At 46.3% G+C, this 72,089-nt stretch overlaps 1 long non-coding RNA gene across 6 annotated transcripts; it reads right to left on the bottom strand.

The window, feature by feature from the left end:
* Positions 1-34,913: 34,913 nt before the first annotated feature.
* LOC120400139 lies at positions 34,914-68,277 on the bottom strand. Of its 6 annotated transcripts, none has more exons than XR_005595558.1 (7): positions 68,134-68,277; positions 66,034-66,198; positions 64,973-65,067; positions 64,648-64,800; positions 62,971-63,650; positions 62,334-62,817; positions 34,914-34,962 (listed from the first exon to the last, which is right to left on the bottom strand). It is a non-coding gene; the product is annotated as an uncharacterized LOC120400139 (long non-coding RNA). The 6 variants fall into 6 exon arrangements; XR_005595557.1 differs by lacking the exon at positions 34,914-34,962 and adding an exon at positions 60,229-60,287; XR_005595556.1 differs by lacking the exon at positions 34,914-34,962 and having other exon boundaries at positions 61,026-62,817; positions 62,971-63,131; positions 63,527-63,650.
* Positions 68,278-72,089: the final 3,812 nt, after the last annotated feature.

Raw genomic sequence — 72,089 nt, 5'->3', positions numbered from 1 at the left:
TGAGCAAGTCTTGATTTCACTTCATTGGCTGCAATAAAGAGGTGTGTCCCTACGAAATTACCATTGGTTGGTCTTTTTGGGAATTTGACTGCTCAGATAATGGTCATCATCCAGGGTCAAATCCAGGACATTCAGTACCAAAAGCACAGGTCTCTACTGTTTCAACTAAAGGAGACTTCCTTAAGCTGTGCATGAGTGGCAGGCTGTTATGGCTGTCTGAGCCAGCCATTAGAAGGAGAGATGATCACATGCCTTAAGCATGTGTGTAGCATACAGGTAGGATGCTCTGTCCTTTGGCTGATAAGTCTGCTAGCAAGCCTTGCAGAGATTGTGGTCCCATCTTAATTTTTTATTAGGTTCTGCAGCATCCAGAGGACATCTCACTTTACTGATGCTACCGTGCAGGAAACAGGCTCCTCCTTCCACACATTTTATTATGCATGTATTTAGATGTATAGAAACAGACTGCTTCAAGAGTGAGGGATTGGAGGGTCTCTGTGACTGCTATGGAGGTGGTACTTAGTTTGAGGGTTGTCATGGGGATGGGGAATTGGGAGGAGAGTGAAAAAACTTTTACTTTGTGAGTTTGGTTTTGGGCTAGGAGCCAGATTTGAGGTTTGTTTGGATCTGAGGGTGCCAGTTTGGCTCATTCTAGAGGGATTAATCCCTTTTCACTTTCTTTGTGATTTCCTCTCCCCACCCTATTGGCAGTGCATGGCTCCAGAAGGGAAGGGGCATTCCCCTCTGCACCCTGTGAGTGACCTGAGAGGGGGAAAATGCCTTGTTCCTGTGCTGAGGAATCCCAACCGTTTCCACCTGTGGGAGCCATCTGCAATTCGCTGCAATTCCTCCAGCTTCCTATGCAGAGGGAGAGAGACACACTTTGCCTGGGTGACACCTCATTCAAATAGGAATTAGCCCTTCAATGCTCTCTGGGACTCAAGAAGCAATCGTTATCTCTTAGATCAGCTGTTAAGGCCATTTTCAATGCCTCTGCTTTGTCTCTACAGACCCAATTACTGTGATAGACAAAGAGGCTTCAAGAGAAAGTGGGGAGGTGTGCCCAGGTCTTCTGACCTTAGGTCTCCCTTTCTTCATGTGGGAGCTCTCTTCCCTCAGTTATGCCATGTGGTAACTGCAGGAAATAGAGGGAGGGAACCTCCGTTTTTGCACAGAGAAAGAAGCTCCAGGATGATCAGCCCCAAGCCAGAATCCTTTGCTGACCTGATTTGGGGGCAGGATCACACTTCTGCAGCTTGATCTCTGACAGCACAAAGTCTTATCCAGTAAACAGACATGTAGTTGATTCGTGACGCATCACGTGGTAGGGAAGGAAGGCAAGCAACTGTTCAGCTACTGGCTCTGTGTCAGGCACATACAAGCCCATGGTGGTACCGTGACTAGCTGCATGCTACTGAATGGGGGGATCTTGGTCTCAGATCTTTGCTATATGAACAGGTGAGACCTAGGGGTGCAGCAGGGACAGTAGCAAATGTAACTCTAAGGAAAGGGGGAACCTGCTGATTGTCTGTCTGATATGATGCTGCCCTGGAGGCAGCACTGTATAGAAGGGCCCACAAGTAAAATGGATCAAGCCATTCCTCCCCACTCCCAAACTCTGGGGGAGTCTGAATCCAAACTGCACAACTTGGGTATTTCTCTAGAATGGGCCTAACAGGAACCCAGGTGCTGAATACCCTGAATGCTGAAGCTGTTGCGTTTCAGGTCGAAATCTTAGTTTGAATGCAGGAGCCCGGGCTTCTATCTAATCCAAAGTAACATTAGCTGAGCCCTGAAGCAGGAGGGTCATCGTGACACCAGGAGAGAGTGAGAGCCAAGCTACCCAGAGAGAGGAAGCTGCCTGGCATGAAGGTTGGACCCATACCATCTCCTTGCCATCCCAAGTGGCCAGAGCCTGGATTTTCATTATCAAGTCCGGTGGGGCGGGGCTGTTGTATCGCAGGCTCGGGAGTAACATATGAAGAGGGCTCTAATGGGCAAACCTAGAACTGGAACGATGAAAGTGGAAGTAGCCAAAAAAGGCAAATAAGAAGGAAGAAAATGGCACACACAGTGACTAAGAGGTCTCCAAGGTGTGGCTCATGGGTCCCATGCAGACAAGAGATGCCCTCGTCTTCTAGCTAGAGGCACAGCCAGACTCCAAAGCCCAGCCTGGAATGCTCCATCTTCACCTAACCAGACATGCTGGGACCTGTAGCCTCTACAGGCTGTATTTCCATATTAAAGATAACAGTGGATGCAATCCGCTCCAGTCTAGAGACAGCCTTTAAGGAGTTGCGGGAGAGGAGCTACTTCTGATATCCATTGTCCAGCTGACCTATGAAACCAACTGGTGAGGCAGTTAAGGGTCAGGCACTGCAGGCTGGAGGCTTAGGGCATGATCCTGCTAGGGGAGGGGTATCCTGGAAGTTGAGGACTCCACGTACCTCACAGGATCAGGCTCATAAGGAAAAGGAAGCAGGGATCAGGGTGTACATAACATGGAAGCTGAAAGTGCAAAGGATTAATTGTTGCTGCATTAAGGGCCGAATGAACAAATTTCACTGAGAGCCACTCAAGTGGTGGAAAAAACCTGAAGCCATGGCAACAAACAGGCTGCGGTATCTGCCATGGTGGATCCTTGATTGGCTAGTTACGTGCACAGGTCTGTGGGTGGGCGTTGGAAGAAGCAGGGATTTAAAGAGGGGGTATGCAGGGCCTCCCCGCCACTTTGTGACAATTCCAGCATTGGGAGGCTGTAGCGGGGTGGTCACCCGCTCCGGCTTGGAAAGGGTTAAAGCCAGCCCTGGGAGAGGGCTGGGGCTGCGAGCTAAAGGCTTGTTGATTGGGGAAGCAGCCGCAGCTGGGCCACACCCCAATCAGGCCACAGCTGGCCCTATAAAAGGCCAGTGAGCCAGGAGCTGGTAGAGTCTCTCTCTGGCCATAGAGAGAGAGGGACCTGGGAGCTGAGCAGGGTACCAAGTGTGGAGCAGGGCTGGGGGAAGGCTAGAGGAGCTGGGGAGCTCCAACCTGGCAAACCCCCAGGCTGCAGACCTTTGATGAAAGGCCAGGAAGGCTACTGGGGTTGCAGGGGTGCAGCCCAGGGTAGGCCAAGGCAGCAGGTCCAAACCCCCCTTGCCAATGATTAGTGGCCATTACAGACTGCAGTCTGCCCCGGTGAGCGGGGGCTAGATGGTGACTGGCAGTAGCCACTGAGGTGAGATGGGGATAGGGGGCTGGGGGTTCCCCTGAGTGGGGAGACCCAGATTGGGGGTTGCTGCGGTGGGCAGAACCCCTGGGTAAAGGGCACCGGGGTCCGGGAGGGACAGGGAGGCCAGTGGCAAGCAGGACACGGGCCTGCAGAGGGAACTCCAGAGGCTGAAAAGCTAATTCCCTGGACAACCAGCAGGAGGTGCCATGCTGGTGAGTCGCCACACTGTTACAGAGGCTCAGAAGAAAAATGACAAAATTGGATTTTAAGTGACAGATTGAAACAGCCAGCAACATCCATCCTTGCAAATGGCTTAAAATCCCACCCTTTAAATAAATACAAGCATGAGTGTGTCCATCTCTAAGCATATGGGGCTTCTCAGATCCTCTACATATGAGGACCTGGACTTTCCTTTGGAGAGATTCAAACAAATTTGGGTCAGGAAAGTGACTTGTTTAGTAGGGGGTTGAACCTCCTGGCAGGCTCCTAACCACACCCTTCTGTTTGCTGTTCACTGACACAGACAGGTGTAAGTTGCACATTCTGTGGGTTTTGGCTCCACCTGGTGCTTTTGATTTGCAGCACTGTGCAAACTGTCTTCAGTTCTGTGTGGCTGATCTCAGAGCATCTGCTCTCTGTAAATGTGTGTGTGATACTGTCAGCAATGACACCTTTTGGGATCTGTGTGGTGTCACATTCCTTGGGTTTCCGGCCCAATCTCTGCGAATCACAATGGCTATTTTCCTTCTGGTGTTTTGCTTCCACTGAACAGATACCAGTACAAATGGTCCCAAGCCCCAAAATTGCATTTTGATTTTGAACCACGATGATCACAAGAGGTGATTTGTGTTCGTCCACATAACCCAGATCCAGGTTGGGATTCCCAAACATACACAGCCCCTGCCTGCAAAGAAAAATGGTTTTCAATGCTGAAGTTCTAGTTAAGCCATGTTAAAGAGGTAGGGCCAGCCACAAAACTCAGACTCAGATCCAAATATCCCCATGGGCCTGCCCCCAAATCTCAGGGCTGTTTGAACTGGGGGCGGGGTGGGGGGGAGGGGTTTGGCTCAGTCCCTTCTCTGGATATTAATGTTGATTTTTTTTTAATTGTGACAAGACACTTAGACTCAGTCTCAGCACTGCAGCAATTCTCAATATAAGTGTGATGAACAGAAATGAATTGACACTGTGGAAATAGCTGGTACCTGTGGCATACCAAAAATACTTGGCTTCCTCAAGTGACAGGGGGATGCTGCTTCTGGCTCCTGATGTTGCTACTTCTAGGGAGGCTGGTACATCCACATGAGGAACTAATCCAACCCCTGCTCCTTCCGCCCGTCCCCGCCCCCCCAAAGCAGCAAGGTCTTGAAAGAGTTTCACAAAACAAGGTGGAGGTGTTGCTCATCTGAGTTGGTTGTGGAGAAAAGGTTCAGCGTGTAAAGACAGTAACCAAGCAGTGATCCTGTGATCCTTCCCCTTCTTCCATCTCCACTACTTCAAAGACACGTCCATCTTACTGAATCATTCTCATTCATCTCTAAGTGTACCTGACCATTTCACAAGAACATAGGAGTAGCTGGATCCATAGGCCTAACACAAAAGATAGACTGCCTCCAACAGAGGCCAATACATGATGCTTCTGAATATGGTTAAGCCATTTTATAATGCATCTAGCCCTTTGGGTAATGCTATACATGAAGCATAGGGAGAAGAAGATTGGACATTCCTTCCTGATCCCTATGGTGATCAGTTGCTTGTATTCATAGGCTCCAAGGCCAGAAGGGACCACTGTGATCATCTAGTCTGAGCTCCTATATAGCACAGGCCATAGAACTTCCCCCAACATAATTCCTAGAGCAGATCTATTAGAAAAACATCTAAGCTTGATTTTAAAATGGCCAGTGATGGAAAATCCACAACACTTGGTAAATTGTTCCAATGGGCAATTACCCGCACTGTTAAACTGTATGCCTCATTTCCAGTCTGAATTTGTCTAGCTTCAACTTCCACCCATTGAATCGTGTTACACCTTTCTCTGCTAGATTGAAGAGCCCAGTATTAAATATTTGTTCCCCATGTAGATACTTATAGACTGTAGTCAAGTCACCCCTCAACCTTCTCTTTATTAAGCTAAATAGATTGAGCTTCTTGAATCTGTCACTATAAAGCAGATTTTCTAATTCTTTAATCATTCTTGTGGCTCTTCTCTGAACTCTCTCCAATTTTTCAACATCCTTCTTAAATTGTGGGCATCAGAACTGGGTGCAGTATTCCAGCAGCAGTTGCACTAGTGCCAAATATAGAGGTAAAATAACTTCTCTTCTCCTACTCGAGAGTCCCCATTTACACATCTCAAGCTCACATTAATGCTTTTGGCTACAGCATCACACGGTGAGCTCATGTACAACTGATCATCCACCATGATCCCCAAATCATTTCCAGAGTCACTGCTTCCCAGGATGGAGTTCCCCATGCTGTAAGCATGGCCTACATTCTTTGTTCCCAGATGTACACATTTACATTTAGCTGTATTAAAAGACATATTGTTTGTTTTGCTTAATTTACCAAGTGATCCAGACTGCTCTGAATCAGTGACCTGTCCTCTTCATTATTTACCACTCCCCCAATTTTTGTGTCATCTGCAAACTTTATCAATGATGATTTTGTTTTCTTTCAGGTCATTGATAAAAATGTTAAATAGCGTAAGGCCAATTTCAATCCTTGTGGGCCCCCACTGGAAACACACCTATTTAATGATGATTCCCCATTTACAAATACATTTTGAGACTGATCAGTTTGCCAGTTTTTAGTCCATTTAATGTGTGCCATGTTCATTTTATATTGTTCTAGTTTTGAAATCAAAGTGTGACACTGTCCTGAACAATGAGATATGATTACCTAGATCTTGGATTGCACAGCTCAAGTGGTCTTAAGTATCCATCCTTGTTGAAAGCCCAACTACTACATTTGTCTTGACAGCTTCCTGCAGCACTGAGTTCTGCAGGTCCACTACGCACTTCCTGGAGAAATATTTTTATTGGTTCTTTAAATTAAATGCATCTGCCCTTTAATTTTATTGAGTGGTCACTTGTTCTTATATTGTAGAACAGGGTAAAATGGAGGGAATAATCTGGCTTTGCAAAATCATATTATGTAGAAAATGCCTATATAGTGTATGGGTAATCCTTAGCATAACAACGGTAGCTTGCAAGCAGGAGTGAATCAAATCAAAGCACTCAAGTGCAAGAGAGCATAACCTACCTGGCTGTAGGGAAGGTTCATCCAGGAATCTGAATGCTGTCCATTTCTACAGAAGAAGATTGTACTCGCCCCAGGAGCACACTCCTGACACCAAAGGGCAGCGGCCAAGATATTCAGAATTGCCTAGTCATCTGGGGTGGCTCAGGTTTTGGGTGTCCAACTTGAGATGCTTTAAAGGGGCCTGATTTTCAGAAAGTGCTGAGAGCCTGCCCTTGGAAAATCTGGCCCCTTTGAGGGATCTCAAGTTGCATACCCTAAAGGTGAGGCACTCAAGTTCACTAGCCACTTTTAAAGAACTTGGCTAGCACATTTAAAATGGACTAAAGGAAATACCACTTAATGCAACATAATTAACCAGCATAACTCTGCCATGGGATACGATTAAGGCGAGTACCTAAATAAAATGTAGATAGGTATTCACATAACAGGATATTCTCTACACCACAGGGACTATGGTGGCAGAACTACGGCTCCATAGCTATGCTGGGATAATCCCAGCATGTAGATGCATATAATAGCAATGAAAGGGGTCTCTCCATCACTGTAGGAACTCCACCTCCTCAGATGTGTAGCTGTAAGCATTCTTCCATCAACATAGTTGTGTCTACACCAGGGGTTAGGTCGGCATAGCTACAGCGCTAAGGGGTATGGCTTTTTAACACTGTCAAGTGTAGACCAGGATTAAGGATCGTACAGTTAGAAGATCCAAAGTACAAAGAGTGTCATTTGGTCAAGATTCAGGGCCTATACTGGTCGTCATCTGCAAGATCGAGAAGAACCCTCCCTCATGAGAAAGTATTTGTCAGATGCATTTTGGGTATTATTTTCTTGCTTGCCTCTGAACCAACTGTCATTGGTCATGTTGGAGACCATAGGATACCACCCCAAATGGACCATTAGCTTGATCTGCTGTTATAGATCTTCCGTTTCTAATTAGATCTTGGGAGATCATATATATTTATGACCTTTTCCAGGGACTCTGCAGAAATATAACTGTGCTGGTTTTCAATATTGTCTGCACCTCATGCTCACCACTCATTTTCCCATCTCTTTTTTTGGTTTGGGGGCAGAGAGTTGTGTGGGAGGGTTTGTTTTTTGTTTTTGAGCCTCAAGAAATATTTTTCTTATGCACCTCACAGCTCTGTCTCTGCAAACGCAAAGTGGTGTGTCCTATGGTACATTTGTGCACTTCAAGTCTGATAGATGAGGGATGCTAATGGAATATAAACTATCAAATTAAAAACTTTCATATTAAGGATGCCGACAGTGTTTCTGTACCTGTGAATTTCAGATGGTGCTTGCAATTTCTTCCTGCTCCTTAATGTGATGCAATATTCACAATTTAATATGTCACTTTTTGAAGAATGGGGAATGTACAGTTTTAACCGGTAGTTCCAGAATTACCAGAAATTGTGCATCACTTGAGCTCCAAGCAGCTTCATTATGCAGTCTGTAGAAACTGCCGGATGATTATACTGTGCTTAAAAACCTGATTCTTCTCTCCTTGGCTATGATGGATTTACACCGCTGTAACTCTTCATTGGGTGCCCTGACTCCACTGTAACAGAGAGCAGAATTGGGCCCTACGACTGCTAAATAAGAGTGAGTGAGCCAATGCTGGCATTTATCAGAGTGTTTGTTTCTGCTTTTCTCCACCCCCTCTACATTCTTTAGGTGAGGCATTTACTTCACTATGTGGCAATTTAGATCACCGTGTAAATGCTGCAAAATGTTATAAAGATTAGAGGCCTGATTCAGATTTCACATGTGAAATCATGTGGTGGGTAACAGGGCAAGCTCTGCCGAACCGAGCTGCAAACCATTCACGGACATAAGCAATAGAGGTGGGCCCCTGACATGTGCCATGGGAATGGTGAGTTGGAGCACTGCAAGCAGGAAAGCTGGTGGGAAATGGAGCAGGTTAGAAATGGAGAAAGAGAGAAGACTGGCTGGATTCAAGTCTCTCTGGGCCACATGCTCCTCTCACTTATCACTGCCTCTCATTTACATCAGTGGAACTCCACTACAATCGTTGGAGTTACAAGAGATACTGAACTGGTGTAAGAGGAGAATCAAACCCTCTGCGGCAGATCCTCAGCTGGTGTCAATTGGCATAGCTCCATTGCCCTCAGAGGAGTAATGCTGATTTACACCTGCCAGGGATGTGCAGAGGCTTCTACATTTGCAAGAGGCATTGTGGAGTAGGAGATAGGTTAGAAGGCAGCGGTCAGTTACACCTGCAACTGACACAAAGCAAGAGTCTGAATCTGTGCAGCCATGCACAAGTGTGCAATGACATTTTTAAATCCCTCCTGGAGTGAGATAGTCCATGACAAGGGGGAAGGATAGGAGCTGGAGCACATTTGCCTGATAATTCCTCTGCTCTCTCACTCTCCTACTTCAAAACACTGCACATTTTGCTAATCAGGTTTTAGGCTGGATGCTGCTTGCCTGCCGAAAGGTAAAGGAGGGGAAAGAATAATAGAGTATCTATTTCGATAAAGCCATTACAACGGGGAGTTGCAGGCAAAATAGTCTTCGGCAGGGTACATTGTCTCTCAGAGAGGGTTCCAAAGATTAGATTACCACGGAATCCATCATGGGCAGAGAGGGTAAATATGTTAGCAATATGATGATGGCTTTAGGCAGTTATTCCTCCAGCTGTCGCTAGTGAGGGTAATGCAATTTGGTGCAACTAACTGCAAGATTAATGGAACTGTTCAGATATTTAATCCGATGAAGGCATTACATGAAATGCTGACAGCAGCCTGCATGCTTTCCAGCTTGCTGGGTCTTTTTGTCCCGTGATGGGGGGAAATCGCATGCAGATATTTATGAAGAAACACAGGGAGAGTCTGTTGTTTTTAAGTATCAGAGGGGTAACCATGTTAGTCTGGATCTGTAAAAGCAGCAAAGAGTCCTGTGGCACCTTATAGACTAACAGACGTTTTGGAGCATGAGCTTTCGTGGGTGAATACCCACTTCGTCGGATGCATGTAGTGGAAATTTCCAGGGGCAGGTATATATATGCAAGCAAGAAGCAAGCTAGAGATAACGAGGTTAGTTCAATCAGGGAGGATGAGGCCCTCTTCTAGCAGCTGAGATGTGAAAACCAAGGGAGGAGAAACTGGCTCTGTAGTTGGCAAGCCATTCACAGTCTTTGTTTAATCCTGAGCTGATGGTGTCAAATTTGCAGATGAACTGGAGCTCAGCAGTTTCTCTTTGAAGTCTGGTCCTGAAGTTTTTTTGCTGCAGGATGGCCACCTTATGATCTGCTATTGTGTGGCCAGGGAGGTTGAAGTGTTCTCCTACAGGTTTTTGTATATTGCCATTCCTAATATCTGATTTGTGTCCATTTATCCTTTTCCGTAGAGACTGTCCAGTTTGGCCGATGTACGTAGCAGAGGGTCATTGCTGGCATAAGCCATCATACGCTATGTACATCGGCCAAACTGGACAGTCTCTGCGGAAAAGGATAAATGGACACAAATCAGATATTAGGAATGGCAATATACAAAAACCTGTAGGAGAACACTTCAACCTCCCTGGCCACACAATAGCAGATCCTAGGAAGCCGACAGGTTGGAGTGTTTTACGGTCTCTGAAGAAGAAGCAAACCTTACACTTTGTCTGTGAGAGTTCAGTGAGAGGACTGGTCCCTACAGTAGGAAGATTTTGGGATGGGAAGGGTACTAAGGTCAACCTGCAAAGAGTAACCAGGCTGGGCAAATTGAGGCTCGTGGGTTGCTGGGGTCAGCATTCTGGACCATAACTACACAGACACAAGACCCCTTGGAGGCGGTGACCAAATCCCATACTGGCCTTTGTAAACCCCAGAACATCACACCCACATGGCAGATCCCTCTTGAATGTGCGCCTCCCTTGTAATAATAGCAGTAATAGTTAGTATTTCTATAGCACTGTATTGACATTCGCTTATTAATGTCTGACCCTCCTACCTTCCAGGGTGTGTTGTGGGTAGTGTCCTCATTTTATAGATGAAACACAGAGGTGAAGAGACTAGCCCAAAAGAAGTCAGTTATAGAGCTGGGACTAGAATTCAGGTCTTCCTGTATCCAATCTTTTGGTCATTCCACCAGACTAGCCACCTTATATGGAAAAGTGATTGGAAACGGTCATTATTTTTCACTGAATATTTTTGGTGAAAATGTTTTGTTTTCTTAAGGAAAAGAACCCCTGAAAAGGTTCAGTTTTTGAAAACCGATAATTATTTGATTTGGGAGTTTTCAGATTTTTCCTCTCTCTTTTCCCCTCCCCACCTGTTCCACTGACAAAACGGGAGAAAGAGGAGAAAAATGTTTGGTTTTCTGGTTTTGTTGAAACACTGGAACATTTCTTAAGATACAAATTTTCCATACAAACTTTCATTCAGAAGAAAAGGCCATTTTGTATCAAAAACATTTTTTTTAATGAAATGTTTCAGCCAGCTGTACTTGTAACCATATAAAACACAATTAAGGTGGCCTCCTTTCTTATTTTACTTACGCTGTCTGGCTTGTAGAAATGCAAGCTATCCCCAGACTAGCCCACCTGTATAGCTGAACTCTGACCTGAGTGCACCTACCTGTAGGGGTGAGATGGAGAGGCCTGTGTTTTGAGCCCACTCATTCCTGGTCCTTTCTGCCAGGACAGTAACAAGCAGCTGTAGTGATGTTTATTTTGTGATATAGACTCCTAGCTAGGACAAAGGCCTTCCCCAATCCATTTCACACAGGCCACTAAACAGGCATCAGACTGTCATGGTTTTTGGTCACTACTGATCTATCAAATGTTGATTTATCCTTTGCAAAGTGTCCCTGTTCTTGTTTTGGACTTCGCTTCATTGCTTATTTCCCATTACCAGCATGCCAGAATTTATTGTATTTATCCTAACCTACCATGTGCAACAAGCCAGAGAATTAGAATTGAATCACTCAGCCATCATAGATCATCACTTATACCCTACGCATAGCAAAGGCCTGTGGGTCATGGGAACCCGCCCCAGATGGGAAATAATAACCAGAGTCAACAAAAAGGTGGTTTCATCTTGAATGACTCTGGGGAGTATTATGGACCTTTTTAATGACTCCAGTTAATAGACGCAGAAAGACAAACACAGAGGCAGCAGAGCTCTGTGGTTTCTCATCAGTCCTGGAGTGACAGTTATGAAATCCTTTTAGGTCATGGATTTGTTTAACTGTGACTGTTTGTCTTTATTAGCATCTCTCTCTTTGCAGTGGCTCAGCCCACAGCACTAGAAAGCTTTGTGTGTTTTATTCCTTGCTAGGCCAGGCTGAGTTGGGAAGCTGGCTACACTGATCTGTAATGGGAATCTGTCAGTGTGTGCCTGAGGCTGGTCCATTCCCTCAGCATGTCTTGTGGAGGGTTAAGTGGTGTGCTCCGTGCCTCTCCTGGGGAGTTGATATATGTAGACATAGTGTCAGTCCCTGCCCCCAACAGCTGACAGTCTAAATAGATAAGACAGTTAAAGGGTGTGAGGGAAAGAAAGTATTAATATTAAATGCTACATTTAGTGTCCTTTGACCCAAAATGTTGGGGGGGGGTCTTTTTTGTTTGGTTGTTTTGTTTTTGCTATTATTTGAACCAAAAAATGAACTATTCACACAGCTCTACTATTCTCCCTGGTTTACATGCTAGCCAACAACTACAGCAAGGTATTGTTTCTGAAAGGACACAGGGAAACATCTCTTCCTTTCTGCATCTTTGAGCAGGCAGCAAGAAGTATATGCAAATGTCAGCAGAGAGTGTATTTCAGTTCAAAGGGTTTCAGGTCCCTGGAGGGAAGAGACACTAATGATATTGTCTGCCTGCTTAATCTCTCCCAAATCCCCTGTTTGAAAGACAGCCCTGAAAGGTGTGTGTAGAGGGGAAGTGGAGCGTCACACAGACAGTACAACAGAGAAGAGCAAGGGGAAGAATGGAAGGAGGGAGAGAAAGGAAAGAAAAGTTCCAAATCAGATTTATTCAGCTTTGGCTAGAATGGAATAAAAAGAGCAAAGGGAAGTGGTGGCACAGCTCGGATTCTCCCACAAACCATTGCTGCTGGGGAGCGGTCGTCTAGCTATCTTGGTGGGAGACTGAGAATGGGCTCCAGAGACACTGGTTCCAATCCAGCCCATATTTGTAATGCCCCCCCCCAAAAAAGTGACTCTCTGATTTCTATTTTGGGGAACTATGTGAAAAGAGGTGTAGGTCAGACTCAGGCCTGTTGCTACTGAACGATATTCGTCCCACACAGCCACCATCACTGCAGCCCCATTATGCACTTTAGAATGCAGCGGCTCACTTGCTGGAGCATGTAACACCAGTGCTCCAGAATCTGCACTGGTTGCCCATTGGTCTCTGGAGGTTGTTTAAAGTGTGGGTTATGCCCTATGAAGCCCTAAGTGATTTGTGACCAGTCTCTCTCTCTCTATCCCCAGGCCATACTGCCAAGGCTGTGGTCAGCAGAGGCACTCTAGCTAGATCCCCCTTGTTACACAAGAGAGGGGGTGGCTGGCAGGGTGTTTTCTGTGAGGGCTCCAGGACTCCAGAACTTGCTTCCCCTAGCCCTTGGTCCAAAAGTAGCCCGAATCTGGTGACCTCCCAAGCAAGCTGCAGAAACACCTGTTTGATCAGGTCTCTGAAGAGAGCTGGAGGCATGTTTCTCAGAACAATGAATTTTATAGGGACAGTCCCAATATTCAGGGCTTTGTCTTCCAGAGGTGCCTATTACTCCCCCACCACCACACCCTTTCCTGATTTTTCACACTTGCTGTCTGGTCACCCTAAGGTGGAAAGAAGTCTATCAGTTTCTATTGAAAGGATCACTTTAATGCCGATGGGATTTCATTGTATTATGATGATGTGTTAGGGCACCTACAGCCTTGGACAGTAGCCATCTTTTCATTATTTTAAATTGAAATGATTAAATAAATAAATGAAAAACTCTGATGCCAAGGCCTGCATGGGCCATGGAGAATGATGTACCGGCTCCTGCCTGGAGTTGGTCGCTTTAGGGCGCAGTTGAGGCACAGTAGGAGAAGAAGTGGGGAGTTTGTATGGCTGTTGCCTAGGCTGTACCTGTTCTCTGGTTTAAAAGAGGACGTCACCCTTATGGAGGCATCCTCTAGAATTTAATGGAAAATGTCTACAGGCTTTCTTTAAACATCATAAAGAATGATATGTCTGTGACAGAATGCTACAGGATGGTTTTAAAAAAAAACTCTAGGAAAGTTAGCATTTCTTATTACCTTTAATGGGTTTTTAGAGAAATTTCTATAGAATTCAATGGGCTTCCATCCCCATGAAATTCAATAGGACTTTGTCTATAATGCAACTCTCTGGGGGTGCCAATCTGGCACCTTGTACCAAATTCACATACAAGAGTAGATTAGCATTAGGCCTTTTTCTCACACACACACACAATTCTTTGATACCTATAAAGAACCATATAGGCACAGGCTGAAAAACTGAATTTTAGTTGCTTCTATACACTGTTTACTGAATGCACCTATATGGGAATGTCCCTTATAGAAGGAAACCAGATGGATTCCAGAGAAATTATTCTAAAGAACTTTCCAGTGAATGAGATCCTTTAGATAGGTTTTTGGACCATCCTATAGAATTCTAAAGCAGGGATATAATTATCTATTCAATTCTATAAAATGTTCTTTTAAAAAAAAATTCTGTTAAGTTGTATATGACTTTTCCATGAAGGTGGGAGTTGCCACTGCTTCCCTGTGTGACCTTGGGCAAGTCACTTAGTGTCTGGTCCAGCTCCCATTAAAATCAATAGAAAGACTTTTATCCACTTCAGCGGAAGCTGGATTGAGACCCTAGGGCCTGTTTTTGGAAGGTGCTGAGTGTCTGCAGGTCTTAGTTCAGTTGGACTTATGTGTGCTCAGCATTCATGAAAATCAGGCCCTTAAATTCTCTCTGCCTTAATTTCCCCATGTGTCAAAGGAGAATAATAATACTACCCACCTTTGAAAAGTGTTCTGCAATCTCTTGATGAAAGGCACTATCTAGGCATGAAGTATTTTTATAATAATGTCCCTAGTCTTTAAAAAACAGGGGAAGGAAAAAGCTCTGAAGATAGATGAATTATGGGCAGAACTGTCTCTAAATAGAACCATTTTCAAAATTTTCCAGAAGGCCCAAGAAGCATGATAAAGTTGTCAAAATTAGGTAGGAAACTATCTGACCTTTTCTAGACTTGTTCATTCATTCAGTGTGCAGGTAATGTCCCCTGGGAGCCTTGTCACACAGTCCAGGACTATGAGGGATGGGAGTTTAGCTCCATTGGATCAACAAGGAAGGTGATAAATGGAAGTCTGAATCAAATTTGTTGAAGTGGGGAAAAAAATCCAGTTCTCTATTGTGCCGTGCTCCCTAAGATGAGATAGAAATACGTACTAGCCAGGGGAACGTATACAGGGCCAGACCCACAGCTGGTATAAATCAACATGACTGCACTGAAGTCAGTGGGCTAGATCCTCAGTTGGTGTTAATGGATTTAGCTTCATTTAAGTCAGTGGGGTCATACCTCAGCTTCTGTAAGCCAACATAGCATCACTGAAGATGCTGAAGCTCTGCTTATTTACAGCCAGCACGGGTCTAGCCCACAGTGTATAGAAACTTTACCTCAGCCAGCAAGAGCAAAGTGTTAACTCTAGGAGCAGCGAGCACATGGGAAAATAACTAGCTGGTGGAAAATCTTCCTGCTCCAATTGTGATAGAACAATCCTACAGGTAGAGCTGGTGAGAATATTTTTGACTACACTTTTTTTGGTCAAAATATGTTTCGTCAAAGCTGAAATCTTTTGTGGAGATAGAGCAATTTGACAAAGTTTTTGACAGGAACATGTCTGAGGTCCAAGGTGGAGTCTCCAGAGAGAGAGGCAGACAGACAGATCCGAATCATTTCAATCCAAAAACAGACATTTGACACAATTCCGTTTCACAAATATGTTAGAAAATTTTGTTTTCATCCCAGTGTGGATCCCTATTACTAAATCAGACCTATGGGTCAGCCTCATTCTAGCATCTCTGTAGTTTTATCTATTGGGGTAACTGAGATGGAGCTAGTGAGGGAATAATAATAACATGCAAGTACTTTGAAGAGTATCTTCCCCAAAATAGGAATAATTTAGCATGGTTCAAGGAGGGTAAAAGTGTGTTCAATGGGATGAGATTGAGCAAAGGAAAAATGTGCTAAGAGCAGGGGCGGCTCTAGGCACCAGCGGGCCAAGCGCCCGCTTGGGGCGGCATCCTGGGGAGGGCGGCATTTGGCCCCGGTGGAGCTCCCGCCGGCATGCCTGCGGCAGGTCCACCGGAGCCCGGGACGAGCGGACCTGCCGCAGTCATGCCTGCGGCGGGTCCCGTCTTCCCGCGGCTCCGGTTGAGCTCCCGCAGGCATGACTGCGGAAGGTCCGCTCGTCCCGGGCTCCGGTGGACCTGCCGCAGGCATGCCGGCGGGAGCTCCACCGGAGCCAAATGCCGCCCTCCCAGGAAGCCGGAGCCGCGGGAAGAGGGGACCCGCCGCGGGACTGGGGAAGGGCGGCGCAGCGCTCCGCGCTGCTTGGGGCAGCCTACTTTGTAGAGCCGCCCCTGGCTAAGAGGAAGATCTGTTAGACTATGGAATAGCTTCCCAACATAGTAGTGGAAGCTCCATTACTTTGATCCTCTAAATCTGGATGGTTGAAAGCACTGGAGGTTGTACTGTAGGGAGAGATCCTGCACTGACCTCTGGGGTGGGGTGGAGTGCAAACATCCACTGTTTCTCATGTTGCAGTCAGGAAATACTGCTCTTTAGTCTAAGGCTCAAATGACTCTCTGGGCTGGAAAAAGTATGTATGGAGGACTGTAAACGCGTCAAGAATGGAGGTTCCTCTGTACTCTTCCTGGGCAGTTTCCCTCTAGATGCTCCCCTACTGGTAACTGCTCCTGGAGCCCTCCTTTGGGATGTGAGGTGTGGATTGAAAAAGTGAACCCAGCCTCTGTCACCATTAGCTTTTGCTTCAGGGGTTGGCAGAAGGATGATACTTGCATCCTTCCCACCCATGCTGCCCCGAGGACTTTCTGCTGGGTCCCAGCGATTGCAGTGCCACAAAGGGAGCACTCCCTGAGTGAAGATCCAAGGGGAATTATTTCCTTTCTGCCCATGGACATTGAGTGGAGGACTTGAGCCTGCATGAGTGAATGAGACTGCATGTTTATATTTCTTCAATCAGGGTGTTCCCTTGAGATCCCACCCTGACCTCCATGTCCCTGCCGACCATGCATAGTGGAATCAGTGCAGTTCACTCTGTGAGGGGAAGGATACAGGCAGGCAGTTGGGAAGGGAAGGAAGGATATGGGCAGTCAGACCGAGATGCTGGTGCTCTAACACTTCAGGCTGCCTTGCCTTGGTTGGTGTCTAAATCTGGATGTAGGGATCTAACCTTAAGCACCCGGTTTTAAAAATATTGGCTGTCAAGTCCACTGAAATATCCCAGCCTCCAGATACTGTTTCAGTCTCAGGAAAATAAAGGACCCCCAAATTGTCAATTTCAGAAATGATGGTTCCCACCTCCAGAGGGAATTCCACCCTGGTGGATTGTTTGTGGCACACCAGTAGATGGCAATATTCTTGCACTTCAAACCCGGGCTAATCATAAAGGAGAGGAGGGGATGGCAAGTGGGGAACATACAGGCTTGATTGTTACTAGCTCCGATGGCTCACATCTGTCACGCAGCAAACTGTGTCAAGTGCAGCCCTCTGTGATCTCTCCTTGCATGGTGAACCTTGTTGCAGGATGATAAACCTCCGGCTGTTCGTAGCGGCAGAGATAGTCCTATCTCAGCCATTTAGCTTAATTTTTTCTTTTTAATCCTCTTAGCCATGTTCACTAATTCAGCTTTTAATCATAAGCCTATTTATGTCGATATATGTTTTTCATCAGCATTTCCCTCTGCTAATCTATCCCCTGTTCTCTTAAATACTTTTCTATTCTACTTTAAAAACTCTCTTCATTCTTAATGACTTCTATCTTCCCTGCTTAGTTCTTTAACATTATTATTAGCTCCAGGAAGAGTCTCTTGCCAGTTCTTTTCTAATAGGCTCTCCATTGTTAGCACCTCCGTAGACAGAGCCCATCCATTCTAGAAGGGCTGTTGAACACACTTCCGCAGCCAACCTAAATTGCTCACATCCTGTGCAGAGTATTAAGGTTATTATTGTTATTTATTTGTATTGCAGTAGCGCTTAAGGGCCTCGATCATGGGTGAGGGCCCCAGCTGTGCCAGGCACTGTGTGAACCCAGAACAAAAAGACAATCTAAGTATAAGATGAGGGAAGTGGATGCAACAGGCAGACAGCGGGAGTACAAGGAAACAATGAGACAGTACTCAGCAGTTTAATGGGCAGTGGTCTCGGCGCACCATCTGCTTAACCATTGCTGAGGTTTTTGTTGGTCTCCCACCATTAAAGAGGAAAATGAAGGAGAACAATGAGGCCCCGTAACGCAGGGCTTAAATGCAGCCGGAGCTGTCCAGAGAAGAGATCCAGTAAATATTTTCAAACCCACAGGACCCACAGCAACTCTAATGGGGTTGAAACCCCAAGTCCCAGTGTCTCCCAAGTGGTGAAGCCCCTAGCCCTGGGGGCACCCCCCTGTGGGGCTGAAGCCTCCAGCCCCGGTGCTCCACCCCACCCCAGTAGGGCTGAAGTCCCCAGCACTGGTGCCTCCTCCCTCCTCGCAGGTCCGAAGCCCCCAAGATCTCTGCCCCGCAGCTGAAGACTGGAGCCCCAAAAGGGGGTGCAGGGACATGGGGGCTCCAGGAAATAGTCTCTGAGAATTTAAGTCTTACCCTAATGGATGTTTAAGGAGAGCTCCTTGCATGCACAAGGCCGAGCCCTGTGGATCCTGGTCCGTGACTAGGACTCCTAGGTAATACAAATAAAAATAATAAGGGGCATATGACAGGGTTTACAAACACCCCAATAAGGGCTTGTCTACACTTAAAATGCTACACCGGCACAGCTGCAAATGTGCTGCTACAGCACTTCAGTGTAGACACTAGTTACACTGATGGGAGAGGTTCTCCCATTGGCACAGACAATCCACTCTCCTGAGAAGCATTAGCTAGGTCGAGGGAAGAATTCTTCCCTCCACCTAGCGCTGGCTACACAGGGGGTTAAGCTGGCATAGCAACATCGCTCAGGGGTATGGATTTTTCACACCCTCTCAGAGGCATAACTATGCCAATGTAAATTCCCAGTGTAGACTAGCCCTAAGGCCAAGAGCATGGAAAGGCTGGAGCAGTACTGGGCTGGGGAGGCCAGGCCCCTCAGGCACTGCCGAGCATGCTCCTGGGGAGAGGACCAGTATAAAGAGTGCTTCAGCAGCCCCAGATAAAGGGTGTGGGGTGGGGGGGCGAAAGAAAAGAAAAGAGTCCATTTCCTGTAGGGGCACCACTCTGCAGCAACAGGAGAGGAAGCTTCTACTGAGGGGACCTGGCTGTGAGTGTCCCCTCTCCACCCCTGGACGCTCCCCAAGATGGAGGGAGAACCTTGGGCAAGGGTTTGAGAAGACCACAGACAGTGGCCCTAGGCTCTGGGGGTTTGGGAGCAAAGACTTTAAGTCTACTTTGACCACACCCCAAACTGAGTGGCAGGGGTGGTAGGACGCGGCCCAGGGGAAGGTGAGCAAGTGGGCCGGGCAAACCTAGGCAGGTGCACGCCACTTCATTTTCAGGGTCGTGGGCCAGGACCCAATGGAGAGAGAGCGAGAGAGGGCCCAGGTCCACCTACTTACCCTGGAGTTATGACCTTAGGCCCAAGGAAAGCAGAGCTAGGGGTTACCACCAAAGAGGCCAGTCCAGCTAAGACCTCATCCAGAGGACTGGGATACCTTGAACTGATAGAAAGGTTGGAGATGGAGGCTCAGGCTACCAGGTCTGCTGCCCACCCAAAGCACCTTGCTGCAGGGCAGCATGAAAGAAAGTGTGATGGTGCCTAGCATTAAGCATGTGAGTAGGCCCATTGACTTCACTAGGGTTATCCATGTGCTTAAAGTTAAGCACATGCTGAACTGGGACAATTTTGTGTAGCTGAGAGTAGGTCAAATTAATAGCATTGTTTCAGAATCTAGCTGAACAATCGTTTTCAAACTATGGTATTTCTAGTCTTCTTAGGTTTTTATATGGTACTCGACACCAGGTTGTTTGCAATCTGTATACTTGACTACTCATTATTGGTATGGTATGGTTGGCTGTCTAAGTCACATGGTATTGTTTCTGTTTCTTGATTGGATGTCTGCAACTTTTTAAACAGCAGAGTAACAAATAGTGACTAGCATATTTTCAAGTAGACTAGATGGGTGAGGTAATACGTTTTATTGGACTGACTTCTGTTGGTGATGGAGACAAGCTTTCAAGCCACACACAGCTCTTCTTCAAGTCTGTCCTGGGACCAACACGGCTACAGCTACACTGCATGTTTTCAGGTACAAATTTTCGGATGAAAAATTACTGCACTAAAATTTGTGAAACTTTTTCACCAATACTTGGTGATTAGCCAGACACTGGAGGATGATGAATTATATGGCCTCACAAATCACAGCAAACCAGACTTGGTGCTTTTATTATTTTATTCATTTTTCAAAACTATTTAACCAGCTTTAGCGGATAGGTGTTATCTGCAAGGTGGGAGAACCTCAGAGCTCAGCTGTTCTTATACCATGATAAGATCCGGATCTGCATAGCTCTGCAGAAAGTCAACCGAATCCTATTTAGACAAAACCTTCCCTGGGATTTCAGGTTTATTTACAGAGAGGTTAGTCAAAGTAACGCAAACCAGAAAAATCCCCAGCCACGTTCACTTAATGCACCATAACAGTCTGTACATACTTGGGCCAGATCTCCAGCTGGTATAAATTGCCCTGGCTCCACGGAAATCAATGAAATTAAGCAAATCTACACCAGCTGAGGCTTTGGCCCTGTTGCCTTTTACATCTAGTCAGCCAAACACTGTGCCCTGCTTGTGCCATTCTGAGCCTCAGAGTAAGCCCAGAGCTTGCCCCAGTCACCTTCAGATCAGGGAGGAACTCGAAAAACTATTGCTGGGATTTTACCCCCAAATCCCCAGGTCACTGTCTGGTCCAGCAGGGCCTCTCCTAGGGGCAATTCTGGAGTATGGTGCATCACAGAAGAGTCTGGAAGCCCTGGGGGACTCAGCTCCCAGGCTCCCTGGCTCCTCGACAACTTACCTGGAAGGCTGCCATGAAGCCAGGGTTTCCAGGCTCCCTGGAAGTCCAGGGAGCATATTTCATTTTGGAGACATGAAACATTCCCAATGCAGTGTTTCCAAAATGAAACATTGTGCAATTTCATTGCCATGGGAAATTTCAGAGTTTTGGCTTTACGTCCCGACTCTATTCAATGTTTTCCCCCAAGCCTGGAAATTTTCCACGAAATTGAAATTCAGTTTCCCAGCCAGCTCTACTAATCACTCTGGCATTTCTGCTGAGGCTCTTCTCCCATCAGAGGCCAGACGTGCTTCCAGGAAAAATTAAGGTGGTAGAGGCAGTGATGCTGATGACAAAGTCGGTGGTGCTCTTCCCTTGGAGTCGGTTCTGAACCATCGCCCCAGCGTGGAGCTATCGTGAGCACTGTGCTGCTGGAGGGGATGCCTTTCAGATAAGACATAAACCCAAAGAAGTCCTAATTATTTATTGTCATTAAAGTTCCCATAGCACTGTGTACAAGAATGGGGATGTTAGTTGCCTCACATCCCAGCTTAGGTAATTACATTCTGCCAACTTAAGTCCCGATGCAAGTGGATACAGTTTTCTTCTAAACTTGCTGTCCTAAGTGGTTGTGCAGCATTACTCTGTGTTATTACATTTTATTATGGCTAGTTGTACACCACCTGGAGATGTTCTGAAGGACACTGTGTGAACAAACGGGTGGTTGCGAGCAGCTCCAGACGTGGGTGACAAAATCTCTGTCTGTACGTGCAGTTTGTAGAGGGGCCCTTAGGAACCAAAGGTTCTATAGAAACTGAAGATATTATGTATTGTTCTCTGCATTTTCTTTGCATGTGTTTGTGCCGCTAACAACCTTGGAGTCTGTTTATTTGCTCCCTCGAATCCCCCCAATGCAGTCAGGCTACCACTTGCTTTACGTGTGCACCAACACCAATAATAAATATCAAAGTGGCATGAGCTCTAAAGCACCGTGTCAGTTTGCTGACATCTTCCACTTCCAAACAAACAGCATATCCCGCTCCCAAATGCAAAAGTCAGAAAGCCGTAGGGCTACTCGTGAGACAGGTTGGCGAAGAGCTAAGAATGAGTCTCAGTTAACCCCTCACAATTTGGGCTTGGTTCTCTATTGCCCTGCACCCTGTCTTGTCATTTACACTGGGTGTAAAATGCTACAAATTATCCTCTTTTACCAAGAGGGGAGAAAGCCCAGTCCCTTTTTCGAAAGTCTAGCAGCTAATTCTACACAGATGCAGTCACTTCTCAAAGACAGGTTGCACTGCCACATCTGATTCCATAGCAGGTTTGTAGATGTCCCTCAAGATTCCACTCACCATCTGTTCTCCCATCAGCTTGGCCTCACACAACGGATCCCAGGAAGTAGGATGCTTCTTTCTTTCTCTTCTTTGACTGAAAGACCCTTCCCCACTGTGCCAAGGTCATTGTATTCTGGCTATATAGCAATGCTTACAGTGTAACAGACCACTCCAGCCATCAGCCACTCACATGTAGGGGGGAATAGAACTTACTACAAAATCAGATCAATCTCCCACAATCAGGTTTCTCTCCCAGAATCCTGAAGGATCAACTCTTCTAGCTCACTGACAGTTGAGCAGATATTATACAGCCCTGCCAATACAGGGCAGGCGTGCACATATAACCCAATCAGTCCACCCAGTCCAATGGCTGCTTCCTAAAACTCACATGGAACTTTGCAAAGTCAGGAACTATTGCTAGCCTTGCAAAATGATATGCAGGACCAGCTATTCTGCTCCTCAGTGAAAATGCCCATGATTTGTAAAGATTTGTTATGTGGTTTCTTTGCTTCTCAGGCAATGCTTAATGGGAACAACAACAAAAAATGATTCACTTCATTGCTTTTCAATTAATTAAAACCTCCCATTAGTGATGCAATTAAGGTGCCGATTTCAAGACTGTCATTTAACCAGTTTCCCCTGATATTTCACTGGGCTCATTTGTTGCTGCATTTTTTGTTTGTTTGCTTGCTTTTGTTTTGTTTTGTTTTTTTTCATCTCACAAAAGAAGATGTAAAAAGTTGTTCATTCACAAAAATGCAGACAAAGCAGAAAGTGACTCCAAAGAGAGGAGAGGAAAGAGGAAGAGACAGGTCGGTGGGTAAGAATTTTTAGATTTGTTATAGAAGAGACCGGAATGAGGGAAAGATGGGGGAGAACAGGGGAATTCCTGCGATGCTGCAGGGCCAGGCTGAGCTGGGGAGCAGAGCACAGAATAGATGGGAAAGCAGGGGAGCACCTGGACAGCACAGGTGGGAATGGAGTTGAGAAAGCAGGGGTGAGCACTGCGGATCAGGTCCAATCACATGCTTGAAATAGCTATTCTCTCCTTGGCTCGCTGCCTTTTGGTTGCTTTAACCTTCTAGTTTGGTCACTGAGATCTTTGCATGCAATTTGTTCTTGTCATTCAAAGGGAATTATTTTGTGTAAACTCCGACTGAAAGCTGTTACTTACCTCCCGCAGGGAAAAAAAGAGCTGGGGTCAACACCTCCTTGCCTTTGAACGTCACCGGCATTATAACATCACCAGGCACAACAACAGCAAACCCATAAATCCTATTATGAAAACATTATTAGCATCCGAGAGCAGGGCGCTCCAGTCTAGGCAGGGCATAGAACACACAGTGCAAAGGCCATACAGACCTATTGGCTACAGCAGATGGGCTCAGTGCTCCAGGTTCAGAGACTATTGGGAAGAACTCAAAGCTGTGGCTGGCCACTAACATTCCCATTCTGGTCTTGGTCTCTTCTTCCATTCTCCCCCTACACTTGGAATTCCCTCTCTGGGGGTGATGGTACCCCTGTCTGCAGTCAAATCACCTCTACAGTCATGGGCACGGACTCCATTTGTGCTCTAGGGCTGGAGCACCATGGGGGGAAAAATCGTGGGTGCTGAGCACCCACCAGCAGCCCCCTATCAGCTCCCTCTCCTCTTCCCCCCCCCCCCACGTGCCTCCCGTTTGTTGTTGAACAGAAAAATCGTATGGATGAGGATGAAATGGATGAGTTTGGCAATGCGTTTGGGGTGGACATCTGAGTGTGGTCCATTATCTTGTCGATATTTGAGGCAGGCAGCAATGCTGTCATGGCGAGGGCTGTCAGTGTACAAGGAGGTGACATCCATGGTGGCATGGGTGGTGTTCCCTCAGACCAACTTCTGTAAGTGAAAGAGACAAGCTTTAGAGCTTACACAGCGCTCTAAAGCTTGTCTCTTTACTTACAGAAGTTGGTCCAATAAAAGATCTTACCTCAGTGACTGGGTCTTTCAAAACTGTATCAGTCCACGTGAGTGCTCTACTATAGACCTGGGTTTTCTCTTTTCACCCCCTTTCTATAGCAGGAAGAATTCTCAGAATTCATTTCACTGCTCTTCTTTTCCCCATTCCTAGAGTTGGCAGAGTAGCTCACTTACTTCTTGAAAGGAAGTCTCATTGGTGCTACAGGAAAGCATTAGCAAAGAGATGGGCCTTGCATGTTGACATGAAGGCAGCCAGATTTATGATCCTCTTCTTTAACTGTGGAAGGGAACTCCACTGCAGAGGACCATTCACCAAAAAGGCTTCGGTCTAGATCTTCAGCTTGTGTAACTAGGTTAGATTGTAAGCATTTGGGGGCAGTGGCTGTATTTTGTTATGTGTTTGTAAAGTGCCTGATTGGAAACCCTAGGCACTACCACATAGAAATAATAAATATAGTTCTATTGAAGTCAATAGAGCAACATCAGTTAACACCTATCAAGGAGCTAGTCATCTGTCTCCAGTTCCCATTGGTTTTACCCTGTCCATTGAGCCATCTGTGTCACAAGCGAAGAGCAATGTCTGCTATATTCCTTCATTGTCCCAAGATCTAGGACAAGCAGGTGACTGGAAACATACCTGGCTTGTGACTCCTTTAAAAATGCATGAACGTGAAAGGGATGAGAGACTTTTTAAGTGTAATGCAGTAAATCTGTTGAATGCTTTGCCTGAGGGCATCAGCCAAGCCTGGCTCTATGTGCCTGACTAAATCCAGATTAAAGATGCAAGGCTCTGCAGACTGCTACTTTTTCCGATTTAGATGCCTGCACTGTATTTTTATTTTTTTTATGTATTTTATAATATTGATTTGTCAGGAGGCAAAGCGAGGGATGTAGGAAAAATGATGCAGAGTCTGAAATTGTGCGGTGCTCTATATTTACAGGGCTATGGAGTTTTCTTTTGTATTTTAAACTCATCGATTTTGCAATGTTTTTATCTAAGCAATGAGGATCTGATTCTGCTCTCATTCAGGTCTCTGGCAAAGTCCCATTAACTTGAATGGGACTAGACTGAGCCAGCTGTTAATAGGGAATGGTCTGGTGGAGAGGGCACAGGATTAGGACTCAGGAGATCTAGGTACTTGGCTGTGTGGTAGATTTCTGGTATGATCTTGGGCAAGTCATTTAGTCTCTCTGTGCCCCAGTTCCCCATCTGTAAAATGGGGATAATAGCTGTGCCCTACCTACTTCACAGGGGGTTGTGAAAATCAATGAATTCTTATTTCTGTTCAGATACTACAGCGATGGGAGGCATGTAAATGTGAATTTTGATCTCTTCTTATTTTTCCCACCTTTTATGAGTTTTGATTTGTTAATCCATATTCTTCCACAGGGCTATGGTTACATCCAGTTATATCAATAGATGTTCAGGCCAGAAGGGATCATTAGATCATCTAGTCTGACATCCTGCATATCGCAGGCCATAGAATTTCCTCATTACTCCTGCATTACTCATTGCAATGAGAAACCAATGGAGATATTCTGGATCTATACCTGGAATCAGCATGTGGCCCTTTATGTGTGTATATAATTACATTAACTGGGTTAACAACTTTTTTGTTAGTTTCATTCTTGTGTTCTATTTTGGGATCACTCTTCTGATAACTTATCAGAGGCAAAATATTGTGGAGCTGGTTAGCGCTATTATGTATGTAGTGATAGGGATACAGGCCACTGCAATGACATGCGTAGTGGTATGACAAGGAGGAATGTGGCCAAAAAGTGTTCCATTGCCACATATTGAATGACAACAGGAGTCAGAGCATACGTCAGCCATCAGCATCTTACCAATCCATTTTCTAATACCCATTGTACAATTCCTTCCTTAGTACATCAAGAATACCCCCCAAAAACCCACTTAAGTTTAGCAGTTCATTTGAATCAAGTAAATTAAAAAAACAACAACCTTTAAACCTAGATTTGCTTGAAGTACTTCAAATATTTTATTGCTAGTACTACAGTACATAACAAAGTAATTGTGTAATTAAGAGATAATGTCAATGCAATGGAACATTGTTGACAAGATAATAGTCTCCCGTTGCTGTATAAATGCCAAGGCAAAGCTAAAGAATATGCAGGGAAAACACATGCAGAAAATCGGATGGGTTCATTTGTTTGTGTATTGAACTGGTAATTTCTGACTGGTTTAAATGCAATCAGTCCAGGTTGGATTCTGTCACATATATTCACGTGGAATAAGTAACATCTCACTCTGTGAGTAAATGAGTTGAAATCATGGGGCCTCCCTGGATAGCAAAGTACTACTCTTGTCTTCTGAAAAGAGTGGCGTAGGTTTTTTTTATACTAAGGCTGTAAATACTCTAGGGGGGTTCTGGAAAAAATGTTTTGTCATTGCTAACTCTGGTTCTACTCCCCCAGTGATAGCAACTACTGCAGACAATGCTCCTGCAGCTGCCAGCAGCCCAGATCTTCAACTTGTGTAAATTGTCATAGCTCAGTGTACGTCCATGGCACTGTGACAATTTACCTCAGCTGAGAACCTGGTCCAGGATTTCTAACATCACATCGTCTAACCCAGCTCAGGACCGGTCTAAGTCACACAGGGCTCAGGCTTCTCATTGTATCATAGCCACAGTTGGCCCAGGTGAGCGGGAGATGGGAGTTCAGGGGAGATCCAGGTATGGTTCCCTGATTTTAAGCCAGCTCAGCCCTGGCTGCACAGGGGCTTCCCTCCCTACTTACACCATTGAGGACCTTACCCCTTTGGAGAATCAACACGGCAGAGCTCTGCCCCACCACATTCTCTGTGCTATGTTGGAGATAGGGCTGGCAAAGGAGGAGAGCTGGGTGAACATTTTCAGCCAAAAAAAACAAGAAAATGGAAATTCTGTGATACTGAAACATTATGCAAATCTGGGAGGCAGGTGTCCTGTGGAAAGCATAGTCTGAGATCATGTAATTAAAAAAACTATCATAATACAGGGTACAAACAAGGGGGCTGAATTAAGATAGAACAGGCAACCGTAATTCTGGTAATTCCTTATTTGTGAGTGCTTGACTTTGCAGCCTTAATGTTCTTTTAGTGTGTGTGTGTGTGTGTGTGTGTGTGTGTGTGTGTGTGTGTGTGTGTGTGTGTGTGTGTGTGTGTGTGTGTGTGTGTGTGTGTGTGTGTGTGTGTGTGTGTGTGAAATCAAGTGGTGATGGGAAGACTGGGGCAAGGGCAAACTGGAAAAGCCAAGAGCAGAACAGGTATGTAACTACTAGAGATCACTCCTCGTTTAACCTAAACTAGAACTCAGAATTCCTGAGTCTCAATATTCCTCTACTGCCAGCAAATAGCTGCGAAATCCACTGACAAAAAGTGAGCCTCATCTCTTCTAATGATTGGCACACACCGGGGGATGACAACTCACTATTGCTATTAGTTATTCTGTTAGCTCAAGTGGTCAAGGTCTGTGCTGGGCATCTCCAGGTTCCGACTCTACTGATGAACCATGTGGGAGTCAGTATTGTTTCATGTGATAGAATTTCTGTTTTTCCAACTTGCTTTTTTCTAAAACTGTGCCAGCTGCAGAATTAGAGCTGTTCCTGACTGCAGACACGGCCTAGGACAGGCGATCCACAGAGACCAGCATTTCTCTCTCCAAAGCAAGGCTGGACTGGGCACGAGAGGGCATGGCCCACAGCCCACCTTCACAGCTTAGACTGAATCAGAAGGGAGCCTACCTTGCCCCACAGGTGTCATTCTACCCTATGTTCCCCCAATGCTCTTGGAGACCCCTGCCTCTGACAGTTCCCCCTGGAACAAGTCACCTCCACCTCCCTACGCTCCATATCTGTGTCTATTCAGCCCTAGGTGTGGGCTGCCTAATCTGCATACGGTATGTCTGGCAGCCTTCCAGACAACCAGAAGCTTTCTCCTTCATCCAGAAGTGCTGCCAGCAGCCACCTGACAAGCCACACACACCTGTATAGCCCATCTCCTCAGGCTGCATTGACTAAGCAGCTCTGTTCTTATTAGCACAGTGCAGGAGGTTCATTCATCTTAGTTTCTTGCTGACAAGCACTGACTCCTGTGATTTGCCTCCCATTTAGAGAGAGAAAATGCCTTTCACTCTGTGCAATGGCTAAGCCCCTTTCATTCACACCAGCTCGCAGGAAAAACGGGTCCTGACGTTCACCGCGGGGCCCCTTCTGGCAGCAACATTGTATCTGCACAGAGTATCAGAGGGGTAGCCGTGTTAGTCTGGATCTGTAAAAGCAACAAAGAATCCTGTGGCACCTTATAGACTAACAGACGTTCTGCAGCATGAGCTTTCGTGGGTGAATACCCACTTCTTCAGATGCAAGTCTGCACAGAGACATGTGTGCTAATAAACACATCACTGGGCGTATAAGTGCTTATAATTGCTCTGCTCTGCTCTGCCTAAAAAAAACGCTGTCTACCTTACACAGCCCCTTTGATGGTTAAAATGCACCAGGTCTTCCTTTGGGTGAAGGGCATGTAGACAAATGGCGGGCTGGCTTTTCTACTGTCTCTCTCTGCATAACAAGTGCACAGACCCAGACACTAAGTGGATCCACACAAAGCCCACCTAGTCTTCCAATTACAGAACCAGTTTCTCCTCCCTTGGTTTTCACACCTCAGCTGCACCTGAACAGGCCCCTCCTGATTGATGATGATCTAATCTCTAGCTCTAGCTATCTTTTCTTTGCTATATATATACACCCTGCCCCCTGGAAATTTCTTTCCACTGTATGAAGAGTGGGGTGTTCACCACTCAAGCTCATGCTACAAAACATCTGTTAGTCTATAAGGTGCCACAGGATTCTTTGCTGCTTCTACAGAACCAGACTAACACGGCTACCCCTCTGATACTAGTCTTCCAAGGTGATTCAATTTATTTTACGTTACTGCTTTAAATGGCTATAGGGAAATTTACTTCATCAGACTGAATGCTGATCAGTTAAACAGGCAAGTTACAAAATGGCCTCTTCAAATGCCTGAAAATATTCCACAGTCTCCTTGGATATGAAATGGGCAGCTGTAGGATTCCTGGGCAATATCATTTGAATGATAATTCCAGCAGGAAATTCAGCTTGAGGACAGGAAGATCAGAGCTGCTGTCAGGGACATGGAGGAGTTGCAGCTAGAGATGGAGAAGGACTGGAGCCGCCTGCTGGTTTTTATAGATAAGAAATGTCGATACTCTGTAGATCTACATGCTGAACCAAAAATAAAAACTGCCCAGAAAGAACGGAAAACTCCGATTTTCCTCTCTTGATAAGAGTCATCATGCTGATAATACGGCTGCTTCCTGCTTCATTATTTCATATTAAGAGTGATTTTATAGCGGGACTTTCAAAGAAATAACGTAATGATTTGGGTGCCAGTTCAACACAGCACTTAAGCATGTGCTTAATTCCATCCCTACTTAGCAACACACTTCAGCCTGGACATGAGAGTGAGCTATACAGATGCGGAAGAACTTTAGTACGTAAGGATGGAATTAAGTGTGTGCGTAGGTGTTTTGCTGGATGGGGACCACAGTCATGTTTTACAGGATATATTTATTACCTCATCAGAAGGGAACATCTTGTTATCACGTAACTAACTTTGGATGCTATGGACTTGTGAGGGCTGTGAGGGCCTGTGTCCGACCGAATTTATGCGTTTAAAAAAGAAAAAAAAAAACCTTAAGAAAGTTCCTGCTCGAGACGACTTCTTAACAAGGACAGTTCTGCTGTTGGTGACAAAGCGAATAAATGTTGGGGAAGTGAAACCTTGAAAGTGACTCACACAACTGTGAGTGTAACTTTTCATTTGTCTAGTGTGTTGCCTATTGACAAGCAATTTCACTTACAGGGACTCTGCCACTCTTACACAGTCTGACAAGTGGGTGTTATCTCAGTAAATCAGATCTTGCACCCAATTTTTCAGAAGACTGGGGAGGCTTTTCATTCCTCTCTGCAGCTCATGCAATCTCTGGAAACTTTAGTGCAAGTTCACTGACAGCTGGTTCAGATACCACTTTAAAGTTCTTAATTATGTGCATTCATCTTGTTTATTGACCCACTTGACACAGCCAGCTAGACTACTTTGTATTCTACAATCAGAAATTTCCTGCTAAGGAAGAACTATTTGCAGATATATCCCCAGGTCTAAAGAAGACAATAACACACATTTCTGTAGTCACTAGATATGCAATTCAATTTCAGAAACACAGGGAATGGATCCATTGGGATGGCACTGTTCCCCTTCATGCACCAGCTCCTATTCTGTGGTATGTGAGAGTCTGTTTGCCAGGGAGAGATGGGTGTGAGGCTGCATGCCAGGGCACGATGTGCATATGCTATTAGTCAAGACATTTGTGACAAGCAACATAATTGTGTTTGGTTAGTAAATTTGGGAAGTAAGTGCAGTGGTCTTCATCAGCTCCAGATGAGTCAAGACCTCTCGTTAGTTTAGTAATTAACCTTGAGAGCCGTTCCAGTCACTCAGATGCACACATTAAGGCTTGAGTAGATGCATAGGAAAAAGAGGATAAATATGTAATCAGGAATCTTTCAAGGCATATAATTTGTGCCGTTACAGCATTATACTTTGATGCAAGTTTTAGATGTATTTAGCTATGTCTATTATTAACCCTCCAGACCTTTCTGTCTTAGACGTGAAGATAAATGTTGCAGCAGACCTAAGCTGTCATCTTTCACTTTCTTTCACATACACACATTTGTGCACCTAGTTAGGTTATAAAACTACATATGCATATTGGAGTATCAGTGTGTATACAAATACCCAGCAAGTAAGATGCATGACTAGCTGTTTGCATGTGCAAATATGAATTTTGTGGACACAGTCAGGGTAATTGTGTATGCAAATTAGCTAGGAGGTTCTGCTTGCATTTCTGAGTGTACCCTGGGACTTGGACTTTTGCCTGTGTATTACCTGTGTTTTGATCATTAACACCTAGCGACTCTGAAGTCAAAGGTGAAGTGCACAAACTTACTGAGCATCTACAGGAAATTACTTTTCCAGTAACATATGGCCTGATCTTCAAATCCTAATGGGCTGGGAGGTGTTTCCATCAGACAGTTCGTGCAAGCAGAATGTCCACAGCAGCCTTTTTATTTCAGTCAAATCCATTCCTTTCACTTGGATGGAAGCGGCTAAACCTGCTACCCATATAACTACCTTGGTCCATTTACCAGCTTGCATAGCACAGGGTAGTGCTGCTGTCAATAACAATGCCTGAATAACACAGTGCTTTTGTATTTGTCCTATGTTATCACTTGGCTCAGACATTCTTATTCTGTTTCTTTCCAAATTTTGGATCATTTCATATTAATGGTCAATATTTTATAGAATAAGTCATCAAAACTGAGGTAAGCAAATGCTGTAAGATGCGGTATTTGTTTTACTCACATTAAACAGGTTTCAGAGTAGCAGCCGTGTTAGTCTGTATCCACAAAAAGAACAGGAGTACTTGTGGCACCTTAGAGACTAACAAATTTATTTCAGCATGAGCTTTCGTGAGCTACAGCTCACTTCTTCGGATGCACGAAAGCTCATGCTGAAATAAATTTGTTAGTCTCTAAGGTGCCACAAGTACTCCTGTTCTTTTCACATTAAACAGAGGATCAAATTAACCATTTTCTTCATGTTGATTTCTTAAATATTGCTCGATCTATTCTCTCTTTCCCCATCTCTTTTTCTATCTAGTACTTGTCTGTGTGAGTACAGTATTTACAATAATCTTTGAATTATACCTTCCTCTGTTTTATCTGACACCTTGATTTGATCAACAAGCCGATTGCTATAGCAACTCCACCAATCAGGCTTTACTTGAAGTCATGGAGAGAATAATGTCAACTATTCTCTCTAGTCTGAGTTTGAGGTATAGAAGTCCAGGCTAATGTTCAGTTTCAATTTAAAGAGAGTACTCCACAATCAGTCAGGAGCCCTCCCCGTCACCTAAAAACATTGTTTTCTAGCAGGGAACAGAATAAGGAGATTGTGCAATTAGTATGAAGGCTAGAAAAAGAGTTAAGGGCTTAGTATGACTTATCATCTGGAAACAAAAAATAGATTTGCTTATGAGGCCTTTCAGGGGAAGGAGCAGTGACGGTGGTACCAATTCATGTGATTTCATCATGAGTCTTACAATATTTGGTGTATTTCTTCAAGCCCCAACTCCTGGAGTCATGTGATTTCATGAGACTCTCAGCTTGCTTTCTTTTTTTCTTTTAAAGTACCTTTCTAGCTCTGATGGTTGTGGAGAAAAATTTGAAAATGTGACCTAAGTGTGCCCTAAAAGCTCACAAACCAGAAGACCAATAAAAATAACTCAACATTAATTTTCACATTTATTTTAATCTGATTATTTTTAAATCAATTTTAAGATTTTGAGGGGCCTGACTCATAATTTTTTTCCATGGTTGGGAGTTAGCAGTATTGAGTAATGACAGGACCCATACTAGTGCTTGCGCTAGTCCTTTCACTATCACCACCATCTATGTGATGCCATCCAACCTGGGTGTTTAATGTATCAACCCCTTTGTGCCCTCATTATGTTCTCCTTCCCCACTGCTTGGCATATCATCTTAACCCTCTTCTCAAAGCCCTGAGCCCTGACTCCAAATCCTGCCTTATTTCAGACTGCTTCTCCCTGCATCTTCAGTCCAACCCCTTCTGCATTTTGTTCTCTTTCCCTGCCACCTCCCAAATCTCCTCAGTCAAAATGATCCTAGTATACACAAAGGCCTAAGAGGCAGTCATCGGAGGTGCTGCTTTGTGAAGCTCACAGCAGCATACTGGGAATTGAGGGCATAGCTGGGAAGCCCCTGGAGTAACCAGATGGCCTGACACTTCATTGTAACTCCCAGTTTCAACTGACCCATCAGGGATCTGGGACCTGCTCCACAAAACTGGGACAAACATGGCCAACTGGAACTTCTGGTCAGCACAGTTAGGGTACAGCGGGGCTCAGAAGGGTTTCATCAGCTACTTCAGGGCCAGGGAGAGCTTCGACAACTGGGACAGGGCTGGGTGCCTGCAGCTCTCCCCCCAAAGAGGGGGATTACAGCCTCTCTCTGGGTGGGAGTGGTCCTAGTTGTGTGCTGGAGAGGAGCTGGCAGAACTTGTTACAGCCACCCACTTCTGTACGTCTCCAACCAGCCCTGGGGAAAAGATTCAGGGAAAACAATGGGTACAGCTGCCATCTTCAGGCATTTCTTGATACAAACCTCATCAAAGGCTCTAAAATTCATGGATTTCAAGGTTTGTAGGAACCACTGTGATCATCCAGTCTGACCTCCTGAATAGGACAGGCCAGAGAATTTCACTCAGTAATTCCTGCATCAAGCCCAACCGCTTCTGTTTAAACAACAGCATTTTTAAAACTCTTCCACCTCCATTAGTTTTCATTTAATTTTTGCCTCTGCACTTCTGGGATCACACTGGGACTAGATATTCCAAAATACCACATGAAAAGTTGTCCTCACTGTATTGTTTGGCTAGATCTGAAACAAGTGGCACTGGAAATCTCATGAGGAGGTCTGGTCAGTTTTTAAAATTTCTGGCCCAGTGTCACAGATTCAGGAGCAGGTCTGAGAAAACACTTCACAACAATTAAATTATTCAGTGAATTTCATCCTTTGTCCAAGGGCAGGTAGGGAAGTTTTCAGATTTATTCGTTATTCACAATTTTCTGGGGATTTCTCTAATGCTGATTTGAGGTTGGCAGCTCATTCCGACTGCGAATATTACATAGTTAAATATATAATTTTCAGTTCACACCCCTAGCTTCTGTAATCCCATCTCAGGGGTGATAGTGAGGCTGGAGAGGTTATGAAGCTAAATTCATGTAATGTTTGAATGGCACTCTGGGGATCCACCTACTGGAAGTACAAAGTAATAGTATCAAAGAGATGGGTTTTGGGATGGGAGATTAGTTGTTTTGTTTTTGCAAATAGGGTGTAATTCACTCTACATAAGACCTATTACTGATTCCTCTGTCTGAGTGGTGTGCAGGGATTGAACCTCTAGATCTAAAAACACAGGTTGCTACTGTTGAAGCTTAAGGATCAGTTCTACTAACTTGGAGACTGTAACATTTGTAAACCTTTTTACGTTAGCCAACCTTTAGAGGGGGACAAAGCCACACTTGGCCAGCATGCACCAAATAAATCCTCAAAATGAGGCTTAAGTGGTTCATAGACTCAAATGTGGCTCTTCTGGATAGGGGGAATAATTTCTGAATGTTGCATTCACGTACACAAGACAACCCTATCATTCCTACCTCACTGAACTCCAACAAAGCCGCTAATATTCATCTTTCAAATTCCATTGGCACCTAGAAAATAGCAAGAGGGACAAGCATCAGCTACCCCTCCCCTCCATACACACACACTTCCCACCACTGGTCTCCCCCCCACCCCCCGCACTCCATTAATTTAAATGAATTAATTGGTACAATCATACCACAGTCTGCTCTTGATTTTCTGATTAACAGAATGATTAGACAATGCTGAGTCAGCAATAAACAGCTGCGGTTCTCATTCCTGCTGGCTTCTGAAGAGCCACTTTATCAAGTGCTGCTGTTTTTGCCATTCCCCCTAGTATAGCTAATCAGCTACATCCACAGAGCCAAGGAGGAATCTGGGCATTTAGCTATTCTGCACGCTCTTGGATGGATTCAGAGCCATCCAGTCAGACTAGCACACATTTATATTTATAAGGACATTTAATAAAACCCAAGAAAACTTTTGTTCCTTTGGGGTCCATTTCTGATTTCATAAGCAAGGCCCCCTGATATGGCACATCCAGACCTTCTCTCAAAATTCCGGGCACCCATAACACATTGAGTTCATGACTGTAACACCAGCATATTTCTTCCACTCACTTTTCGTAATGGATGGACAGTCAGATTGCAGAGCCTGAAGTCTGAGCTGTAAAACAGCAAAGGAAGCAGCAGTGAAATTATCCCCCATATTGCCTCATTATTATTTATTGCAATTCCAGCTTGACCACAGTATAAATGAAGGCAGCAAAGATATTTGGCATTTCAATGTACTGGGCACTGCACAAACCCAGGGAGACAATATCCCTGCCCGAAAGAGCTTACAAACGAATCTGAAGCAAGACAGGAGAACAATAGGAGGAGACAGCTAAGGGTAGATGAGGGTTACGATAATCAGATTAGTCAAGTATATGAATTGTCTATGTGCACAACATGGCTATTTGCGGTTTGCGCTTGGAAGGGCCACTTCTGGCTTTGGAAGGTGAGTTCATGCTCCATGCCCTTTCCGTCCTTGGGCTTTCAACTGAGCCTGCCAGCAAGAGTGACAGTTAGTTAGTGCCATTGCAGATGGTGTGGCATGCAACTTGGGTTTCTGTTCATCATCTTTGCACCTGGTAGCCTAACAGCTATAAGATACAAAGAACTTCCTGTCACCATCAGACTGGGCTAAATCTGAATGGATGACTTTCAAAGCAAAAGGCTCTGTATGTTGTTGTTAATCAGTCTCCTGAAGTGTCCACTGCCATGGACGATGATCCTTTTCTGTGCTCATGGCTTGCAAACCCTCATTTACAAAATGGCTCTCTCATAAAGTCTGCCAGAAGGTTCAATAAAGAAATCTGTCATGGCCCAGCTTCTGGACCACGGGGGCACATGGAATACAAGATCAGATTCATTAGTTCCCAAGCCTTCAATGGGTTCCCCTCTACCCTCTTTAGCAGGAAAAAATATGACACTGTTATGTAAAATAAAATAAAAAAATCAGTGTTGATTAATAAAAGTAAAATCAAGAAGCCACGCCAAAGACTATTCAATTTCAAATTAATTTCCCCTTCTTAATTGTCTGAGAAGGTCTGCACAATGGTATGGGAATATGAATGCCTTGCCATTTCAGTCCTGGGTGAACCTATCCTTTCTGACAGCACATGCCTCCTGCAGACCACGGCTAGTCGAGGGCATCTGACAGGGAATGGAAAGAGGCTGTGGATGCTCTATGTGAAAGTGTTCATTGGCCGTGACAAAACTCTCCAGATAGCGTTCTCATTTCCTCTTCATATCCTGCCAAGATGGCTGCAGCCTCAGATGGTGGGGTCAAAGGAGGCTTTGTTCCTCCTGTAAGTTCTTTGGATCTGATAGGGAATGCTGGAGGCAAAGCGGGCTTTGGGGTGGAGGCTGACAGCTCGCAATCCCCCATGTAATAACTTCATGACCCCCTGAGAGGTCCCGACCCCCAATTTGAGAACCCCTGATTTGAGGTGAAGGGGCAGGCGATGGGAGTGCCGCCTAAGGGCAGACCATGGGCAAGGCCACACCTGGCTGTTTGGGGAGGCACAGCCTCCCCCAGCCTCTGATACTTGCCACCCATGAGCACTGGTAATATGGGGGAGATTATCAGAGATGATGGGGAGGAGGAAAAAGAGAAACTGTAGAAAGAACATCCACAGGCACAATTGGTTATGCAGGAATCCCAGTCACCAGGGAGGGATTGGCAGGCTATGGGTACGGCAGACCCTGTAGTTGGGGAGCAGATTTCAGTGTGTTCAATCTCAGGAATGGAAGAGTTTGTTGAAGTCACAGGGAAAGAGAAGTTCCATGGAGACCTCAGAGGATAACTGAGGGTGGCCTACAACTTTCCGAACCACACATCATTTTCACAATTCAGACAGAGAACAGATTTTCTCTCTTTGGCACTGTTGCATATGAGGGAGAGCAGAGAGGAGCTTGTGGACCCGTTACAAGCACATTCACTAGGGGAAAGGTATCTGAGAATTATTTGGCTTGAGCAACTTCAGAAAGAAGCATCAGAGTTGGGATCAGGATCTGGGGACTGAGGAGACCCCCTGGGGGAGAGTAATGAACTAGTCAACAAGTAAAAAGTGGCTAAAGAAAAGGAAAGAGGTGAGAGAGAGAGGGGTAAGTCAAGGGGTTTAGTAGAGTGTCAAGGCAGTCAGCAAGGCAGGGATTGCAAGTGTCTGTGACAACCTGACCCTTTATGTAGATGATAATAATGAAAATTGCAACTTGGAATGTGCGCTGCATCCTGAGTGTGCACCGAAGGCCAGGTGATCTTCCAGTTTTTGAGGGGCAGGATTTGAATCTAGTTCCATAAAATGAATCTGTTGTTCTAGGCATGATGTTTTGGGAGCTCAAAGAGATTGAAGGAGAGGACCATCTTTTTGGTCCATGGGCCCTGATATGCAGGGCCGGCTTTAGGAAGTGCAGGGCCCAATTGGAACATTTTCAGCGGGGCCCCGGCAGGGATGACTAAAAAAAAAAACGTAAAAAAAGGGGGGTGCGGGGCTGGCTGGAGACAGGGGCTGGCTGCAGGCAGGGCAGGGGGTGCTGTGCTGGTGTGGGCAGGGGATGTAGCAGGGGCTGGCTGGGGGCAGGGGGTGCGGGTACAGGGGGTACAGCCCACCCTGTACAGTAAGTGCCCCCTACTCTCTCCCCCACCGGGGTAGCAGCAGCAGCTATTTAAAGGGCCCGGGGCTCCCCTGCTTCTACGCCCCAGCCCTTTAAATAGCCGCGGGAACTCTGGGGAAGCGGCTGGGCTCCCGCGGCTATTTAAAGGGCCTGGGTGGTAGAAGCAACTGGAGCCCTGGACTTTTAAAATAGCCCCCAGAGCCCCGCAGCCCTACCCCAGGGCTCCAGTAGTGGGGCTCTGGTGGCAATTTAAAGGGCCTGGGGCTCCAGCCACCCCGGTGCGGCGCACCGGCTCTTGCCAGTACGCCATACCGGGGCTTGGGCAGGGCCTCTTAGGCGTGGGGCCCAATTCAGGGGAATCGGTTGAATCGGCCTAAAGCCGGCTCGGCTGATATGTATGATGAAGTAGGGGTACTGCTTTATATATTTTCAGTATCACCGAAGAGGGTGATAGAATTGCCGGGAAGGAGTTCATTAGTTGATTTCTGTTATTTGGGTGTGAGGTATTGTCATGTCACCATCTATGGTCCATAGCATCTGAAGCTGAGGAAAGCTCTTTTTTACTGATGTCATGACAGTTGTGTTTGATGAGATATTTTAATTATCTAACTGAAGTGACTGACAGAGCGAAGCAACCTAAAGGGTTATGAGCTAATGAAGCTGACTTACAAGCAGTGAGAGATGCCGTTGGCTAAAAGATGTTTATGAGCATCCTCATTTAAGGGGAAGGGGGCATTTACATTTTTTAGAGAGGAATCAGATACACCCTGTCCCATTGACTATGTGAAAGCTACCTCAGTAACCAGACAACGTGCAGTGCAGCCTGTAGAGTTTTCTGACCTCTGAACTCGGGGAGTTAGGAAGAGTGGCCTTTGACCATGATTATTGGAAATTAAATACTTGTTTACTTATTAGTGCAGTGGGAGTTAGAAATGTTAAAGGCATCTTCATGGGATAAGAAACAGTTTGGGAGTTTTACACATGCCTGATGAAATGGTGGGAACGGACAAAGAGGAGCCTGGTGACCTCTCTAAGACATCTATAATAATCTGATTACAAGCATCATGTAGCATTGCAGAACTATTTGAGCTTCATAGTCAACTGCAAGGTGGGGAACGCATGTAAATAAAGGTCTCAGAGGAAGTTAAGGAGGAAATGGTTCAGTATGAAGGGAGAAATCTGGAATCAGCTAAATTTGCAAAGGACTTCAGGACAAAAGGTGGGGCAGCTTCCTCTGATATATCTGCAGGATGTGAGGAAAGGAAACTGCAGTGGGTTGTGGTGGGGTTACAGGATCATAACTCTTGGGCAGGTCCATGGGGACCCTGTTGGCATGTTGATGATAGTTCAAGAATATTACAGTGAGCTCTTTCTGGGACAAACCAATCTTTGTTTCCAGCAGCTGGAGTTTTTGGATAGTATCGCAGGATTGGTAGATGAGGAACAGGACTCACTTGTGAGACCATGAAAAGAGATGGAGGTTCCTGCATCTACCTTGTCACTGAAGAAGGGAACTTCCCTGGGGATGGACAGGTTGACTGAAGAATTTTATCAGAAGTTTATGGATCCTCTCTCTGTATGGTGTCGTCATGTTCCTTCAATGATGCCTTGACTAGAGGCTCACTGGAATTTTCCTTTTATGAAGGCCTTTTGACTTTTTTGGCCAAAAAAAAAGGAGGCGGGACCTGGAGTCTATGGGCCTTTTGAACATGGATTACAAAAATTTGGCTTTTTTTCTAGCAAAGAGATTGGGGAAAGTAGCCAGGAAATTATTGCATCCCAGTCAATCTAATACAGCTAAAGGTCACACAGTGGCAGACACTTTGAGTTGTTTGTGGGAAGTATTTGAAATTGGCTGTGGCGAGAATGGGAAGGTTATGTTTTGACTTTGGATCACACCAAAACTTTTGATAGAGTGAACTTTGTTTCAATACGGTATTCCTCCACAGTTTATTAACTGCCTGCGGGTCTTGCATGTTCATGCACTGTGCATCCCTTTGTAAATGGGTGGAGTGGAGAGGCTATACTGATACGTGCTGGGGTCAGACAAGATTGTCCCTTGGGTCCATAATTGTATTGGTTTACTTTGGACTCTTTTATTGTGGGCTATGGATGGTAACAGGGGATTTCAGGGCTTAAATGAGTGGATTAAGGAAGAGAGGAATTTCACCCTATGAATAAAAATTTTCACCCATGTGGATGACATCACAGTACTTGTGGGTAGTACCAAAGATAGGGACATATATCTAGACACCTTACATAACTCTGCAGCAGGAGCAATGATCAACAGGGGGAGGGATAGCTCAGTGGTTTGAGCCTTGGCCTGCTAAACCCAGGGTTGTGAGTTCAATCCTTGAGGGGGCCATTTGGGATTTAGTTGGGGATTGGTCCTGCTTTGAGCAGGGGGTTGGACTAGGTAATCTCCTGAGGTCCCTTCTAACCCTAATAATCTATGATAACATGAAGAAGAGTGAGGATTTGGGGATGCCCTTTTTCTCTTCCAAAGACGTTGCAGATTGTGACCAAGCCCTCCCAGAGCTATAGATATAGATATTTTGGGATGTACCTTCAGTGGTGATTCAATAATTGAGTGTCCTGGAAGAAACAGTTTGCCTCCTGACAGGCTAAGGTGATGAGGTGGAAGAGATGGACCCTGAAATTGGCAAAAATGGTGATGTGTATTAAAACATTCCTGTTACCTCTTTGCATTTATGTGGCATTTGTGATTCCTCCTCCTGGAAAATTGTTGGTCATATTGACAGGGTTATTTTTTCAGATGCTCTAGGACAATAAATGTATCCCAGTGAAGAGAGGTATAGTCTACCATCTAGTTAAAAAGGGGGGCAGGGATGGTATGCCCTGAAATGTTCTTGATGGTGTAGTTTTTGTGTTTTTAATTTTCAAAGGATTCCTGCAGCTGTGAGTAGAGGGTGACCACTCATTTTCCAGCATTACTGGGAAGTGTCACAGGGGAAAAAATGGAATAACTGGTAGGGAAAAGGGGATGGAGACCCTAAAAAGATATTCTTGTCTTGCAATAGCTACACAGGCTCCCTCTTTCATACAACTTGCTTGAAGGTGCATTTCCCATTGGCATGTTCAAGTGACAGCAGTCCAGCACGGTGGCTCACAGTTAGAGCTTGATATACCAGAGGATGTTTAAGGAAAAATTTTCAGACTGACGTTTAGCAGTACTGAATTGCCGAGGAGATTGTCTCAGTGGGGCATTGCACCTTTGAAAAAACAGTTCCCTTCAATAGGGCTGCCCAGAGGATTCAGGGGGCCTGGGGCAAAGCAATTTCGGGGGGCCCTTCCATAAAAAAAAGTTGCAATACTATAGAATACTATATTTTTATGGTGGACCCTGCGGGGCCTGGGACAAATTGCCCCATTTGCACCCCCACACACACTTTCTGGGCAGCCCTGCCCTTCAAGCACAGGGATCTAGGATGGTGGGTACTTCATGGTAAATTGTATGTTAGAGGTAACAGCTAGGGGAACCACTGAGTAGAAAGGCTACCCCATGAAGCCTGCTCTGAATCAGAGGACACAATGGAGTATTTTTCCTTATTCTGCCCCATTAATGTCCACATCTGGGATTTGTGGGCTTCAAAACTGAGAATCCTTCTGTTGCATGGTCGGACTTGTGGACAATTGGCTTTTCGACTTTTTCAGGCACGGGGACTGAGCATCTGACTGCCTCAATAAAGAAAGACAGACACTTTCCATGTATTTTCTCTGAGACTCTGGAAGTTGTTAATGCAGTGGCTTAGCTGTTCAGCCTGTCTTCCGGCACAGAACGATGCACCTGAAACCATGGTTCGCACTGTTTGTGAAGTTATTCCGTCACTAGCAATGGTGGAGAAAAAACGAATGATTTTGGTGGAATGGAGAGTGATCCTCTAGTTTTCAGGACAAAGTGAGTAGGGTAGGATGGGGAGGATTCAGGTGATTTCTCTTTGTATCTGTGATTTGTTCTGATTGTGACTGTAACTTTTGGGTTTGAAGCTTATATTTCAATAGACATGAAGAAAGAGAAAGAGAGAGAGAGATGGATAGATATACACACTATCCGCAGATAATACAACAGCTTCAGAACAAAAGGGCTCATGATAGCTAAGAGGTCTTTAAAATCAGTGTCAATAGTTGAATTTTTTTAACCTATTTGATTACCAAAAGTCCGATCTTTGGTCAGCCTCCTATAAAAGGGGTTCTACAACTTTTTCCATAGTGGGAACAATATCTCGACAGAGATTCCTGTGTGCCACCTTCTCTGAACTTCCCAATCCTACAGACTTCACCTGTCTTCCCATTTAAAATCTCACGGACCCCATCTCCCATTCACAGTCACTGTGGATCACTGTGCCAGCTTTTACTTTTGCTTACATGGAAAAGTAACAATAGAAAAGTGTTCAGTGGATGTTTTAGCTTCTTTTAATACCAAATAGGAGCTGGGAAGAGCCAGGACTATGTGACCAGACAGCTCTCTGCAGAGCGCTATAAAGTGCACTGGAGATCACACTTTGGGAACTGCTGACCTATGACAACAATACCTAGAAATTTCCCTAAGATGCAAAAATTGGAAGAAAATTTCAAGCGCTCCAAAATTTAGGCAGTTCAAATCCAGGGTCTTTTTATTCAGCAAATCTATAGCAAAATTTGGATCCAGATTCAGATTCTGAACATCTCTAAAGTCCAGATCTGTAGTTTGGACTTGAGTCCATCTCTAATACTAACTTAAATTTATGTAACACCATATTCCCATTGAAAAAGCCCCAAAGTGATAAACAGACATATATACAGGAAACATTCCACTATCAGAATTAATCCACCTCTGGAGTGAACTGAAGCAGATGTTTAATAACACACAGGAACACTGCACAACAATTTAGGACAGGAAGTGAAGAGAAATACCCTATCCAGTTAGAACTACAGGGAGAAATTAGGTAGGCAGTACGGGAGGGGGACTAAGTAGGGGAGAGATCATCAGAAGGCTTGAGATCTGTTCTTGACTGATCCTTGAATGGCATCTCTGAGCCTCACTTTATCCATCTGTCAAATGGATATTACCATTGTCTCCTTTTCTTTGTAAAATACCTGCAGATCTAACAAATGAAGCATGCTATCTGAATGCAAAGTATCATTATTATCAACATCCTCTGTGTAGGAGTTTGGCCAGGACACCAGAGTTAGTATGCCTGAAACAATTCCAGCAGAACTTTATGGCCACAAATGGTCAGGACCTTCTTGCAGTAGCTGGGTTTTCCTTGAGGTTACAGATTTCCCATCCATGTACTGATCATACCTGACTCAGCTTCATTTGGTCCCAGCTTGAAGTGGTATGGCTATGGGCATTGTATGCATTGCTTGCTACATGAAAAACGAGTTTGAAGATGCGTCTCCTAGGCCTCAGCATAGCTTTTGATTTGCTTCTTCATCCCTTACAGGGGGCTGATTTCTTGCTTTCAGCACAGGCTGTCAGTTCTTTATCAGATTGGAAAATAATGCTCCAAACTGTATGGCACAACAACGCTGTCATCTGTCATGTTGTGCAGGTAGGTAAGGCACCTTGGCAATAAAAAGCTCTGCTGTATTCTAAAGATCTTGCTCAGCTCGTCTGTGCAGACGTGGAATAGCCAGAGTGTCTCCAATGGCTTGAAATGCAGAAGATGGAAAACATTAGAATGAGGCAATTGGATACAATACAGGACAGGTGGCGGTGGTGAGGAGGAGGTGATTAGGGGACTGTATCGGAGCAATCTCAGATTGCCAGTGAGAGGGGGCTATACCTGATGTGCACGATACAGACCCTTTTACCATTGTAGAGTAGGCAGCAAAGACGATTTTAGTTCTAGTGGAAGGTGCTGTACGGAGCACCCTGGAGACTGAAATCCTCTGTTAACCTTCAGAACGGATACAGCAGGGGGAAGCAGCAGTGCCCAGCCAGTGTGGCTCAGTCCTTGAGCTGAAGGAAGAAAATCCCTCTAGGAATGAGGGGATAGTGCAGTCTCTAGGCTCTGGCACCTCTGCTGTGACTGACAAGAAGGGTGCTCATTAGTGCAAGTTAGAGAGATGTGGACACCCGTCTCCTAAGAACTGGTCTGAGATCCACCAGACTTGTTTCACAAGGGACACTGAATACCCATCATATGGAAAAAGCTTTCGGTCATTGGTGATCCAGGCTAGATTCACACTAGAAATAAAGAACTTTGTCCTATTGCTGCTCCTCTCCGACATCCAGGCCCTCCGATTTCTTTGGGCCAAATTCATCTGTGGTGTAACTCCATTGACTTCACTGGAGATACATCAGGAATTAGTTTGTCACAGTAGGCCAAATTCTGCTCCCAGTGATCTCGGTGTAAAACCAGAGTAACTCTATTGATTTCAAAGGCATTACACTAATGTACATGAAAACAGAAAACAGAATTTAGCCCAATAGACTCTGGTGGAGGAGGACAATCCACTGCTTAGCATGCTGCCCTCTCACCGAAAAGTCATGGGTTCCATCTTTTGCTCTATTCACCCAGGTTTGTTTTCAGGGGAGGGGTGAGCAATGAGGTTGCCCTGGGTGTATGGAGCAGGGAACTTACTGGTATCTGGCACTGGGAAGATATGGGGTAAATTCTGCTCTGATTGGCTGGCCTTTTCTCCCTCCCCCTTGGTTACTGGGGTTGGTGAACCAGAAACATTTTTTGCCTTGGCCAGCTAAACATCCAGCGCCACTGTTCCACCACAGACTTCCTGTGTGACCTCAAACAAGTCATTTACTCTTTCTGTGCCTCAGTTTCCCATCTATAAAATGAGAGTAGTACTTCCCCAGGAAGTGGCACTCGTACAAGAGCCTAAGATACATAAACTGATTTAGTTGTCTCTCTGGTAGTCAAAATCAGAGACAATGTTCTGCTTTGGAAGTCGTATCCGCTAGAGTGTTTCACAAAGGCCTCTTCCATTTCCATGTAGAAAAATAAAATGTACAGCATAAGCCATTTGATCTTATGCAGTATCCCTGGTACACAGCATAACAAAAGATGCTTGATGCAGCGTGAGAGCCATACAGGAGGAAAGGAAAGTGTGAAGGCAAAAGGAAGTGTCTCAGAGGGAGGGAGCTCCATAACCATGGAGCAGCCCGTGTCAAAGAGCAGCCCTCCCCTGTAGTAGAAAACCCAGAGGAAAGGAAAGAGACATAAGGTCAATGATGGAGTTTCAAAACAAATGGGAGGGAGAAGCAGAAGTTAATGGTTAAGTGTAAAGAGGGATAACACCAAATTCACTTGTTATACCAACAATTATCTGATTGGAATTCATTATAAACCCAAACCAACAATTTTTTTGTTATCCTCAGAACTCCCACCTGCCTTTCTTACCCCCATTTCAGTGAAGAGAAAGAGAGCCTCTCCAGCTGTGCGGGGGAGGTTGGTGTGGAACCAACACGCCGAAAGAATACTACTAGACAGTGCCACTTATCTACAATGCAGTGCCACTTACATGTTTACTGAAAAGAAGAAAGAGATGATTGCAGAGCTAAACATTGGAGAGCATCCGATCACAATGCTGATAACATTCAAAGGGTCTATTGTAGTGAATTTTTGTAGTCTTTGTCTAAAGATGATAAGCAGGGAGGTAATGAATGACAATTTTCAGAGATGTTTTCAAAAGTGCAAAATTCACAAAACACCCATTTGTCTCTCTCCACTTCTATTCTAAGACCTGGTCTATATTGGGATTCCAGTCACATGGCTAATGGCACCATTGTAAAGCCTCTAGTGTAGACACAGCCAGGGTACACTTGTGCAACATGGTTTTTAGCAGTGCAGCATTTCAGGGCTTGTCCAGACTAGGGAAATTTGCAGCAGTGTAGGTACCGTGGTGTAGTTACACCAGTGCAACCCCACATCATAGGCACTGAGTGCAACTTGCCTCAGTAACTTAATGGGGTGAGTTGCCACAGTGCAAGCCCCATCTTATGCCAGTGTCGTGCACCACACAGGGCGTTTGCAATGGTGTAGTATCATGGGTGTAACAAACAAAAAGAAGAAAAGCCTATTATAGACAGGGCCCTGCTGTAGTTTCAAACCAGGGTAAAGCTGGACCACTGTAAACGGTGTCCATGTTAGGGTTTCGCACAGGTGCAGCTACTCTAGCGACTGAGATCCCAGTTAGAAAGGCTCAAGATGCAATTTTCAGTCATTCGTAACTTTCAGAAGCTTTTGCCTTTCAGGGTGGAATTTTCCAGGCCTGGTCTCTGCCCAAGGGAGATTTTCATTTTATTTTATTGACAGTTTGAGCAAAAACTAGTCAGCGATTTTTTAAAATTAAGAAAAAATACATTTTCCCCATTATTAAAACAACAACAAAAAATCAAATCCGGTGGTAGTAGGGAGTTAGCCATTAGTGGGGAGCTACCCTTAGGAAAGCTGCCTTCTGTTGCAGATCAGTTTGGAGTTAGGAGTGATGTATCCCCTGAGCCCCAGGGTGTCAGTGAACCAGCCTCATGGCCCCCTTCTGTCCCCTCCCAATGAAACAAATCACCACCAGAAAAATCTGCCTTCAGCCTTGTTTCATGGGGAAGCATGTTCAAGTCCTGGTTCTTTTATTATTATTATTATTATTACTGCTAAACAAATGGCATATGCCTGAGGTGGAGTGGAAATGTCGAAGCCTCAGAACCCTATCAGCTTCTTAGCTAGAGTGATCTGAGGGGAAACAGACTCGGGGGGTTACATTTCTCAGAGTGGTCATTCATAACTGCTCCTTAATCCAAAAGCTACAGAACAGCTGCACTTTGAACTCCCCTGAATATTCAACCTTTCCTCTAAGAACAAGCGGCACAAGTTGGGTGATGCTAGGCATTATTTTTTCAGCCATAAAGGATTTAATGTCCATGATAACTGCAGATCTCAGTGGTACCTTATCTACAGGGCCCTGTGGGGACCTTGTATTATCCATTCCCCACTGCAAAATTGAATGCCATTCTAATATTTGTCAGCTCAGCCACTGCAGTAACCAGTTCTGTTAGGCACAGTGATATATGACAGAGTTCTCTAATGAGAAGACAGAGAAAGCGAGGGGCGACTCTGCCATGTGGCCATGCACTTCAGCAGAAAGCTTGTGAGTCAGCAAAGAGAGACAAATTTCACTTCCCGCACTGCAGTTTATCAAGCTCCATCCCACTCATCAGCCATTCCCTGTAGCGTGGATAGCTGAAGAAACTACATTTTGGAAATTTACACGTGCCTGTGACCCCATGCTGACTGCAGTAATGGAAGAAGGGGGGGTATCCATTGTTAAAAGCCACTGACTTGCTATTCTTATTAAAGCTGAACGTAGTGACTCCTCTAAACGGAATCCTGAAGATGAAAGATACAGTATAAGCCAAGCCCCAATCCTCTCCCGGTCACTAAATGATCCCATGGCAGGAGCAGGGGTGTTAGACCTGGTATCTTGGCCATATTCCAAAGGAGATATTTACATTCTGCCTTCCTAATTCCTGACCCCCTCCCCCAGGTTTAAATGTGAATGGTACTTTTCTTTTATCCTCCAACAAGTGTTATGTGGCATGCACATTTAAACTGCTGCCGTGATCTGCCCTAGAGGTGGTTCAGCGGTAGGTGAAGGAGCCTTTATATACATTCTATAGATTGCTTTGGAATCCGTTGGAATAAAAGAGGCCATGTAAACAAAGTTATTATTCTTGTTTTATTACTAATGCAATTTGACTTTAAATTCTGTTGTCACTGAGCAAGTCTGACAAGCTAAGCAGTAGAGCTGTGGCTTCCCTCCCCTAAACCGTGACATGGTACTGCCAGGAGGACACTGAATATCTGCAGTATAGATTCCTCTTGGAGATGTGAATCTAGGAACAGTCCTGTGCTTGGAATTTTCCTGGTTTCCTTTGTCAGTGGAGGAAGCGTTAGAGTCCATTGCACAAGTGGTAGGTACATTAGGGATTCGTTTGCCTGTCTCTGAGGCATCAGGTGCAGTGTACAAGATTAGATGGACAAATGATCGCATCTCCTATGGAAAATCTTAGAAACATTTTTTTAAAAGACGGAGACATTTGTACATATATGAGTAGCATATGCACTGACCACAAGCCTAGGATAAAGGCTCTCAGTAGTCAAGCTTTAGGGCATCCGCTGAGTTCAGGAAGAATTTCCTTCCATTTTTATAGTAAAGTATGGTGTAGCTGGACAGTTGCATTGTGGGTAAAATCCTGGCCCCTTCAGAGCCAATGGGAGTTTTACAACTGACTTCAGTGAGGCAAGGACTTCATCCTATATGTTTTTTCACCGTCCTCATCCATCATCGGCCACCATCAGAGACAGGATACTGGACTTAATTGTCCAGGGGCTAATTCTAGTATAACAGCCCTTGCTTTCCTAAGAAATGCATTCATCTCCGTGGTGGAAAGGCAGTCATTATGCACCAGCAACACTAAACAGCAGTGCTCTGTAGGTGAGGAGAAAAAGAGTACTGTATGCAGTTGGAACTGTGGAGTACTTTAGGTCAAAGGTTCTCAAATTATGGGGTGGCCCCCCTGGGGAGGGACAAGGAATGTTTTCAGGGGGGTGAGAAGCTTTAGGCAAAAAATATACTGTGCACATTTTACTCACAGCAATGAATAACTAGCAAAACTGATTCCTCCAGACATGCAGGTCCTCAAATAGCACTGTGCATTTGACTCTAGATGGCACTGTGTATTTGGATGGGTTTCTGTTACGCTTGCATAGCATTATAGACAGTCATTGCTATCTGTATGTTAATCCATTTTCTACAATGTGGTGTTAGGGTTGCCAGGTGTCTGGTTTTCGACCGGAACACCCAATCAAAAAGGGACCCTGGCGGCTCCAATCAGCCAGGGATCATCTCTAGTGGTGAGAGGGAACTTCGCTCTTCATGGCTCATTCAGTCCTTGGCCTCTCCAGTGAGACAGCCAAAAGGAAGGTAGTTAGTGCTATGTGTACTTAGGGTGACCAGACAGCAAGTGTGAAAAATCGGGACAGGGGTGGGGAGTAATAGGAGCCTTTATAAGAAAAAGACCCAAAAATCGGGACTGTCCCTATAAAATCGGGACATCTGGTCACCCTACCTGAACTGTCAGGTTCTGAGGTGGACATTGACACTGGACTGAGATCCATCAAGCTCATTTCTTCTATTACCCGAACAACCTCTCATGGTCACTCTACAACCTGGACTGAATTTGATCCAGTGGCCCACAAGTGAAAGTCATGTGGCTTTGTTCACCTTCCTGTCATTTTGGAGGAGATATGATTGTTCACCTTCCATGGGAAATATTTGCAAGGATTCAGCACCCACAATTGAGGCCAGATTTTCAAAAGTGCTCTGCATGCTACATGCACTCAAAATGCTGAGCAGTTTTGAAAATCTGACCACTCATTTGGTACCAATGGGAGCTGAGCACTCTTGAAATTTTGTCTCGAGAGACCAGCCAAAGATTGAGATGCATGGGCCAATCTTTTTAGTCCTAACTCAATGAAGTCCTTGGAATTACCTGTCAGTAGAACTATTCATGTGAGTAAGGGGGTAGAGTTAGCCCCTTATTTGGCAATTGCAAGTGCAATATCTTCTGTTGCATTTCAGCCCAATAAACACATTCAAAAGTTAGACTTAAATTTTAAACACTTTGTGAACAGGACTCTGCAGAAATTGTAACGCATCATTTAACAGCCCTTTTTTCTGGGTTATCTTCTTTCTCCCCCTTCCCCTCAGCCTGCTCTTACTTTTCGGTAAACACATAAATCAGCATAATCTATATTCATTAGATAACGTACGTTGTTCGGTGCAAAATTACCCCTGCTTTGCATGATTTTTCCCCCTTCTGATTAATATAAATGACTTAAGTTAATTATGTTTCTCTTCATAGAAAAATGTATTTGTCAAACTATAAAAACATCAATAAAAATAAACATGTGGATTTTAAAAGGGGAGATACACAACAAGAGTGGTGTGACTAATAACAGGAGCTTCCATTCCCCAGTCCTGCCTGAGAGAGGTGGTTTCTGCTCCAGTGTCTGGGGCATCCAGACATAACCGTAGCTCTGTGGAGAGCCCAAGTCTGGTATGACACTTAGGAGGGTCAGGCAAAAATTACAAACTCAGTCAAATCTACCAATCTGATTAAGCTAAACAAAAGTTTCATTGCACCTGCTTGGGAATAGCCCTTGGGCATGCTGTTCCCTTAATCTGGGAATCTCCCAAAATCTGCACAGATCTCAGGATAACCACAGGAAACATGGAGCATCCATACAGCTGTCTTGGCTGTCCTGCCGGCCCTACAGAGCATAGCTCCTGAAGGCCCCATGCTCTTATGGCCTCTTCCAACCATAGCTGCCCTCTGAAAGCATCCTGAAAGGGACGCTCCACCGAATGAACAGGGAAGCAGCACAACTTAATAGAACCTTCACTTTTATTACCTTGCACTGGCTTTCCCCCCACCAGCTGTTGTACCAAACCCCTCTCCCACGGCTGTGAAGACTGGACTGCAAGTAGGAGATTCCACACAGTGAAGAGGGCAGTTAGAGCATGCCACCTCAGCAGAGTTCCACTGCCTGGGTCTTCCCATCTGCAGAGCATGGGGTCTTAAACCTGGTTGTCTCAAGTGATGCTGTGTTACTTCCTTGTGACACTAGCCCAGAAAAAGTCTGCTCTTTGTGAGCCCATCCCCTGAGTGCAGGTGTCAGAAGATGGCTGAGGGCACTGGGAAGCAGTCTGCCCAGAAGAAAATCCCTCCACTCCACATGCCCATCTCCTGAAACACAGGGAGAAGAGGCGAGCTGGCTGTGCTGGGAACTAGTCAGCTAAGAGCATCCCACAGTTCACATGTTCAGCCTTTGACATGCACAAAATGAACCAGGATGGCCGCACAATGGTCTTCTGCACTCCATCCCCAAGGCGCAGGACCCAGGCAGCTCTCTTGTTGCATCATGATCATGTTGACATGTTCAGAGACTGCCAAATTCAGCTGCCCAAACTAGAGCCTCTTTGAATTCACCCACCCTATATACATATGAGAGGTTGTTCCTATTTCCTCTCTTTACAGAACAGCACAGAGCTGTAGAAGCAAGAGATGGAGAAATCTTGCTAGATCACTGCTAGCCCATTCCTCCTGCCAGGATAGGATTGTTCCCGAGGGTGCACCAGGACATCTTGTCCTTGGAGGCCAAAGCAGGGACCTTTTGGCCCTTCAGAGAACCGTTTAGTCTGACCTGGATTTTCTTGGCCCTGTACTGATTGGCTGTTTGTGACAATCCTCTCCCTCCCTTACTGACTCTTCAGTTCAGCCTAACTGAGCCCCCTGCTCCTCCCAATCTCCTTTCCCCTCCGAACTAAACCAACCCCCCAAAAATATTGTGGTATGAACATACTGTTTGCTGCCATCATATTGATCTCTCACCTTGTGTGTTTCACCCCTTCTCCCATCCTCTATCTGTCTTGTCTATTTAGACTGTAAGCTCCTGGGGGCATGGATTGTCTGCTATGGTATTTATACAGTGCCTCACACAATGGGGCCACATGCTTGGTTGGCCTTAGGCACTACCACAATAAACATGATTAATACTCTCTCCGCCTACAGCACCAGTCCATCAAAGGTCTGCTCTGGGAGAGGAGCCATTTTGGGATAGGAATCATGGGGTGAGGGAGAAGAATATTTATTCATCTAAAACTCCTCTGATCTCAAAACTCCGTCAAGCTTGGCTGGCTACGAAGTCTGAGGATTGCTCCAGTTCCTATTTGTTCCAAACCACTTCCCCCACCCCTGTGTTATTCCCTCCGCCCAAGGCAGCTTTTAAATCTGAGCAGGCCAACGTGCCTGACATTGGATTTACTCTGCCTGAAGCCAAAATAATTACTGAAATCTATTAGGTAAAAGTGTATTGGGTTCTGATTGACATAATCCTTGTTACAGCAAAATACCCGCCGATCTGTAATTGGAAAGCAAGTTTGCCTCGTGAGGAAGCAAAGCTAGGTCTGAGTTATCGGCAGAGATCTTACATGTGGAATCTTGGTTCAAGCTGCCCCCTATGATGACCCTAAGGGTATGTCTTCACTACCCGCCGTATTGGCAGGTAGCAATCGATTTATCGGGATCGTTCATTCAGAGATTCTAGAGAAGAGCCTACTGAAACAGGAACAGCCTAGGAAAAGGTGGGGCGAAGGACCTTAATTAAGCTGGATTTATTTATGATGGATTATATGATAGGATAATGGGATAGGATAATGGGTCAAAGTCAATGCCACACTGGTAATTAGTACAAAAGTACAAAGGGTCAATGTTTGTTTATTTCCAGCTTTTTCCAGAGGTCTGGCTGAGAGTCATGGGGTTCCATGCGAGCTGGGTTTGATCGCCGGGGAGGAAATTTTCTCCCAGGGTAGATTGGCAGTGACCCTGGAGGAGAGGTTTTTTCCTCCTCCCAAGCATGGGGGGGGGGTTGGTGGTGTGATTATCTCTCTCTCTTGAAGTCTTTAAATCATGATTTGGAGGCATTCAACAGCAAGTCAAAGGGAAAAATTAGTTCAGGGGTGGATGATCGGCTTATGTGGCCCATCTCTGCAGGGAGGTCACTAGAGATGATCAATGGTCCCTTCTGATCTTGAATTCTATGATTCTATGATATATCGCGTCTCATCTAGACGCGATATATCGATCCCCGAACGCGCTCCTGTCGACTCCGGAACTCCACTAACCCGAATGGCGTTAGCGGAGTCGACATGGGGAGCCGCGGACATCGATCCCGCGCCGTGAGGACGGTAGGTAATTCGATATAAGATACTTCGACTTCAGCTACGTTATTCACATAGCTGAAGTTGCGTATCTTATATCGATTTTCTCCCGTAGTGTAGACCAGCCCTGAAATGGCCTTGTAGAGCTTAGAATGGAGGCTAGAGGGCAAACTTTACCCTCTGATAACAGAACTCTAACAGCTGTTAGATCACCACCGGTAACTAACTTGTGTGTTCTCCTCTCTCATTGAGCAGCGAGACATCCCCACCCCTGTATGAAATGGTTCTTCAGAATGCCATTTACAATGTGCAGCTCCTTTCCTCAGTAAAGCCAGCCAGTTTCAGGAAAAGACATTAAAAAAAAACTGAGAAGGGTCTTTGGAATTTCTATTCCCTGTTCTTTTTTGTTCACATAAATGAATCTGAGGAGATGCTTATAGCAACTGGAGCTCAGCCCCAGTTGTCTTCACATGGGCTACGAATAACTCTCATGGATGAGACTGTCAATGGCAGTTACTCATATCCTGTGTTGGAAGGCTTGGCTGCTGAAGCTAAACTTGAGGAAAGTTTGGATCAGGATTTCCATCCAAACTTTGCAGCTCAAAACTGTTTCCCTGAATACTCTGTAGCTTCATCTGTAGGTGCCAAAGCACATCAACAAGACAAGCAAGTGTTGTTATCCCATTTTAAAGATGGGGAAGATGAGGCACAAAGAGGTTAAAGGGAAGAATTTAAAGGCACAAATGGGAATTAGGTACCCAACTCCCAGAGAAAACTAATGTGACTTGCTCAAGGCCATCCAGCAAGTCTGATTTTCAGTCAGGACAGAAACCCAGATGTCCTGGAGCCCAGTCTAGAGCCCTCTCACTCAGCCACACTGTTTCCTGACTTCCTCAACTTCTAAAGCAACTCAAGTATTCTCTCTCTCCCCATCTTCCCATCCCTCCCAGCTTCAGATACAATTGATATTAATCCTTCAGCATTGTAGTTACTTGAAATGCACCATATGGGCCATTGTTTAATTAATAGTGCTGCTTTCATTCAATCTGAGCTTGATTAAATGAAAACTCCGTCTGTGGGGAACTGAAACCTGCATGCAGGAGCAAGGAGAATGGAGCTTCTACCAGCTTTGAAGAAAGGGAGAAAAGGGGACATAGGGGTCTAAGCAGCATTTCCAGCTGTTTCTGGAAAGGAGGGAGGGATCGCGTGCCTCTAAGCAGCCACTGCATCCTGTAAGAGTAGCTGGGGAAGAAATAGCTGCGGAGTGGGAGAGGTGAGGAGGGGAGATCGGTTTGTAGAGGGCTGAGAAGAGAATCCAGTGGGCTGGATTCTGGGCTGGGCCTCTCAAGAGGTGCAGCCCAAGGAAGAGTGGGAATTAAGATGGCTTTAAGCCACTGTTATGCCTGTAATATTCTGAGCAGGGCTAAACTGGCCAACAGTGTAAGTTACAGCATTCCCCTGGCTGTTCCAGTTCAAGGCAGCCTCCTCACAGTTGCCATGGGGCTGCTCTGAAGCCCACAATAGCTGACCTACACAGCCCTGTGGCCACATCCCCAACACACCCATTCCCATCCCTGCATACCCCATGCCAGCAGGCGCTGCAGAGGGCCCACCCTACACTGCTCCTGAGCTGGGAAAATTCCCCTCGGTGTCACTGAGGCTACAGTGGGAGCCAGATGTACAGGCCTGGGAGACAGGGAGAGAGAGAGAGAGAGAGAGGAGGGCAACAGGAGAAAGGACTAAACTTTTGTTGATTTTAAGATTTCACACAATGCAGCAGCTGCTCCCATATGCGCTGATTCCGCTGAAGATGGTTTTTATCACTGGAAAAACTGAATAAGGTGGAATTTACAGCTGTTGGATAGACTTCCTGGCCTAATTTGATCATATAGGCTCCAGGTGTCCCAGCTCCCAAAGCCTGTGCCTCCTCCACTAATCCTGTTGCTTTCCTGGAATGGCGTGGGTTGCTTTTTAAGTATCTTTTCTTTCGGGTTCCCCAGCATTCAGCACTCCTCTTCCCTGTCCTCAGAAGGGCATCACCGTTAAAACACTATGCCAAGTACATGCTAGGGCCAGTTTCAGAGCTGCTTACACAAGAGGTTGGTGTAATGTGTGTTGTGTCCTCATAGAAATGTAGGACGTGAAGAGATCTCAGAAGGTCATTTACTCCAGTCCCCTGCACTGAGGGAGGAACAAGTATTATCTAAGCCCTGGTCTACACTGGGGGGTGGGGGGGGATCGATCTAAGTTACGCAACTTCAGCTACATGAATAATGTAGCTGAAGTTGACTACTTAGATCGACTTACCGTAGTGTCTTCACCGCGGTAAGTCGACTGCTGCCGCTCCCCCGTCGACTCTGCTTGCGCCTCTCGCGGCACTGGAGTACAGGAGTCAATGGGAGAGCGTTCGGGGGTCAATTTATCACGTTTGACTAGACACGATAAATCGATCCCCACTGGATCCAGCGAGTAGTGTAGACATACCCTGAGTATCCTAATAGAGGATAACGGCATACTACTGCTGTCAGCTAATGGAGTTACTCCGTTAGCTCAAATGGGAGATGTCTGTACTTTAGTACTGAAAAAGTTTTGCTTGCAAACCCTGATGACAAGCACCCACAGCTCATCTTGACTTTAGCTGGACTTTGGGTGTAGGAATATAAAGATTTATGGTGTGCAATGTGTCCTCTTCCATCAGGAAACTAGACTGCTCAGGGTTTCTGTGGCAGAACATTTACCTCCCTGTATGAAAAGCAAGGACTGCCTCAGCTACCTTCCTCCAGACCCAGCCCCCATTCAAGAATGACAGACTGAACCAGCACTTTGGGTGGGGAAGAGCCATAACCCTGCTGCCAATTCTCAGAGCAGAGGATTTTGAGTGAAGGGGCTGCAGAATGTGTGGTCAGCAGTAGAACCTGAACCTACATGCCTCTGGATTCATCCTCTAACATACACTCCCTTGTTTGTCACTTCACAAGAGGGTCCATTTGGTTACAGTGAGAAACACACAGAGCATTTCTGTTCTGGATATTGATCAAACCTCTGCACAATGGCTGGATTGGAGGATTCAGTTCCTGACTCTGCAACAAAATCTCTTTGTGACCCTGGGCAAGTCACTTAACCTCTCTATGTCTCAGCCCCCCAGCTGTAAAATGGGGCAATAATGCATCCTGTCCCCCCCTCCTTCTGCCTGTCTTTTCTAGCTCCACTGTAAACTCTGTGAAGCAGATAATGTCTCTTCCTATGCATGCATGTACAGAACCATGCATAATGGGATCCGGAGCTCAGATGGGGCTGCAAATAAATTAAGATAATAGGACACACTTGTTGGAAAAGCTCTCCCAGTGCACTAAGTTACAAATCCTTTCTCAGTGAAATGCATTTTATGCTTCACAGAGACCATATGGGATGGAATCCTCCTTCCTAGGCAGCTGATTGTCAGCAGAGCTGCTCTGTGCCTGGTACTGCAGTCCAGGGACTGCTATAGCTTCTGTGTCACCTATGCAGGGAGGTGGGTCTGGCCAGAGGGCCACCTACTTCTGAACTGATTGGCCATGCTCCTGCCTGCCACCCCAAGTCCCTCCACACTACAATGGATTGAGCCCCCACAGAACAGTGTCCCAGGCCATGAAAAGGGCACAGATCCCTATGTGGGCTCTGCATCCTGCCCCCACCCCGTGCCCTGCAGAATCACTTTAGTTCCAGTGCCCTCAGTGCTTTCCATGGCACTTGCCTTGATCCCAAGAGTAGCAGGTACTCCCGAATATAACCCTGAACAAGGACTGAGTGGAAATGGAGCTGGAATGATAGCCATGTTCTCCCCCAGCCCATGGACAAGGAAGTAATAATACTGAATGCTAAGCAGAATGACTCCCTCCAGCTTTTCCCCCAGAGGAACACATTGCGGTTGTTTGTAACTGTTCGGCAGTTTTCAGGGGAAGAAAAATAGAAGTATTTCAGTAACCTCCAGCTCTTGCAACGCTCCATTAAGAGACACTAGGCATAGGGTGGTGACTGCTGTGTGTGAAGAGAGGAAAGGTGAGTCTACTGTTCAAGCACGCACTGAAAATCTCTTCATGATGAAACATCTCAGCCACCTGGTGTCCCTGCAAAAGCCCAGAACCGACCATTATCATCATTAGATTTTTATTTAAGGCAAAAAGAATCAAATGAGGAGGATTTAGGTCATAATTTTCAAACTTGGGCAAAGCCATATTTAGGTAGCTAAATACGTGGTCTGGTTTTCAGAGTTGCACCTTTTTTTCCCCCTGCTGGAAATCACATTTTCAAACACAAAAACCTAGTCAGCTCTCTTCAACCAATGTTCACTTCCAAACATTTCGTTAGGGTGGAATTAAAGTCACTGCCACACAACAGGGCCTTCTGTTACCCATACCCTTTCAGGCCATAAGGGTTCAAAACCTCACCCACAAGTGCCCAGCTACTGTCTCTCCACATAACCTCCCCACTCCCACCCTTCCACCAGAGGAGTTACTAACACACAAAAAAGACACCTTACAAAAAGCTGCTGTTTCACACTGTTCCACCACACAATCTTAACTCTGCTGGAGTTTGTCTGTGCTGGGGGGTGCTGTCAGCAGGATCTAGAGCTCGTCATGAATGTTCTCTGAGAAGGCCTTGCTCAGATCCTGCCAGCGGAGGGAGACTATGGGTCAGGGTTATGGAACCTGGGGCTACACCTGCCAGGATGACAGCAGGCTCTGCAGTCCTTGCCCAGAGCAGCTCTCTGCTGAGGGCCTGGTGCACAGCAGGGTATGGAACAGCCAAGCTGCTAGGGATGGGAGCTGGGCTTCTGGGCAGAATCCAAAGCACAGCCCGTGGAAAGAAAGGACTGCCCACGGAGGGACAATGTAATGTCCCATGGAGGGAAGAGGCTCTCCCAACCTTTTCTTAACCTTATGGGCTGTTCTCATGCTCTGCCAACCCCACCTCTCAGTAGCTCCAGTGGTCCGAGGGAGCAGGGACCAGAGGCCATCCTGCTGCTGGGGCAGAGGAGGAGGTTGATGTTCTACCTGCATATGGGTGTTGTCCTTTCTCATGCCCATGGTGAATACACCATGCAAGGGAAGCTCTCAGGGCATGCGATTCCAGCTCCAGAGCCAGGGGCAGCTTCAGCTTGCTGGAAGGAGACTGTGTATTAGACCTTGCAGTTGTGGGATGAGGCAGGCTCTAACATAGACATGGAAGTTTGGGGAAATGCAGGAGAGGCCGGTGTTGGGCAAGGAGGGTAGGGATTTGGGAAGCAAGATCTGAGGCGCAAACACTGTGTAATTGCCAGTTTGGATTATCCCCACTTCAGAGTCGGGGAAAGTGAGGCACCATGTTGAAGCGGGACCTGGCTGATTGGGCCAAGTGTCTGAATTGTCGCTAGAGCAAAAATATAAAAGCCATTAAGTGTCAGAAGAACATTTATCAGGGAATTGGAGAGTTCAAGGCTGGCCAGAAAATGTGTAGTCTATGGCATAAACCAGTACGTGCTCTGCCACCTCACTGGTTTTGAAGACAAGGGTACGTCTCTTGGAGAGAGGAGTGAGAGGATCTTTCTCTGAGACACACAACTGTCAATAGTTGGGAACAGAAACCACATCTGTAATTTTGCTTACTGGCCCTGCCACAAACTCCACCCTCCAACCATTGTGAACCAGGACCAGGAACTCCATTCCACTGTCATAGTTACATGGACCCACGCACCTGCAGACATTGCAGCTGGCAAATGCACTAGTGCTGGCGCTGTGACATGAGCTGGATGAACCACCCTGCTGGCCCCCATATCCAGCATTCTCTCCCTGAGAAATCGGTCCTGCTCCCTGCTCTTCCTCCAGGAACCCCTGGAGCAGTCTCTCTTCATGGACCATGTCCCTTTCCTCCTTGGCTCTTTTGAAAGCAAGGTGCTCCTTGTTCCTCCTTGCCCCTATCTCCAAAAGCTCCTGCATGGTGGTCCTCCTTCTGGCCCACTGCTGGCCACTTGAAGCACCCGCAGTCCCAGGCAGCAGGATTGACCCAGCAGGTGTGGAAGTGTCTTCCAATGGAATGAAATAGAGGGTATGTTCATTGTATTGCCAAGGGAGAGGGAGAAAAAATCCCCCACTTTGCTTTCTGTCTGTCCACAAGCCATGATTTCCAACATTGTGGAATGCTTCGATGTCACTCATAAATTCTCATGTACACTCCTCACTTCTGCCCTTGGAGGATTCACACACGTACACTCTATGCAAGTTGAGAGTAACACTGTTTTTACTTTAAATCAATACCAAAGAAATTAAGAGGCTGGATCTGGCTGATGCAGAGTAGGCTGAAGTCGTGTTTGGGGGACATTTACCAATACTGACTCTGACTTTGTTTCATGCTCCCTGAAAAACTTCCAAACATCACCTTCCAGGAACAGAAAGAAATCAGGACCAAAAGTAACATATGTCTGGTGAGAATGCAGTGTTCTGCAGGCAGCAGAGTGGATTCTCACCAACCGTCCTCCCGACTCCAGCATCACAAAAGCCTGGACGATACAGGGCAAAAGAATGCCTATTGCACGAAGCATCATCTAAAGCCACCTTCCAAGGAGTTAAAGAGAAGCCAGGATAAAAAAGGATTCAAAATTCACACTGTCACTGCTGGAAGTACCCAAAATATGCATCTGCAGCATTAGATTGGCATACCCAAGATAACAAAAAGCTCTCCTTGGAAAAATACGCCCTCAGGCATGCTAGGTCTGTTAGCCATTAACAGTATGGAAAGCTGTATCTTCAAGGTTTTTTCCCCTCTGTTTGGACTTGTGATGGGAATACAAACCCCACATTGGGGAACAAGGGGTTAAGAAGCTGCTCTGGCCTCAGCCAGCCCAGCTCCATCACACCTGTAGGGGGTGCACAGACTGGACAAGGATTTGTGGCCAGACCAGGCAAGAGGAAGGACCTCTACCTTGCAGGCCCTGAAGGAAGGCAAGATCTCTCCCTCAGCAACTTCCTGAAGGACCCTCTCCCTGAGAGAAGGGAGGACCTGCTCCTGTTGCACCAGGTTGTGGTGTTCTGTCCCATCTAGTGGCACTGAGACCACTTAGAGAGAGAGTTAAATGACTCTGCTCTACAGCCTTAACTAACAGCCAGTTGGCTTTAGCTCACGCTGGCTCATGCACTAAGCTCTAGAGGTCCCCAGTTCAATCCCACCCATTGATAACAAGGGTCTGTCAGCGTTACAGAGACAGCTGCCACCCCAAGAGGGAGAGAGCTGCCATGCCACGCCCAGCCGTGAAGAGGTGCCAAGCAGTAAGTTTAATACCCATCAGAGCCTCCTGTGGTGAACTTTGGACAATAGCAGGTGGTAGGAAGTGTCACACCCTTGTGTTGCCCTCAGAATGGCCTGGGTCAGAGCCCAGTGGGAGGCCCTGCGCTCCCACACCATCTGCCGTGCTCTTCCTCCCCATCTCCGCATGTCGATGGGCTGAAACCCTGACCACTAGGCAACATCCCCACAAGCGAAGGCCATCACGAGGCATCCGTCTTTGAAAGTTTGCAGAGGATGCGGGGGCAGAAAGGGGAGAGAGGATGGAGGTGGCTCTTGGGGAGGGAGAGGGTGGGTATTTTATGGGAATCTCTTGTTTACCGCCATCAACCCAATGATCAGACCATTGATGCCTAAAACATTCCCTGACATGTCGTAATTGATGGGATCTAGATTTTAAAACAGTTACCACATTTACAGATGGAGAAATGTCAGCGAGTTGAGTGGAAGGCCATTGCAAGCTCAGCTAATTATGCAATGTGGCTTATGCCTCATCTAACAAGCTCATTAAACAATAGCTCCCAATTTTCATTCACATTGTTTTGTTTAATGTTTTTCTCCAAAACACTTTCACTAATCATTTTGGTCAGCTTTGGAAAGTTAGCCCTTTCAGTGCAACAAATATAAATATTGCTGGTTGGGACTGCCCTCTATTGGTCATAAGAACAGCCATACTGGATCAGACCAATGGTCCATCCAGCCCAGAATCCTATCCTCCCACAGTGGCCAATGCCAGGTGCCCCAGAGGGAATCAACAGAACAGGTAATCATCAAGCGATCCATTCCCAGCTTCTGGAAAACAGAGGTTAGGGACACTTCAAGAGCATGGTTTTGTATCCCTGCCTATCCTTGCTAATAGCCAATGATGGACCTATCCTCCATTGACTTATCTAGTTCTTCATTGAATCCTGTTATAGTCTTGGCCTTCACAACATCCTCTGACAAAGCGTTTCCCCAGGCTGACTGTGTGTTGTGTGAAGAAATACTTCCCTTTGTTTGTTTTAAACCTGCTGCCTATTAATTTCATTTGGTGACCCCTAGTTCTTGTGTTATGAGAAGGAGTAAATAACACTTCCTTATTTACTTTCTCCATACCCGTCGTCATTTTATAGACTTCTATCATATCCCCCCTTAGTCATCTCTTTTCCAAGCTGAAAACTGCCCCCAGTCTTATTAATCTCACCTCATACAGAAGCTGTTCCATGCCCCTAATCATTTTGGTTGCCCTTTTCTGTGCCTTTTCCAATTCCAATATATCTTTTTGAGATGGGGAGAGCAGCTCCAGTATTCAAGATGTGGGCATACCATAGATTTATAGAGAGGCAATATTACATTTCTGTCTTATTATCTATCCCTCTCCTAATGATTTCCCAACATTTTGTTGGCTTTTTTGACTGTTGATGCACATTGAGTGGATGTTTTCAGAGAACTATCCACAATGATTCCAAGATCTCTTTCTTAAGTTGTACGAGCTAATTTAGACCCCATCATTTTAGATGTAGAGTTGGGATCATGTTTTTCAATGTGCATTTCTTTGCATTTATCAGAATTGAATTTCATCTGCCATTTTGCTGCCCAGTCACCCAGTGTGGTGAGCTCCCTTTGTCACACTTTGCAGTCTCTTTTGGACTTAACTCACTTGAGTTGGTTTGTATCATCTGCAGATGTTGCCACCTCACTGTTTACTCCTTTTTCCAGAACAGTACTGGTCCTAGTACAGATGCCTGAGGGACACCACTATTTACCTCTCTCCATTCTGAAAATTGACCTTTTAGTCGGACACTTTCTTTCGTGCCTTTTAACCAGTTACCTATCCCAGAGAGGACCTTCCATTTTATCCCATTTTGCTTCAGAGCCTTTGGTGAGGGACCTTGTCAAAGGCTCTCTGAAAATCTAAGTACACTATATCCACTGGATCACCTTTATCCAAATGCTTGTTGATTCGTGAGGCATAATTTCCCTTTACAAAAACCATGTTCACTCTTCCCCAACAAATTGTGTTTATCTATGTGTCTAATAATTCTGCTCTTTACTATAATTTCACCCAATTTGCCTGGTACTGAAGTTAGCCTTAGTGGCCTGTAATTGCTGAGAGCGTCTCTGGAGCCTTTTTTAAACATTGGTGTCATATTAGCTAACCTCCAGTCATCTGGTACAGAAGCTGATTTAAAGGATAGGTCACATACCACAGTTAGTTAGTAGTCCTGCAATCTCACATTTGAGTTTCTTTAGAACTCTTGGGTGAATACCATCTAGTTCTGGTGACTTGTTCCTGTTTAATTTATCAATTTGTTCCAAAACCTCCTTACTGGTCCTTACTGAATACAGTCAAATCAATCCTCCTGACTATGCCGATCATAAATGAATCTACTCATCGTTACGTGCCCCCCTGGCAGCCAGGCATGGCAGCACAGCCCTCTTGCTGGGCTAGCATCCCCCATCCATGGTCGCTCCAGCACTATGGCAGTTTCTCTGCCTGGTAACTTAGCCCTCCGCCAGGTGACCACCTTTTTAGTTCACCCTTCTGGGGCCCAGCTTGTCTCACACTAAAAGTCCAAAGAGGTCTTTCGACAGAAAGAAGTCCTTCTGCCATTGCTGGGGCTCTTGCTCAGCCTGTACCCCTTGCTGGGCTTGGTAACCCTCTATGGGTGTGTGTATGCCCCCTTCTTTGGGGCCAGTAGGGGAACCCAGTCCCACCCTCACATCGGTAGCAGCCCAGGGCCCTGTTCCCAACAACTTGGTCTGCTCCTTTCTCTTTGCTGCAGTTTTCCCTGGGCACTTCCTATCTCTCTTCTCAAGTTCCCCTCTAGGCTTTCCTTGCTGCTCTGAACTTCCTACCTCGTTCTCATTCCAGTTGATACCCCAGCTGGGCTGTATCACCACTGAAGTCTGGCTCTTCAGGGGGAGGTACATGGTGCCTCTCAGTTAGGGCTCATTCTGTAATCATCTTGGCTAGACCCCAGGCTGTGCAGCCCAGGGGAAAGCACCCTGTTACAGGCCTGCTCTGCTCACTCCGACTGTTCCTGAGCTGGGGTCTTTGCTCCCCATTTCAGACCTGGTTTCCAGAGGGGCTGAATACACACAGGCTCCACTGCCTGGAACTGGAGTTTGCTTGTTCTGGTGACTCTGACATTCAGGCCCTTCATCATTCAGAGGCTGACAGGTGTGGTGAGGGGGCTGGAGAAACCCCACTGCTCAGCGGAAGGAGGTCAAAGAGATGGGATTTTGGGAGCTGAAGGGTTCATTTGCCCTGCTGCAGGAAGTGGAGCTGGAAACGCTCTCAGGAGTGCAGGTTCGAGGACATCTCTGGGGAGCCTCCTTCCTAGGAACAAAACCAGGGTGGTATGAAGATGGAGACGTCTCTGTCCCAGAGCTGGGCGCCAGGGACAGGGGAAGCTCCCAGCCAAGCTATGCACTGGGGATCCCATTTCTTCCCCAAGAGACCCACACACCCCACAAAGTAAATGGCTCTTACCTCCATGAGGGAGCGGGGTCTTCCATCTAAGCCTCTTTGAGACCCAGCATTGCTTGCTTTGATGGGACAAGGTGATCTGTCCCCACTGCTCCTGGAGGTGGCTCAGCTGCAGGATGCACCCGTCTGGGAGGCTGTGACAGATCCCAGGTCCTGGAAGACAGCTGGGAAGGAGGCTCCTATTCATTTTACACTCAGAGACCCCATAGAAGGGCCAAGGGGAGAATAAAGGGCAGGAGGTGAAGCTAGTCCTGAGCCTCTGTCCCACCCCTACCTCCTCAAAAATGGAGCTTTCCAAGCTTCAGTGGGGCTAGGGGTGTGGCCTGACACAAGAGCCCTTCTGCACCATATGGGGCAGGGAGAGCTCTGCCTGGGATCAGGGGGAATGGGATGGGAGTAGACCAAGGAAAGGAGGGAGGGGAGTGGGTGTGAGATGAAGGAATTTGGGGGGCAGAGGGAAGGACCCTGCTCCATAGAGAGGGGAGAAAGTTTCTGTGAGTGCTGGGTGCTCCATTTCCTCTTCCACTAGCTCCCCATTTACAGGGAGCCAGAGCAGTACCTGCAGCAGGAAGCGGGAGCTGCTGGTGGCCTCAGAGGCACAGCCCCTGCAGTGCCTCGGGCATCCGGCGCAAGTGCCGGATGATGTGGAGCTGGTGCATCACATTGGCTGTGATGTCCTCCTGCTGCAAGGGAACGAGAACCTGTCAGAGACTCAGACGCCCCCGAGGAATCAGGGGGGATTAAGGGCACCTGGAACCAGCAGCATTTCCACCCAGCACCTGCCCACCTCTGAGGGATGGATTCACCCTCCTGACCCCCAGAATGGAGTCTTGTTGTCCTTTCTACTGACCTCCAGTGCCAACCCCCTTCCTTGTAGGGTGAGCTCCTGTCACCTCCCCCTCTGTGCCCCTGACAGCTGTTCCACCTGCAATCCACAGCTCAAGTTCTCAGAACCCTCTCCTGTATCCCCACCCCCACTCCCACCCAGGTTGGGCAGGGAGGGGGCTCTAGCAGGGGGGACAGGAGAGATTCTGGCAGCAGTGAGGTGGGATGTGGGGAGGTTGAGATCTTTCCCCAAGTCATCCCAGCCACTAATGCTGAAGCCACAGGATGGCAGCCCTGGTGAATGGAGCAGATCAGCAGCCCCTGCTGACTGAATCCTCCCATTCTCTCTAGAGTGGGTCCAACCCTACCAGCAGCAGGACAAGCTTCCCCCACCCATGTGCCTCAGCCCCGCCTGGTCTGGTGCCACCACCAGTCAGTCCTTGGCCTCCCAGGCTGCCAGTGATGGGAGCAACTCTGGGTGGTTTCTTGGGTGACACGGACACTAGGCCACTGGAACTGGCTGCGGCCCTGTGGGACAGAAGAGGCCTGCAGAGGGCACTTAGGGGACTCTTCTGCCCTTCCCAAGAGTGATAGCACTGTGTCCTAAGAACATAAGTCCGTGATGAGGCAATGCCTGTCATTAATTAGCCTTGCTAAAGAACTAGGTTGGAGCTGCTCCAGGGACAAACTGGCTCCCTCCTGCTCATGGAGGTGAATTCATCTCTCTTCCCAGTAGTACCTGCTCTCACTCTTATTCCTCACCAGGCTCCTTGCTGCCAGGCCAGCGAATGGCCATAGGATGGGAATGAGGCCTGGACCCCGCCCCAATCTCCTGAGTCTAATACAGCTGCTTACTTTGTCCCCCATCAGCTGCTGGGCTTCCCCCAGGACGGAGTAGGCAAGGAGCAGCCCAGCCTGGCTGACACGCAGCAGGGGGTCGTGAATGGCCAGCACTGTTGTCCGGAGGAAGAATCTTCTCTACTCCTCTGAGAAGAACTTTCTAAAGACCTAAAACCAACAAGATGTGAGGCATTAGCAGATTGCCCAGAGCCAGGCTCCAAATCCTGGGGCTGGGGCTAGAACGGCATCTCTGTCTAGTGGCCCCAGGAGGCAGCCACTGCAGGGGACCCAGCCACCCCCACTCCCTGAGCTGTCTCATGCCCTGACAGAGTGTCCTTACCTCCCCCACCCTGGTTGTGTTCCTGTAACCCAGGAGCCAGCTGTCCTGGTGCCAGTCCCAACACCACAGGTCTTCGGCCTCATGGATGGTCAGCCCTGGGAAAGAGAGAGACACATACATTTGTCATTCTGGTTGCAGTGCTTGTGTCTTTCCAATCCCCATTGGTGGCTGCACAATGAGCAGAGTCCTTGCTGCACGCCTGACCCAACAGAATTGCAGAGGGTGGTGTCGAACAGAGAAAGAGATAGAGACTCATCCTCTAGCCGGGGTCAGTCAGAGAAATTGGCTGGCATCGCAGTCTCACTTTTCTATCAGGTACCATTTCCCACCTGGGTTCCTCCAGGCCAGAGAAGAAACAGAACCCAGGAGTCCGGACTTCTCCTGGGAAACCATTCCACACATCAAAGTCCCTAGGCATAGCAAGCCCAGGGCCCCCTCATTTCCCATTGATTTCCATGCTCGGCAGCTCCCAGGGTCTGGCCCAGCTCAGAGACTCTCAGCCTGGGGAAGTCTCCCACAAGCAGGGGCGGCTCTAGAAAGTAGGCTGCCCCAAGCAGCGCGGAGCGCTGCGCCGCCCTTCCCCGGTCCCGCGGCGGGTCCCCTCTTCCCGCGGCTCCGGTTGAGCTCCTGCCGGCATGCCTGCGGCAGGTCCACCGGAGCCCGGGATGAGCGGACCTGCCGCAGTCATGCCTGCGGGAGCTCAACCGGAGCCGCGGGAAGAGGGGACCCGCCGCAGTCATGCCTGCGGCAGGTCCGCTCGTCCCGGGCTCCGGTGGACCCAAATGCCGCCCCCCCGGGAAACGGCCGCCCCACGCGCCTGCTTGACGCGCTGGGGTCTAGAGCCGCCCCTGCCCACAAGGAAAGGGCTGGGAGCCCCATTGCTGGGACCTTTCCAAACACACTGGAGATGGCTCTGAAGAAGCCTCTGCCCAGTCTGAGAGCAAGGGGTTCCTGGGGGTGGTTTGCAAATGCAATTTCCTTTGGGAGAGATTCTCTCCCGCTCTTTCTGCTTCTCCCCAGACAGACAGGGGATGCCACAGAGAAACCCTAATACCACTCACTTGCTCTAGGTGATGGAGCGATGGATGGCGGATGTTCAGGGTTGCCAGATGTCCCTTGCCCTCCTCCTCACTCTCCAAGCCCAAGGCAGGGTGGAGAGGGTGGTGACCTGAGGAGTTACTCTGCCCAGCCAGCAGGCAGGGTGATGACACTGGACGATCGACTGGCTGTGAAAACAAGAGTTTGTCTTATTGCCAAGAGACAGAGAAATCCATGCTCACTAGTCCTAAGAACCAAATTATCCTGTAGGTGCTGACAAACTGATTGTTTAAAAATGTGTTCCAGTATCTTTCCAGGTATGGAAGTAAGGCTGGTTAGTCTGTAAGTCCCAGGGTTCTCTTTGTTCCCCTTTTAAAGATAGGTACTGTTGTGTTAACGGATGGGAAGATGTTCTTTTTCGGGGATCTCAGACGAGAACTGGAGCACAGCACCTGGTTTGTTAAGGCCACAAAAATGGAGGCAGGAACCTCTTCTCTCCTCCTGGCAAAGAACCCCAGGTACCTAAAAGAGTGGGACTCACATCCCTGAATGGGCTTTTAAAAAGACAATGGTTAAAATCTGTCCCCGACAATTTCTTGTATCTTCAGGCTAGACATTTTAGCAAAGTTTAGAATTCCTTGGTGCACAACACCGTGAAACTCCCCTTTCTCCTTCACAAAGGGCTTTATGCCCCTTATCTCACCCAGGCTCGTGACTGCCCAGAGTTCGAGAATTGTCCCTGTTTCCATTGGACAGATGGGGAGCCTGAGATACAGAGAAGGGAAATGACCTACCCAAGGGCCTACACAGCAAGGCGGTGGCAGAGCCAGAAAGACAGAAAGAGAAGCCGCCAGTCCTGACTCCTGTCCTAACAGACAACAACACCCCCCTCCCCCACAGAGGCCGAGATAGAGCCCAAGAATTGAGATGGTGGGGAAACTCCATTGAAACCATTTCTGTCAGAAAATCCCATTCAGACTAAACCAGTTTCTTTCTTGAAATCGTAACAAGTGGGATGAAAATTCTTTGCAAAAATATTTTGTTGCAAACAAAAGCATCTCCTGTTTGTCACTGTGTGTTAAATTGTCTCACCGCACACAACGAGGAGACACTTAGATCTCGAAAATTAGATAAGATGCTTCAGTTTGAGCTAAGTAGTTGCTCTTAACAATTTCAAACTAATAAAATACAAATAAAATAGAATATTTCAGCTATTCTATGATGTCATAATCTGATCTAAGTAAATGTGATAGCACACCTCATATTATGCACTGGTCCTAGTTACACTCTCCAATGGATCCCCATCCTCCACCCACCGTGAGGTAGGTAAGAGCAGATTGTTATCCCTACTTGAAAGCAGGAGAAGCTAAGGCTGAGAAAGGAGAATTGACTTGTCTTAGGTCACACAGCCAGTCAGTGGCAGAGTTGGGAATAGGAGCCAAGAGCCCTGACTTTCAAACTAACCATCGGATCTTGAATTTCATACATTGAATGACCTGAATAAAGTGCTCTCAGATGAGCTCCAGACCAACAACAGTTCATAGTAATTATTCAGCAAGTATTTTAGGAGAACTGGAATGTTAGAGAGAATCATGAACTGCTCAGAGACAATTAATGCAGAGAAGCAGCAAAATTCATCAAACGTGAATGGTTATGATTTATTTACTTGGTCTTAAAAGAGAACAACAAGGACCCAAGTTTCCTCCCTCTCAATAACCCACCCCCTGCTCAGCCAATCAGGGTAGAGACGGAGGGACAGAAGGCTAAGGGTTCTCCCAAAGGATGGCCCAGGTCACTGGTGGTGATCACTGTCCGAGCACTATTTCAGCCCCACATTTTCAGCACCCCCCGCCACACACACACACACACACCTACCTCCTGGTGGTCGGAGGGGAACAGGGGAAAGGACCAAAGAAGTAAGAAATGAAGAGAAAGGAGGGAGGGATGGAGGAAAAGGTAAAACAAAAAGTACAAACCCTAATGTCCCCAGTGATTCTAAGGGACAGAATCCCAGGTGGGGAATAAAATTTTGCCACCTTAAGCGAGTGTTTTCCATGCCTAGAATTCAGCTGGCACCAGATGGATCGGACTGAACAGGTTCCAAACCTCTTGCAGACTCTTACCGTCTAAACAGGGACGTCTGTTTTCTAGTAAAATCAGTTAAAAGAAAGGAGAAAACTCAAAAGAGGTTCCTCCTCGCGCTCACGTATGTGAACCCTAATACTCAGTCCTCAGAGAGAGACCTCGAGAAGGAGACTTGCCGAAGTAAAGCCACATGGGTCTCTGAGGTTTCCCTGGCCCTGCACCCCTGTCCTGCCTGGCTGATGTCAGCATCATTCTGTGAGGTCACCACCTCCCCACCACCTCTGACCAATAGGTGGAGGTCTTGCAAAAGGCCTTTGTGATGTCACTGCCACACCCACCCCTTCCCTGCAGTGCTAATGTCTTGCCGCTGCCAGTTTTTAACCCCACCTGACCTCCTGTGTGGATGTCAGAAATTTTGAAAATTCAGCTTTCAGGATAAAACCTGTTGAAACCTCAGCTGTGGTGCGGCCATTCACCATTGCATAAGCAAAAAAGGAGAGATAGCTGGATGGTGTAGTAGTTAGTGTACTGGACTGGGCATCAGGAGACAGAGATGTTAGTCCTAGCTCTGTCACAACTGTGCTGAATAGTCTTGGACAAGTCACCTATCCCTGTGTCTCTCTATATAAAAGGGGGCTACTACTACTTACCCACTCCCATTCCTCACATAGGTACTGTGAGGGCTAGTTACCATCTCTGAAGTGCTTTGAAGGTGTAAAGCTCCTTACTTCTGTTGTTATTTTAAAGGAGAGAGAAAACTCCAGGAGAACCAAGTGCAGAATGGGCAGTGCCCATTTCCCCCATGCGCCACAAGCCTGGTCTGGAGGGGCCCCCTGAGGGTGTGTCAGGGGCCATTAGTCGCTGTGGCCCATTCAGCTGTTGGCTTTTGGGCTGAGATATCCAAGTGTGCCAGTCATGGTGGATTTTTTGTGCAGCGAATACCTGTTCCATAGGAACAGGATGAAGATCTGCATGCGTATGTCACACAGGCCACAGAAGAACCTAGTGCAGCCGCCCACAATGACATGTTAGGCTGGGATTGAATTTGTGAGCTGGCATTAAGAGGCCTAATAGGCTATTTCCTTTGTCCCACCACTCCCACTGCTGATCTGGCTTGTGTTTCACGGTGTGATCCTATGCACACACTTACAGTTGTGGGCTGTGCATGGGGGAGTTTGTGAGTTATTTTTTCTCCTTACTCGGTGAGCCGAATCTCAGGAGCTGGCTGACTGGCAGCGTTTCTACTCCCGGTTCTTCCCATTTTGTCTCCCCCTCCCCCATGCAATTCGATTGAAAAGAATTAATTGTCATATTACATTATTCTTGACTCATTGCTTCCAGATGGTTCTATTTTTCTTTCCTGTCTACAACCAAAACTGCAGCCATCATTCAAATGGGACTGGCAATGACAGAGATACAAGTTAAACATAGCAAAGACTTAATAGTTTGCATATAGTAGTCCATCCCCCAGCTTAGCTAGTGAAGGGTTGTCATTCACTTCTGTATATTCTCCTCTGCAGTGCTTTCTCTGGGTATGTCCTAAATATCCCAAGCTTTTGCTTTAAGGATCCCACTTTCCTTTGGAAACCGCTCCACACTCGAATAGAAATTTTCCCTGCTATTCAGCCCATTGTACAGACATTTTCATTTGACTTTACAGAAGGTGGGCAAGTATCATTATCCTCAAAGTACAGCTGAGAAAACGAAGGCGCAGAAATTAAAGGAGAAGCCTGGGGAATAGAACTCATATCTCTCATCATCCAGTGCCCGGATTTAGCCATTAGAGTCATAGAGAATTCTGTGTCCTCTTAAGTTCAGCCTATTATTCCTAGTTAGGCCTCTGCTGTGTTTGGGATTTATAGGGACAGAGTGTGCTACAGACCTAGCCCTTCTGTGCTGCTGCAGAACTGTGTCACAAGGGGTCAGGAGAGAATTCCCCTGTCACGGGCACAGGATAGGTCCATCATAAGAAATCCTACGCTGTCCCCCTCACAAGCACTGATTCAGGGAGTGTGCTTGAGCAAACAGGGTGGAGTCATAGCACAGAGCACTACACCAGATTCTGGCCTGCTTTGGGCAGCAGAACAACCCCTTGGCAGCCAAGGCGGGAATGCTATATATTCGAGCAGCTCTTGGCTGCTTTTATTTATTCTGGGGGCCACACAGAACAGCCCATAATCCTATGGGCATAAAGGCAGCTTAAAGTCACACAGGGCCCTGCCTTCTCAGCCCCTCCGAGACACACAACACAGAATAGCAGCCATAATATTTAAGAGTCCAGAAGAGAGAGCGTGAGTTTATTAAGAATGAGAGATTCAATTCAACGGTATTGAATCGAAACTGCATGAGCAAGCTGGTCCCACTCCACTCACCAAATCCTTCTAAGCAGGGTAGCAGGTTATATGAACATTGCAGTAGGAGAACAAACTCATTGGCATATCACACCCTGAGGGCATGATACCATCATTACTGAAGCAGTAGCCTTTTCAAAATCAGCCTTTTCATGGCTCTCACATACATCACAGTCTCCTAGGAAACACCTCTGCACACATTTAGCTGTCTCCTACCTCACGCATAATGCTTGTTCAATAGTATTCACAGAACCAAACATCTGATAAATGTTGGCCTTTTTTTTTTTTTTGGTTGGTTGGTTCATGAATCAGTCTCATTAACTAGAGATTGATATTCATCAGCAGGACCAGGGTGGACTCCCACTTCCAAGCTGTGGCTCATAGCAGAGATTATGCACGTCTCCAAAATATGATCATCTCTCTTTTTGCATGGTTTGAGCAGCAATGAAATAGGAATTCACCAACCTTTCATGATTGGCAAATGTTTTCACAAGTACCCAGCAAGCACTGAAATTTTTGTGAATAGCGAGTAGAATGACTCCACAAATAGCCGGGAATCTTATCCAAGCTGCTTAATCACAAATAGAGTCATAAAAGCTCTGTTGTTATTCAAACAGTCCTACCCACACCATAGCTACAGACCTAGCCACCACAGTCAAGTGGTGGACTCTGTTGCTGCAGATGACGGGTGAGACAAAAAGAGCTTCTCAGATACTGGTTTGACTTGCCACTTAGAAGCACTAGCCCAACACTTCTCTGCTTCGCACACTTAGCCCCATGTAAGTGGATGTAAAATGCTGTCAGATCAGCCTAGTATTGCACTGATGTAAATAATGCAACAAGGAGCAAGGGTGTGAGGTGTCAGGCCCTTCTGACTTGTGACCCAGGCAAGCTGGATCTAGAAGCCACTGCGGGAGAATAAATATCAGGTCCCGCCACGTCATTTTTGCAGTCCCTTTTGTGTTTGTAACCCCACGTTGGCAATGGGGAAGCAGCTAAGGAAGAGGCTAAAATCTAATCATTTTCCAGAGCAGTTCTTTCATTTCCAGTCCTCCTGCATGGGAGTGTGGGGGAAGTTTCTGACATTATTCACTGCAGAGTGGAATACATGTGGACACTGCAAACCTTGAGAAACGAGAGTTTGGTCAGTGTTCCTGGGAAAATTTTCATTTACAAAAGTGAGCAGCTGATTGTAAAAAGGTGAATACGCCAATATAAAAATATACAAACAAATAAAAAACGCACCCCCACGTGTCTGTCCCACCAAAGATGAAACCAGCAGGATGTTCAGAGTTCTTGTGATGCGCTGCCAGCAACTCACCAAAGGCCCAGTACAACAGCAGTGTTTATTACGTAACAAAAGCACTCAGCTAACTGAGCTGCAGCAGGTTAATCAACATGGAAACAGCTGCAACCACTAGAGACAAGGTGGACTACTGCAAAAGTGTGGTGCTGGGCTTACAGTATCCTGGGATCCCACTCCTAGTCCATGACTGGGGTTCCTAGGTGCTAGGATGATGATGATTGATTGATAGCTCGAAGACAGAGGAGATAAAGATCAGGGCGTTTATTATCCTAAACCACAAATGGTGAAAGGGGACCCCGCCATACAAAGCATGTGGAACAAGGGCAATAGATTAACA

This window comes from Mauremys reevesii, linkage group 3 (genome assembly GCF_016161935.1).
Source record: "Mauremys reevesii isolate NIE-2019 linkage group 3, ASM1616193v1, whole genome shotgun sequence".
NCBI classification, from domain to species: Eukaryota; Metazoa; Chordata; order Testudines; family Geoemydidae; genus Mauremys; species Mauremys reevesii.
Note: the sequence above shows the minus strand (reverse complement) of the source record. Positions and strands in the feature narration are given on the sequence as shown.